Source organism: Carassius auratus, unplaced genomic scaffold (assembly GCF_003368295.1).
Source record: "Carassius auratus strain Wakin unplaced genomic scaffold, ASM336829v1 scaf_tig00009872, whole genome shotgun sequence".
Taxonomy (NCBI): domain Eukaryota; kingdom Metazoa; phylum Chordata; class Actinopteri; order Cypriniformes; family Cyprinidae; genus Carassius; species Carassius auratus.
Genome location: NW_020524084.1, coordinates 1 through 59,566, shown reverse-complemented (window position 1 = coordinate 59,566; position 59,566 = coordinate 1). Strand labels below are relative to the sequence as shown.

The 59,566-nt window shown below is 37.4% G+C and overlaps 1 protein-coding gene and 2 long non-coding RNA genes across 3 annotated transcripts; all 3 read left to right on the top strand.

The window, feature by feature from the left end:
• The first annotated feature begins 6,182 nt into the window (after positions 1 to 6,182).
• LOC113072683 (uncharacterized) lies at positions 6,183 to 17,903 on the top strand. The gene is made up of 3 exons (XR_003280331.1): positions 6,183 to 6,398; positions 16,981 to 17,053; positions 17,428 to 17,903. It is a non-coding gene; the product is annotated as an uncharacterized LOC113072683 (long non-coding RNA).
• Positions 17,904 to 18,908: 1,005 nt separating this feature from the next.
• On the top strand, positions 18,909 to 33,540 carry LOC113072682 (uncharacterized). Its single transcript, XR_003280330.1, has 5 exons — positions 18,909 to 20,241; positions 20,459 to 20,627; positions 29,860 to 29,946; positions 32,163 to 32,880; positions 33,402 to 33,540. It is a non-coding gene; the product is annotated as an uncharacterized LOC113072682 (long non-coding RNA).
• A 748-nt stretch (positions 33,541 to 34,288) lies between these two features.
• LOC113072684 (protein TALPID3-like) lies at positions 34,289 to 36,969 on the top strand. Its single transcript, XM_026245656.1, has 4 exons — positions 34,289 to 34,330; positions 35,041 to 35,178; positions 35,292 to 35,479; positions 36,220 to 36,969. The coding sequence occupies exons 1-4, from the start codon at positions 34,289 to 34,291 to the stop codon at positions 36,668 to 36,670; spliced, it is 819 nt and encodes a 272-aa protein (XP_026101441.1). The 3' UTR covers positions 36,671 to 36,969.
• The last annotated feature ends 22,597 nt before the right edge of the window (positions 36,970 to 59,566 follow it).

Below are 59,566 nucleotides of genomic sequence, written 5' to 3'. Positions count from 1 at the left end.
ATTCTGCTTCTGTTCTTTGTGCACAGATAGAATGAATGGCTCTCTGTGTGTGAAGCGGAGAACATTTCTGTGCACGTCGGAGTGTTTGATGAGAGCAAGCACATAGTTGTTTGTTAACCGTTTCAATGCCGCAGAGCCTCAGAAATCTCAGATGGAACGGCTGGCACTCTTTGCACACCATGTGCCCAGCTCTTGAGACTGGAAGCTGTCTATCTTTCAGTTCTGACCTTTGTTTTGAACACAGCTCTGGAGCAGTTTCTGTCCCTCCCTCTCTATCTCTCTGTCTCTCTGTATCTCATTTCTTTTTCTTCCTTCTTCCAGTTTCCTTCTCGTTCGTTCTCATTTTTAACATGCTTTGTGTTTCCTTGCCATCTCTTCCTTGTTTAAATTTCCTTCTTCTCTTTGTTGTGCCAACAGCTTCTCTGTCTAAAGTGGGTGATGAAGCTCAGCATTTTATTTGCCTCGGTATGCATTCTCACAGACAGGTTTCCTTTCTCTCTGTGGCTTTAAAAAAAGCCTGTATGTGTGTGTATATTGTATATTGTAGTCATTATTGTTGTAAATGATCGGTATGGGTATTATTTCTACAGCCCATCTTCTTATTGGCTGTGATTTTCAGGTCACACAACATTTTTTTGCCTTCAGTGTATGGAACATTTGAGGGAACGTGCTAACTGGCTTATAGTCCAAAGAAATCTCATTGGTCATAAATGCAGACATGTTTTATTTATGCAAATTTTTTTATGTATTTTTCCTTTTTATTCTGAGGTGAAATATGACTTGAGCATGTTTTGGTGATTCACCTCATAAGATTTGCAAACGTGCAGCAGCTCATTTAGTGAACAGATTTTAACGTCCTGTTTAAATAACCTCTTTTGCTCCCAGCATGTCAAGGAAAAGTAGGTGTGATTTGCCTAAAAAGTGTCTTTTGTATCATTTTAAATTGGTTAAGCATGATCTTGGCAAACTGAACCCGTCTCAGGGTGAATTAATTGCTGCAACATTAGACAAGCAACCGCAGTGTCGGAGAAATGGCCTTCACAGTAATGTTAGATGAGCTGGCAACCCAAGACTGTGAAAACAGTCCAGACTAAAAGCCCTTGGCTGGAACCCGATAAACCCCTTCAGCTGAGACCCTCAGGCCCCTTCATTACAGTGGCACTGACGTGCCAGTATAAATAGATATTTCAACTTCCAGTTTGAACTGATTGGGGTTTTACGCCCGATACTTCTCATGGAAATGTGGTGTAAACACTGAGCGGTTCAGACAGACAGCGGGAAGTGTGCACAGAGGCAGATTAACAGGCTCCTCAGAAGAATAATGTGAACATCACTTGTAGACGACCTCAGCGTCCTTTAGATGAACTCCATATTGTAATGCACAGTGCAGTTTTAGTATGCTGAATGCTTAAGCAATAAGTTGAAAATGTAGAATTTGGAGATAAACGCCTGATATCCAGTTGTTTTTTTGTGGCAGCTCCCATATAATTCAAATGGTCAATAGATATATACCACATTTGGAATTTTGGAATTTACATTGAGTAAACTGAGTAAAAATTGTGTAAACAACAAAAGAATATACCTTGCCCACCAAAAAAAAAAGGTGTAGAATTTTTGTTATATACATTTTTAATGTTTTTTTACAGGCTATGGTTTGGTGTGAATTATATTTTTCCCTCTTTATAAGAATACATATTGTGTGAAATAAAAATTAAATTTGAAATCGGCAAATTTATAATTGTTAATTGTTTTGTTATTTAATTGTATTATTAGCTTTAACATTATCCACTTTTGAAACAAGCAAAATGAAACTTGGTTTGAAAAAAATCTTAAATTGTTGCATAAGTGACAGGTTTTGTACGAATGTTTTTATAAATTATTTACGCAGAGCAATGTTAAAAAATGTGGTTATCATTAAATAAGAATAATTCATAAAATTATTTACACACACATTTGATTTGGATGTTTCCTCCCAGTTTGATCAAGCATGCTGAAAAATTATACTGAACGTGACTTTGTGCATGAATCTACTTGATGTAAGAATCTTTTGCTGTCTTTATTATTTCAGGAAAAGTCAGGCGCCACCTAAAGCATCTGTTGGTCTTACTGGTAGTGTACAACCTGAAGAACCAGCTTTTATATTTAGCCACAGAATGAATGGGAGAACCAGGCAGAACATATTATGTGGCGTGTTCCAGCTTGGCTTTGCAAAGAGCCAGTGAGTTGATGCAGGATCTGGGGCAGCTTAAAAATGAGATGAAGAGTCCACTGCAGGTGAGAGCTTTAGAAATCAATGCTGACTTTCACACTTCGAACTCTGATAGTCCTGCTTTGGGTTTAGTTACTAGAATGGATCTCTGCAGTGGCATTGGCCAAACCAATTAAAACATTAATTGCATCTACTAATCTGTCGATATTCTCAAACAGGTCGATTGCTAAAAAGTGGCTTTGCACATTTACATTTTATAATCAACTTTTGTTAATATTATCTATCTATCTATCTATCTATCTATCTATCTATCTATCTATCTATCTATCTATCTATCCTATCTATCTATCTATCTAGAATTCAGTCAGCGAGAGCGCACTGAACAACAGAACTCTGGTGTTTCAGCGGTGACTCATCTGGACGCTTCTGATTGGTCGTTGCATTTTTAAATTCAACTGAATCATGTGTGTTTGGTTATAATGCGCAACACTGTAAACACACAGAAAAAATATATAACAGAACAAATAAGCCCTATTATTAATTAGATAATAATACTAGCCTGATAATAACAATTATAATAACAAATATTATAATTACAATCATTCTTGATATTATCAAAGGCATCAGCAACAGGTGATATCTCTAACTATTGTCAATACTCGTCTGTCAGCACAACCCTAGTCGATGCAAACCACACAGTAAGATTATTTATAACACATGAATGACAAAACGGTCAAAAACAGCTTCACAATAATAAGTAAAAATCAAGACTGTGACATAGACTGTCTACTGGTATAAATGGTATAATAAAATGTCCCCTGGTGGGCTACTGTCACACTATATGTGTACATATACACGATCATACCTCCCTGTCCAACTCTTGGCATTGATCAGAAGGTTTCCGGTAATTTAAAGCGACCCAATGTCAGTCAACGTGTTGAGCTCTGCATTGAGTTAATCTAATTGAAGAGGAACAACTGATGAAATCAAGCTGAGAGACGGAACCGAGACATTCATGTCTCATTGACCCGACACCAATTTTTCCAATTGTTTCTTCCCTTTGCTTCCCACACTAATAAATTACAGCGCCTCTTCGTTCTTACCAAATGTGCCCCTGCCTGTTTCCATCCATTACTGTCACCCTCGCTCTGCCAATAAGCCATTGAGTTTCCAGACACGTCTTTTGCGACTGAAAAATTCCATCAGCCCAGAATAATGTAACATACAGCAAATGACACATTAGCATATAATTGAGGATGCAGGATTTGAATGCTCTTTGGCCGCTGTCTCTCTCTCTTGCGAACTGAGACAGCCAAGTCACTAGTCTTGCCGTCTGACCTGTTTTAATGCAATGTCACTCACATTGCACACTATTAAATGCCTGCTCGCAATATCCCATACTTTTTGGGCCATTTTATGAATACAAAAGCATTATACAAGTACATTTATTTTTCTCTGATTCATGTAATTACTCACTAACCAGCATGCTTTGCATATATGTGAAGTCTATACTTCATTTTGTAGTTGGCAGCTAAGACTCTGCATTACGGTCCTTGTCCTTCCAGACTGCTGATGCGTTTCCTGTGCAGAATGCCAAGTCGACCCAGAACAGCAGGAGCAGCATCTCGCCCCCTCCGCCACGGCCCCGCCTCCTTCCACAACCCCCATCTCCATGGTAGGTTCCCATGGCAACCCCATCCTCTGCAGTTCCAGGTTTACGAGCCCTCTCTTCTGTTCAGTTTCTATCCACAGCAACAAAATGACACAATTGTACCTTTTGTATCCTGCAATTTCAGCCCTGCTGTTATTCAGAGACTGCTCCGATAAATCAGTGTTATCACTCGTTTACACCTGGGCTTCAGAATAAAATGTGCGGCACCCCACCCAAATGCAGCCACGGCAAAAACATTTTTAGGATTGTTTCTGTTTTTTTTTTTTGTCAAGAATCAGTAATTGCATCCACCAATTTTGGTTCCAGTTTCTATGCGTTGAACTAAAATGTTGAACTATAAAAATTATCACACTATGTACTTCAACCTATCTATCCGTCCGTCCGTGTTATGTAGACAGCGTGTTGAAGCCACTCAGGCTGCTGTTTTCTCCTCCTCTGAATCCGATGATATAGTCATGTAGTGGGTTTTCCAGAAAATGTGTATACTGTCTTGCCCGTACTTCTCATTAATATGCCATGTATTATAAAAAACTGCCATGTATTGTGCATGTTATTTTTTGACAGACATCAATTACGTGATATTCAAATAATGTGGATTTGATCATAAGGTAAAGGTTATTTATTTCTAGCAAACCAATATTTAGTGTGTTAATTGATGCTCATGAGTGTGTTATGGCGATGTTTATATTCCAACCGACAGCCAGCTAGTTTGACAGACGTTATAATGTGCGTAAGAGGGAATTATGTTTGATTTTTGTAGTTATACGTGCTGGAGACATTCTAAATGCTTTTTTTTTGGTGATCATTATACTATTATTTTGTGGCTTAAATAAAGTACATGTCTCTCAGAAGCTGACATGTTTGGCTTGTCAAGTTGTCACAAATTTTGTTGACTTTTCAAAATCAAGTACATTTTTTAAAAGGAAAGTGGTTTCAATGAAAAAAATTGTTTTTATTGTCTCTTGTTACAAAAATATTTAAGTTAAAATGCAGTCCCTGTTGTAAAAAACAAAACAAAACAAAAAACAGTTGTTCCATACCCCTTTGCAGATAGATAGATATATAGATAGAATTTAATTCACTCTGTACTAGATTTTGCAGATGATCTTGTAAACATCTTGTGGATGTGCCCCCATGCCCTCCTTTGCTTAATAACGCTCAGTTTATCATAAGAACATAAAGTATTACTGTAAGAAAATCAATCGAAGCGCCTGATTAATAGTATTCTAGCGGCTGAATGTTTGACAGGAGCAGAGGTTTGAGTTTAGAGAGTCCCTCGTCAAGGCGAGCCTGCCAGAGCAGCATCTGCCGGCCCATGGAATGGATTTATGGAGCTCTCTGACAGATTTATATTCAGGAGTGGATGAGAGGGAGAGACAGCCAAGGACCCTCGGTTGCCCACTTCGTGCTTCCCGAGAAGGAACGTGACACGTATACTACAGGGAAATATGCAGCAGTTCAGGCGAGATTTACACTGGGCTAGTGGAACAGTCACCTGTATTTGATCTTGAACTCATTTTAAAAAAATTATTCATAGTTTTATTCAAAAGGCATCCATTAATTTAATCAATAGTGACAGTAAATACATTACAAAATATTTATATTTCAAATAATTGCTGTTCTGTTGACTTCTATTCTTAAACAATACATATCACTGTTTCCACAAAACATATTTAGCAGTATATGGGAAATGTTGCTTGTGCAACATTATAATATCAGCATATTAGAATGATTTCTGAAGGATCATGTGACTCTCAAGACTGTAGCAATGATGCAGAAAATTCAGTTTTGCATCACAGAAAATAACTTGCATTTTAAAATATATTTAAATAGAACACAGTTATTTTGAATTGTAACAACATTTCACAGTATTTCAGTTTTGACTATTTTTCATCAAATTAATGCTGTATTTCAAAAACCTGACAACATTTAATACAAATTATCCCTTATATACAGATAATATATATGTCACCAGTCTGCTTTTTAAGAAGAATAAAATCAGTTTTGTAGTGAGACAGATGAAAATATTGCCAAAGCAAATAAATATCTCAACTACTGGCCAGTCAGCAAAAAAAACTCCTGATTGCTGAGGCCTGAAAGTGCTTCTGAATACCTTTCAGAAAAAAACAACAGTGCTCACCCTAATGGCTCATAGCAGCATTCCATAAAACATATTTATCATATTTTTTCTCTGGAGCATCTCCCTTACAAAGACAGTTTGTTTTCCCCCTCATAATATACAGTCATTTAAATGCATCAAATATCTTTCAGTATCTTTCCTCCTCTCTCACAGCCCCCAGAGCGGGTTGATGCGATTACCATCAGGACTGCTCCTTTAAACAGACCCAGCATTCTGAAGAGCCTCCAGCCACCCACATCCATGTTTGAGGATGCAGGACTGGTCCTGAGGCAGGTCAGGCAGAGCAAGAACGTTCTGGAAGAAAACCTGGAAAGCATTCTGACAGCCACAGATGGAGAGGTGCTTCACACGCAGTTAGAGGCACTGTCGAAAAACTGGTATGATGTGTCGATGCACAAAAAAGTGCAATAGTATAACACAGCATGTACACAACCCCCCCCCCCCCCATTTTTCTTTACCACTTCATTTAAAAACTGTAGTATAAGAATACAGTGATCAGATAGCATCACTGAAACTTGGTACAGCCACAGTGCTTTCTCTGTAAAGGGTTGTCTTTTTTTATTTCATTTTTGTTTTCTCATGAGTATCGGTGTTGACATCAGGGAAAAATCCAGCACAACAAATTGCTAGTTGTAAAGTGTAGCGCTGTAGCAAATTTCCCTGTGCCTCTGAGAGCGCTGCTGGTGAACTTCTGCATGTTTTCATGCTTCTGAAAGTTTGGCTATGCTGAGGCGGTGAACCGGAATGCGATTTTGATTGACAGCTGGCCTCAGAGCACACTCCAGGCAGGAAAGGGCTAAGCCAAACGGAACCATCACCGTGATTGGCATCTGTCAGTGGAGGCCTCTACTCAGATGCTGCCAAAGTGGCACCCCATCTCAATATATTCCCCCTGTAACATCACATCTGAGAGCAGGGCATGCTACCGACTGAGGTTAATAGCTCTGGCATCGCATTAAACTCCACACAGAATATTATATTAACGTGTGGGGTTTTAATCAAATTTGACTGCTTGCCATTCTGCAAAGATTATCACAATTATAGCTGTTCACGATTCAAAATCACCTTTCCATCAACCATTTTTCTTCTTTGTTGTTAATGTGAGTCGTCCATCAGTTCTAGTCATAATACAATTAATGGAAAAGTTTAATTAAAAGTGTAATTTTTGGAAGAATTTTTATGCAACAGTTTCACAGAGCAACCGATAAATGTGAAAAAAGGACCAAAAAATGATGTGCATTGTATTTTTTTCTTATTCCAACTCTTTTAAAATTATCTATATTATAGATAATTATTATTATTATTCGTAGTAGTTGTAGTGTTGATCATAAGAATGTTTCATAATTAATCATTTAATAATTAACAAAAATAATTATAATTATTATAGTAGTTGTTCTTGATAAAAATAACAATCATGATTACTGAAATTATTAGCAAATAAGACAAAATGAATAAGTGAAATTAACCTATAATTATAATAGCTAATAAAAAAAAGAAACTATAAAAATGTGTCACTCATTTCACACAAATTCTGATATTTTGTACTCATTTGTTAATTGGAATTAGTTTAGGTATGCCACTTTCATATTCAGGTCAGTCAAGTCAGATGTGAATCCCGGTCACAGTATGGTGTCGTCGGTACAGACTCCAGATTATGTCACAGTGAATCATAGTACTTTTTTGTTTGCAGCTTTTAAATCGTATAACGCTTAGAGCCAGGCGAAGCTGTTAGAGGGATGTTTTTTTGGATGTAGAGAGGAGTAACGCTTTATAGCAGGAGGTCAGACTCAATCTTCCCATTCTGCCTGCTCTCAATTTGACATTACCCCAGATCCCTCAGGCACAGAGCAGCTAATGGCTTGTGATACACCCATGAGCCATAGTCGCTGCCCACATCATGCACATTTCCAGAGATACAGAGATATAGAGACGTGACAACAGCAGAGTGCTAAAGCAGCAGTTTAAAAACTGAAATGGAGAAGGCCGCCCCAGGACTGCTGTCTGTTATATGAAGCGGAGGCTGTGAGAACTGAATGGACAGCAGTCTTCCTACTCTTACCTCAGGCTCATTGCAATTTCAGTGCTGGAAAGATCCCAGGAAACCGTTTTTGATGCACAAATATTGCAATTAGCAGCCGACTGATTCACACTGGGCTACAAAAGTCTGAGGTCACTATAGTGAGCCTCTTTTATAATTTAGTACAACTTTGATCATTCCAAATTAAATTAACAACGTAACAAATTTAGTAGAAAGTTTAATTTGTGACTCCTGTTGTTTTAACAACATCAACATTCAAGCCGACATGATCAAAACCTGGTTTCCAAATTTAAATTAGTTTTTGAAACCCAGGTTTTCTGTTTTAATAGATTATAATAATGTTTATTATTATTATTTTATCAGCAGCAATGAGTGTTGTTACTGATGACAATAATAATACAGATAAATAATAATAATAATAATAATAATGATAATAATAATTGATGCTAGTTTAATGTCAGCAATTTTGGATATCTAATTTGCTAATAATTATAACAAATTTGATTTGTTAAAAAAAAAAAACTGAAATACAGTAATAATAATTAAACATTAACAATAATAATAACTTTTTTGGTTGTTTCATGTGGCAATTATAATAACAACATTGGTTGTCGTTGTTGCTATTGGTATTGTATAATCCGTAGCATTTGCTCATAATTTTGCTTTTGTCTCATTTGCTAATAATAATAATGGAAATGTTTGTTGTTGATAATGATGATGATTATATTTTAGAACTGAGAGGGGTGTAATGTAATAATCACTTGAATCTAGCTTGTGCTCACAGTTGTAAATGAAGCAGTTCTTGGGAAATGACGTATGAGGTCAGCTTTGCCCATGCGCCGCCCAGAAGTGAGAAACGCGAAAGTATGAAACGAGGATTTGATATAAATATAAACTGCTAAAGTAAGGAAACTTTGCTTCTTTGTTCCTGTAAACAAACATTGGTTTTCACGAGACTCACCGGTGCATGCGCAATGCTGTCCCAGCCGGCATTTCAACGTTGATTCAACGTTGAAACAACGTCAGGTACCATGGTTGAATCAACGTTGAAAAACCTTTCGATTTTGCAAATTGGATCAACGTTGAAATCACGACGTTGATTCACCGTTGAAATCGTGACGTTGATGTACGGTTGAAATCACAACGCTGATTCACTGTTGAACTCCCGACGTTGAATCCACGTTGAAAAACCTTTCGATTTTGCAAATTGGATCAACGTTGAAATCACGACGTGGATTCACCGTTGAAATCGCGACGCTGTTTCACCGTCTTACCTGCATTATGGGTGAATTAGGGTCGTGCTGCAGCCCTGGGATGAAAGCTGAATGAGGTGTTGATTTTGAAAAGTTAATCAGCGTTGATAACACGACGTTGTGTCCCCGTCGTACCTTGCACCGTGTGTAAATACACCTAGATCCTAGTTGGCATTTAGATCAACAATGTACATACAAGGCTAAAAATCTAATGACTGGCAGCAATGGCTTTACAAACAACTTCAATAAACTACCACATGCTCAAAATTGTCAAACAGCAGTTACATTTTGGAAACAGATGAAAATAATGCCACACTTTATTATGCAGAGTATGCATGGAGGTAATGCTAAAAACAGGTAGTAGAACAATCCAAGTACAATAATATTTAAAGGTTTTTGTGAAATAATTTGGCACATAAATGCATATTTTTTGCAGCACTTACAAGAAAAACCCTTGTACCTTTATGACTGAAACCAGTGGATCTTTTATTTTGGTGGAAAACTACAGTTTCTGTCAAAAACATGTTTTAGTAATGTGTCTCATTACAAGAGTTGTGTACATTTGTGCAGTGAAAATGTGTTAAACAGTTCGAGAAGGGAACCTTCCACCAGTTGATTTCTAATGGGAACCCCCTGGACTTTGTCTTCTTTACCGTGGGGAATGCAGAATGAGATTTCTACCGCAGGGCACTCTAAAATGTTAGAACCAGCAGCCTTAGTGTATACAGTGTGGTTGTGCTTCGGGTGATCCTTGAAAGTGTCCCAGCGCTAGGTCCTTTCTGACGCCGTCCCCTCCACTCTCTCCCACTTCTGCACTTTCTGTACCGTCCTGTATAAACATTTACATGTAATCATTTAACAGACGATTTTATCCAAAGCGACTTACAAATAAGAACAACAGAAGCAGTCAGGTGTACAAGCGAACAACAACAGTATACAAGTGCCATGACAAGTCTCAGTTAGTCTAGTACAGAACGCATAGCCAGGTTTTTTATATATATATATATATATATATATATATATATATATATATATATATAAAAAAGACAAGAAAAGAAGGAAAAGTGCTAGCATTAGTTGGTTAAGTTCTGGTGAAAAAGATGAGTCTTAAGATGTTTCTTGAAGATGAGTAAACACTCAGTTCGGATTGAGATTGGGAGGTGATTCCAGCAGCTGGACACAGTCCAGGAAAAGGTCCGTGAGAGTGATTTTGAACCTCTTTGGGATGGCACCACAAGGCGTCGTTCACTTGCAGAGTGCAAACTTCTGGAGGGCACATAAGATTTAACCAGTGAGTTTAGGTATGTTCACAATGTTTGACAATAACTTTGATATTGTGAAATATATTTAAATGAAAACTGAATGCAAAATAAATCACACAATATTTTCACTTTACAGTTCAGTAACAGTGAGGTTGGAAACAAAGTGGACAACACTATTCATTAAACACTTATTTAATGTATTCAGATGAAAATGTACAATATTAACACATTATTCACAAGCAGTGTTTTCAGAGCCCCCAGTTACACTGTTTTAATCAGAACACTAACATTACAGTGTAGTAAAACAAGTCAAATCAAATTCAGTACATTTTTATTAAACTAAGCACAACCAAAACCTATCACAAAAGGTCAAAGCATCTCTAGCAGAAGTGACAGTGCAATGTAGCAGAAGAACAATTTCTTACCAATGTTTAAAGAACAAGCTGGATCCTCGATGACTCTACAAGGGGAAAGAAGAAATGGTTTACTGAAAAGTTCTTAAAAAGCAGGATTTCATATTATACCATTTCTTTAAACCACTGGTTCTCAAACTTTTTATACCAAGTACCACTTCAGAAAATATTTGTTATTAAATATTAAGTTGCACCATAATGACCAACATTACATTTCAGCAGCGTAGTAGGCCAAACTATTCAGCTAAGTTACAGGTCTACAGTTAAAAAATTGAGGCAGTTTTATTCTAATAAGAATATTAATTGTTGTCAGACACTTTACCATGGTAAATACAGTTTGAACATTAACACTACAACTGTGCTTACATACACAGGTAAATGAAAAAAAAAGTTTAAATTAAAATGTAATTATGTAACAAAAGTTACAAAACTGTACTGTACTTTAACTGTAACATACTTAAATGTGCAAAAAAAAAAAAACTTACTCAAAGATTAAGTTAAAATATATTAACATTAATTAGTTTAATTTAGTGATTCACCTGCATAACAACTAGAGGGGGCCTGACACTTTGAGAACCATGGCTTTAAACAATCCTTTTTTTTTTTTTTTTTTTTTCATTAATTCATTAAAATTATATTATTTAAATACCGACATTTGCACTTATATGTTGCAGAAAACACTTTGAAACTAATATAAGAATACAAACATATATAACACACCTAATGCATGGGATTCATATCAGGAAAATATGGGAAAATCTCTAAAAGACAGACATTAACACACAACTCACCAGCAACACATTAGGTGAGCATCTAACTTGATCATCTGTGATAAAGCAATGCAAAAATAGACACACAGGTATTTATTTATCTGCAGGTTACATGTCCTTTAAACTACCCATTTGTAAACTCTGGTAATACTTTACTATTTTCAAAAGATAATAAAGATAAAGTTAGCGATTTTCTTACCTCATTTTGACAGGATGTTTTCAGGACCTCGCAGAACACCTGACCCTTCTTGTGTTCACAGTTTTTGTTCTCCATTGACATGTCACGACTCAAATTCGCTCGAAATAAATAAAAAATATACAGGCAAATATGACATAATTCGGGACCGACCGAGCAGTCAGTTATAACGAGCAGCAGCTCACAGTTAGCCGCCTCACTCACAGAAAGACGACAATAACGGTCATATTTTTAAATGTAGAAAAGCGCGAACCGATTCATTGTCCAGTTTCTTGAATGACAGCCAGATTAACCAATCACGATAGAAGTAATAAAATAAAACTACCAATGGGAGTTGTTTCAGTGTGATAAAGCAGCGAAATGTATAGTTTTATTGTTGTTAATGATGATAATATTTAACATTTTAGAATAGGTATCATGACTAAAATATTTTTAAATGCTATTAAAATAATAATTAATTTAAATAATTTAATATAAATAATTTAAAAGCTTGTTAACCTTTTTCTACCATTTAGCATTAAACATTTTTAACGTTGTTTTATTAAAACAACTGACCTTATTTCAACCATATTTCAACGTTGAAAGTTGGTCATGTGCTGGATGTTTTTCAACCATTCAGCTTTAAACGTTGAATCAACGTTGTTTCAACGTTGAAACCACAACTGACCTTATTTCAACCATATTTCAACATTGAAAGTTGGTCATGTGCTGGATGTTTTTCAACCATTCAGCTTTAAACGTTGAATCAACGTTGTTTCAACGTTGAAACCACAACTGACCTTATTTCAACCATATTTCAACGTTGAAGGTCGGTCATGTGCCGGCTGGGGTCCTCCATACGCCATTCACCCGGAACTGCTTGCGTTTTACAACCGTGAGCGCAAGCTAGATAAAAGTGATTATTACGTTTTGAATATGATTATTTTTCTTACAAAAATGCGACGATTCACAACAGGAGGCCTTTGTTCACCCTCACTTTTTTTTATGGATGGGCGCTTTTAATTTAACTTCTTTTGGTTTAACTTCTTTTGGATTGATGCAATGCAACACCATTAAACTGCTTGAAAGATCAAATAAATTTTTTTATTTAACTTTCATTTTTGGAACTTTAATATTTTAATATCATTTTAAATATAGAATACATAACACTGATGTGGAATGTGTTCTGTATTTAATATTTACATGAAATTATTTTGTGACTGTTTGTTTTGTTGACATCGTGCCTTTGTTTTACGCTGAAAGCTTCACTACAGCCCACCTCTCAAACCCGTCTCAGTATCCAAACATCTCAACCAAAATGTCAGCCTCAATGTTAATTGTCTCCAAAATGGCAGGCGCAATCAGCCCGGCGTGTGCATGAAAACACAAACTCGCTGATAGATGCGGATGTCTCTCCCTGCTCTAATGGCTTTGATCTTTTCCTCTGCTGAAAGGTCGCAGGGATTGAGGTGCCAGATGCTGTTCTGCTCTCTGTTCACCGGTTTCGCCCGTGCCGTGCTTTATATGCAGGGCTTGATGGATCCATTCATTTGAGGAAGTGACACTGCAAAACGAGTCTGAAGTTCGATTTTATTCCCGCCATCCATCGTGATGAAATATTAATGAGGGAATTTGCAAATGTGGAACTTTCAGATGTTTTTTTATTCTTCTTCATTATACACCACGGCCCCCCTCCGAAAAAGTTACACCTCACACTTGGGTAAAGGCAATATTTTCTCAGTTTGAGTTTCAATGGCTTTGTAATTGTAATTATCCCATGTGCTGAAAATCTCATGAAGGGTGTTGCATAATTCAACAGATGGCGGAGACTTTGGGTTTTGGAGTCAGTAGTGAGATTTATCACTCCTCTCGCTGCTTCGAAACTGGCTTTCTTGATGTTTCCTGCCGTCTCTCGGCTCATAATAGTTATGACTCCTTTCCGTTAGTAGCTGAGGCTCTGAGTTCGACCTGTATTACATTCAAGTTTCCCGTCGACTTGCATCATAACTTTCTGATGAAAAGACCGGCTTATTATCGAGTTATGTAATTGGTAGTTGTGTCAACTGCTCCTCAAAGAGCACTTGATGATTCTGGTAATTACCCTGAGAATTACATCCGTTATTAACCTCAGAGATTATGTGCTATTATTGTTCATCAGGGATTAAGTGTTTGGGTCTGACGTCTGCTGAAGTCACTGATTTCTAGACTGTCACGCTCCTGATATTGTGTCGAGTATTTCTCATTTCTCTTCTGTTTTACTTGCTTTTGATCTTGCTGTACTTTAGCAATACAGTACCCGTCATATAAAAACAAAAAATTTTCACCCAGGAATGTAAATTCAGTCATCATCATTTGAATTGCCATTGGTTATGAATTTGTGTTGCAAAAGCATGCTCAAACCTGATTTTTAAATATTCTATTCTTGTTCTTATATTTGCCGATCAGCAGTAATTGAGGCTTCTTTTATCAATTTCTGGAGCCTCCAAGAGTTTTTACTTGCACTCATTTCATTCTCTCCAGATCTCTCATGAATTTATCACTTTTTTGTGGAGAGAATGTGAATAAAGCAAGGTGCTAAATAGTCTTTACGGCTCATTTTCCACTTTTTCTCCTACCGAGAAGCCTAAATTTACTGGATAATAAGGAGTTTACAGGGGCTCAGTTGAAAAAACAGTGAAGAAAATGGCAGGTAGTCTAAAGAGGTTAATTGAAGGTCATTCTCGCCTCTTGAATCAATTGTGCTCCAATTGGAATCACAAGTGTCTTCGAGCATCATCTGATTAGTTGAATCCATCACATGGTAGACACTCAGGAGGCATCGGCGCTGTGACAGGGCTTTTATGGGCAGCCAGGGCCTTCATCTGAGAGCCGGTTTGTGTCGAGAGCGGCTTGTGAGATTCTGCGGGCAGCTGTGTGTGTCCGTGGATCAGTGAGTCCTTGTGTCCTTTGTTTTTTTATGGCTAACTGTTTGTGTGTATGTTTGTGGACAGGGTCCATTGGATGTTGGGTAAAGATCAGTAGAGCTTCATTCTCTTGTGCTTTTTTTGTTGCCATGGCCAGCTGTTGTAGGTCTCAGCCCAGGCAGAATCTGCACTGCTGTGCCACTTTCTACCATATATATATATATATATATATATATATATATATATATATATATATATATATATATATATATATATATATATATATATATATATATATACAAACACACACGTTTATTTCTAGTTAAGTTATTAAACATTTTTTTGTTTTATTATCATTTCATATAAATAATAATAATAATAATTATTATTATTTAATAAATCTTATCTTTGTTTAATCATCTTTTTTTTATTTCTAATAATTTTCTGTATATTTTTATCTGTTTTAATAAAAATGTTAATAAGAATAAGAATTATCTTTTTTCAAATCATTATATTAGAATATATTTTACACTACTTTTATTTTTATTTATTTTAATTTTTAAGTTATTTAAAACATTTTTCTTTTAATATTATGTATATTTTTATTTAAAAGGAAGTTTGTTAGTAATAATACTTATTATTATGTCTTGATACTTTTTTAAACAGTTGAATTATTTTTTTTTAAATATCTTTTTCTAGTCTTCAATTTTTTTATGTTCTATATCTATTTTAATATAAATATTAATAATAACCACAACAATTCTTATGTTATTCTTATTGTTGTGCATTCAGTTATTTAATTATTGTGTGTTTTATTTGTATTTTACACACACACACACACACAACCACACACACACACACACACACACACACACGCACACACACACACACACACACACACACACGCACACACACACACACACACACACACACACACATATATATATATATATATATATATATATACCTTTTTTTTTTTTACCAGTAGGTGTGTTCCCTGGGAATTGAACCCACACCCACAGGAACACTGTTTATTAATTTTATTTTATTTTTGACGTAGCATGAACTCTAGTGTGCCCTTAAACACAAACCCACTTAAGCACAGGCTTCGTTTTTCAGCTCTAATAAACTCTCTGCACAGAAATTCAAAGATGAAAAGAGGAAAAAGGAAGCAAGCATTAGATACATGAGCTGTTTGTCGGTTCAAAGCAGCAGTTGGACGGCATGCTGGGATTGTCACTCGTCTCCTCATCTCTATGATTTATACAGTGAAATAAGTGATGCAGAGTTGGGCTAACAGGCCAATAGACAGCAGGGCATTAGCATAATGTGTGCAGCGGAGAAACGCTGGAAGACTGTTGCGTCTTTAAACACAATATGCCACATTTAGATAAGCTCTGCCTGCAGATGGCTTCCTTCATTGGGATTGGGAATCTCAGACATTTGGGATATGAAAATAAGAAAAAGCATGCTAACAGAAGTCTGGCTAACTGTGTTTGTTTTTGTCCCTGTTTATGGCATTATATGCAAATAAGGCAAATCTGGTTTCCATTCAGTTAATTTAGAAGATGTAGAAATTAATCTTATGGTTGATCGTTGGATGCACACTTTTTGTTCACGTTTTGAGAGAAAAAAATTTTTGTAGAATTTTTTTATTAATAGAAAGTTAAAAGGACAGCACTTATTTGAAATAGAAATGTTTTGTAAAATAAATATTTTTGTTATCACTTTTGAGCATATTAGTGCATTCTTGTTAAATAAAAGTATTAATTAATTTTTTTATAACTAAATAAACAAATTATTAAAATAAACCCAGCCTTTTTGAATGAACTGCACACCATCAATCCAGTTAAATTCTCTTCATTTAGCTTGACTTTATTTAGCAATTCATGATTGAAGATTCATGTTGATTCATTCCCTTCCAAATACTAAATGAAATTCACAGCTTGAGGTACTGTAAATTCATCTCTAAAAGTAGCTGAAAATTGACCCTGAAAGCACTAGAATGAGTAAACGTGCCTGCAGCAGCACACCAAGGTTTCCCATCAGAAAAAGTAGCTCTGTTGCTCGATTTTATAGATGAATAGTGTTTTTCTGTCATGTCTTTGAAGACGCTGACGGCCTGTCATGTGTCTCGTCCTGTAGAGACGTCCGTGAAGAGCAGAGGATAAAGAAGACAGTTGATGCCTGGATCAATACACTCAGCAAGGAGATTCAGGTGAGTTGAACTGAAAGATTTAGTTTCTTTTTCAGCCTTCAAATACAATCTGGTGTTTCTGCACAGTCTGTTCATATTCTTTGTTCTCCAAAATACTGTTTTAAAAGAGAAAATATTTGAATAGTCATTAGTGCTTTCTGCCTTTGATAATGCTTGGCATTGAACAGAGGTCTGCTATTACTTTTCCAATTATCGTTTGTGATCATTTCCCTGGCAGACAATAAAACGGACCAAAAACTCACCACATAACACTTCGAACGTTTTTGCTTTTTTTTTTTTAGCTTATATTACAATGCACAATCCACTGAGCACACATTCAAGTGTTTCTGACCACAAGGTCATCTGTCTCTTTCTCCTTCTCTTTGTCTTGGCAGGATGAGGATTGTGGAGAGGAGCGATGCTGCAGTCTCTAAAGTGGTGCAGCAGGGCCAGGGGAGCAGGAGCGGACGTGTGGCTGGTCCGAGAGGAAGAGGGGGAAGTGAAACCTCTGCAGCAGATAAGAAAACCTCTCTGAGAGGCTCAGTTAGAGCGCAAGCAGAAAACACACTGGCACACTGCAAACAACCCGCTCTGTCTGTCAGAAGCAGACCTGAAGGGAAGCGAGAGTCGTGAGCTGGATTATATCAGTGTTATCTAATGCAGTGCCAAATGTGTTCAAACGATGAACAGTAAACTCCTCTGATGATCTGTTTCAATACCTAATGAGCTGCCTACATAGACATCATACTCCTGACTACTCCAGATAGTAGGCTGTGAAATAAGATACCTCATTTTGATCAAATTCGAAATTTATCCACAGCGCTGATGGATGGAAGAAAAAAGAAAAAGTCGTGACATTTGCCAAGTATGGTTACCCATACTCAGAACTGGTGCTCTGCATTTAACCCATCCAGGCGCACACATACAGCAGTGAGAAGTAACCACACCGTGAACACACACCTGGAGCAGTGGTCAGTTATAGATCCAGCACCCGGGGAGTAACTGGGGGTTCGGTGCCTTGCTCAAGGGACTTCAGTCATGGGTGCTGAGGGTGGAAGAGAGAGCTTTTCATTCACTCACTCCCAGCCACAACTCCTGCTCGCACCGCGACTCAACCTTCTGGTAACTAGTCTGGCTCTCTAACCATTAGACCACATCTGCCCCTCTAAAAGATGGCAGTGTCTTCAGACATGTTTTACTTGACAAAGCATGTTTAAAAATGTTGCTTGCAGGGATTTAGGATGTCTGTGGAAAATTTGAAGGAAAAACAAATACACAAAATGTATGGTTTAGGAACACTATTGGGAAAAAATTAAATGCAATGAACCATGATTTTTATTTGGTTAAAACATATCGCTCTAATAGTGGATAGAAAAAAAATACACTTAAGACATAAGATAAATATAGTTCCAATAAATGTATGTATGTATTATTTAATACATAAAACATTTATTTATTTATTAGATTTTTTTGCTTTTAATTTACTATGCATGCATCTAAAAATGTATAAATATTGTATGCGCTACTGTATATTTAATTTTCAATTTATTATTAACAATTAATTATTGCGATTAACTAGAATAGAAGTATTAAATGATAGGTAAGTAATTTATGTGGAGAGATAGATAGATAGACAGACAGACAGACAGATTATATATATGTGTGTGTGTGTGTGTGTGTGTGGGTGTGTGTGTGTGTGTTTGTGTGTGTGTGTGTATATTGAAGGGTTGTGAGTTCGAGTCTCGGGCCGGCAGGAATTGTAGGTGGTGGAGTGCATGTACAGTTTTCTCCACCCTCAATACCACGACTTGGGTGCCTTTGAGCAAGGCATTGAACCCCCAACTGCTCCTTGGGCGCCGCTGCACACTGCTCCGTGTGTGTGTGTGTGTGTACGCACGCACGCACTTCGGATGGGGTAAATGCAGAGCACGATTTCTGAGTATGGGTCACCATACTTGGCTGAATGTCATGTCACTTTCACTATTGTTAGCTAAAACATGAACATTAGAAATAAACCAGATTGTCATAATCACTTAAATTTAAGCATATTTATTATTAAATATAATAATAAATTGTTGAATTCCTTTCAGTTTTACAACAGACAGCTATTATTTGCTGATACCATATAAAAATAAGAATATAAGAACAATAAAAATATAAGATCATGGCATTAAAAAGTAAAAAAAAAACAAAAAAAAAACAGACTTGCTGTATGAGGCCTCATTTTGGTTTGGATGCTGCCTATGTAGGCAGTAGATTATGATTATAATACACTAGAGCTTTATAATTGGCTATTTGGCTGTGGTCCGAATCATCTGTCTGTTCTATTGAAACTGATGTGAACTGTAGGATCTGCTAACCTGTTTGTTTGCAGTGTTTATTCCTGTATGTGTTGTTGACTTAGCACCGTGACCTGACAAGCTCACAACACTCCCAATATGGCCCATCTGGATGTAAACACTGTAGCTCAATACATCTCTGTGTCTCAGTGGCATTTCCTCTAAATGAGCCGCTTTGAGTACCCATATGTTGCCCGGACACTAATTTGCTAAATATAAAGAGCGAGAAGACGGGAGGCAGGCCTCTGTTATCTGTGTTTGGCACAAGCCTGGTCCTGTTAATGGCCGTCCATGTTGCCTGGTGTTTGTGTGGATGTTTCTAACCTAGCAACACTTCCAGTGGTTATCTGAAGGTTACTGTGTGTGGAGGCCGTTCAAGCATTTAATTGCTTACAAAAGGTTGAGTGTTATTTTGCTGGAGACACTCTCAGGTTTGTCATGAGCTTTAGATGAAACTTGATGAAATCCATATGGCAATACCTCACTTTACATAAGCGAAGTTATCATTTTCTACTTTTCAAACATACTGTAGATATGAGTGTTTGTGGTTGTGAAACCCGTTATTTTAAACTGTAATAAAATGTCATGCTATAGAGTGTTTTGTACCATAGTATATTGTGTCATGTTTACCATGCATACAGTATAATGTTTCACAGTATAAAATGCCATGTTTGCTAAAACTTGATGTGGTGTACATTTTTCTTTCAGGCTCAGACGGTTGGGATAAAATCTCTGGATGATCAGGAGTATCATATGGAAAAGCCCTTTATGATGGCCATCGACGAACACTTAAAAAAACCCTTACCTTCGATTCAACTCCCCCACACCAAAATCTAATCCGCAACGACCTACATTAGTAGACTGTCAAAGGTGAGGGAAAGGTCCTCAGTTAGAAATGATTAAGTCATTCTTTTCTTTTATGTTTTGTTACATTATAGTACTATATTTTTAATAGGGGAATTTGTTTGGATGTACTGCCTAGCAACTCGTAAAAAAATGTAAAAAACAACAGATCTCCCCTATTTTTGCATTTTCAGTACAGGTTCTTGAATGTTACTTGTCCCTCCCTTTTCATTCTCTCAAACAGGGGTGAAGATGAAGTCATCTAAAACCCAAACTAGTCAGTGGATGATGGTCCTGCCCTCAGTCTTCAGTCTCTGAGCTCCATTTCCTGTTCAGCTCCACTGATCCTGCCCAACCGCAGCAGCCTGGCTCTCCAGTGTGAGGTTACCTCATTCCCATGGCCATCCCTTTAGGTAAGCCACCATTAGTAAGAGTAGCAATCACTCAGAATCACTGATAGGTCTGCATGATTAGAAAAAAATCTAATTGTGATTTTTCTCATAAAAAACAAAACAAAACAAAAAACATTTAAAATGCATATTTGCTGTGTTTGTAAATTTTGTGATTAAATGTCAATATGGCTAAATAATAATAATAACCATCATCATCATCATGATCATCATTATTATTATTAAATAAAAATGTAATTATTGCTAAATAAAAACAATATATCTATATATATATATAATAAGAAGAAAAATAACATCATAATACTTAATTTCACTTATAAAATATTTAGTCTTAACTTCATTTTCAGAGGTTTAACCTTTGAACCTTTATTTTGATGAAAAACCGCAGAAAGCCCTTTATGCTTCTCTTTTGGTGATAAACGATTTTCATCACAAGTATGGGAAGATGGTTGGGGCATGCTGTGTTCTCAAATGCATGACCCAGACTCAGAGCAGATGCAGAGAGTATCATATTTATTTGATAAAATCGCAGCCTTTGTGATTTGATAATTACACTATGCCAAATTGCAATTTTGGTTGCATTTTAAATAATCATGCAGCCCTATTCATTGCTATGCCTTTTCTTATATACTGCAGGGGAGCAGCTAAATTGGATGTAATGGGAGTTGTATATGACCTTATGATTTTGCATCAGGATTTTGTCTGTGATGCCAAAAAATCCTTAAAATACACACACAATTGATGACACCATGTAAACCTCTGACTTCTGAAACAAAGACGTCTGACACTGCATGAATGGTTGCGACAGCCTCCACATGCTGCAGTCATAAAGCGCCTCTCCTCCGGCTGGCTCTGAGCACACGCCAGCATTAAAGAATGGACTTAATTAGGCAGACATTTCAGCGGTGTGAGTTTAGCTCTTAATTACGGCTGCCTCTCCACTCGTTAAAAGCCTTCCTATGCCGCTCTCGTTTAATCACTACACTGTCTGTCAGGGACTTTTAATGCCTTTCTATTACACTCTCATTTTCCCACTTCCAATCACTGCGAGCTTCGTCTCAGGTCCGACCTTGTGCGGTTGGAGGTAATTCTGTTTATTAGCCTGAACAGCCGTATGAATGAAAACACCGTCATGCTTTACAAGGGCACTTTTTAGAGCAGTAATTGCAAATAGCCAATTGAAATATTCTTGAAAGCGTTCATATCATGAGTTGATTAGTTACTTATATCCTGTCCCCTCTTCCTTTTGAGGATTATGACCTCCTGGCACCAAAACGATTAGCATTAGCTTGCTAACAGCTGAATTGCTGTCGTTATTTTATTAAAACTGTTTACAGTATTCAGATGTTTCCCAAATTGTGACTCAGGGTATTACGAATGAAATGAACTAGCAGAAAATGGCCTAGTAATGTTTGAAAAGGCAGGTGGGCATTTTGTGGGCTATTGCCTGTATGCTGGACTGACCTCTGGTCCGAGCTACGCTAGAGTGTACAAAGACTCACTAATCGCATCTGCAATGCAGTGGCCCTGATCGCTGTCGTAGACACTGAACTCCCTTCATGGTCATACTGAAGTTTCTTTTCACTACTAGATGCATTATTGGAATTCTTCTAAGGAATAACTGCAGCTACTGTGCTGTTGTAATGTTTTTAAAATATTAGAATTAAACATTGGCCTTTTTTCACATTTATGTAACACTGATGTTAGTGCATGTGTCTGAAACAGACAGCTACTGCAGAATTGTTCCTGAAGTGACAAGAAGTGCGGACCCTTAGACTTAGAGTATATGACAACCTACTAACTAGACCAGTGTCATCCGTGTGGCTGTTCTATTTCCCGTCACACTGAATGTGTGAATGAAACCCAAGCGGGAAAGTTCCAGACTCTCATTAGAAACCTCCCAGCCACTTCTATATTAGTATCTGTGAAGGAGAGAGTCCAGATCGGGCCAGGATGGATTGGATTGACTCGCCAAGGCTCAGACTGGGTCTCTGGGGGGCTGTAGATTAGAGCTGGCTTAATTTCCCTCTCTTCCGTGACTCCGGGAACAGCAGTGGGAATTGCGGAGCGCCCCATGGGAATGGTGAGAGAGCCTTTCATCTGCTGCAGATGTTCAGCGCGGCTCATCCACAGACGGCCCCCGAGTTTCCGTTACACGCAAACGACAGCAGGAGCTCTCCGCAAATCTGCTTAACAAGTTCTGCACTCCGAGAGTAGAAAGTGACAGTCAAATCATTACAGCAGCGATCAAGAGAAGTCAGAGTTTATACAGTTTACAGCAGCATTCCCATTTTCAGTCTAACTCAGGAACTTTTATGGCAAGGCAAGTTTATTTATATAGCACTTTTCATACACAATGGTAATTCAAAGTGCTTAACACAAAAGAAAGCAAAATAGTCATGAAGAACAATAATACAAAAATAAAAACAAGCAATCTTAAAACTTTGGAAATTATTTAAAAATGTACTCAATTCATCGGAATTTAAAACAGTTAAAAATAAAAAATTATTTTACCTAAAATACAGTGAATACGTAAAATACAGTGCAATCGGTTTGGACATCGCACAGAGTTCTCATTCTATAAATGCACAGCTAAACCGATGAGTTTTGAGTCTAGATTTAAATGTGACTAGTGTTTTAGCACATCTGATCTCTTCTGGAAGCTGATTCCAGCTGTGGGTGGCATAGTCCCTAAAGGAGGACTCCCCTTGTTTTGTGTGAACCCTTGGTATTTCTAACTGACTCCATCCTAATGATCTGAGTGCTGTTAGATTTATATTCAGAGAACATATCTATAATATATTTCAGTCCTAGGTCATTTAGTGACTTATATACGAGTAAAAGTACTTTAAAATCAATCCTAAATGTATTTATGATACTTTTTCTTTTTTAACAGGGTTGTTCTGTCTATATCTATCCATCTGTTTATTGTTGTCTGTCTTTCTGTTCATCCATCCATCATCATCATTCTGTCTATCCATTCATCAGTCCATCCATCCATTGTTCTAGCTTTGATTTAACTGTTGTTCTATCTATCATTATCTCTTTCCATCCGTCATTCCGTCCGTCTGTCTATCCATCCATCCATCCCTTGTTCTATCTATCTATCCATCTATCTATCTATCATTCTATCCGTCCGTCCGTCCGTCCATCCATCAGTTTAATTCCTTCCTTTCATTCAAATTTGAATTGCAATTAATTCTCTATTCATTTCTGAATTATGCACAACCCTGTATAATGAACCATCTTTTTCTTTTCTTCTCCAAATGTATTTTTGATTAAAAAAAATAAAAAAAGTAATGGAGATGCTTTGGCTCTGAGGTGAATTCCTATACTTTATTGATTGTCGACGGAATTGCTCTGGTATTAGCCCCAGTGGTGAAGATGTGACTTCATTTGTTGCTTTAAATTGATGTGGTTGCAGAAGCGGGAGGGTGTGCGCACATATTTAAGTTCATTTATTTAGTTTGAATCATCTCATCATCGCTCTCTCCATCTTCTTTCCCCGGTCTTCTGCTGCAGTGTCCTCAGATCCGGGAAAGTCAGTGATTTACATGTTCTTGGATGTTTTCCCAAGCAGTTTATAGGCTGTGAATTCTGTCCCTTCATTCGGGTCTTTGTTTCCTTGCACGCCTTGTGGCTTCTCTGGTTTGTGAATAGCCCATAATAGCATCCCTTACTGTCCATCACTGTGCTAATCAGTCCGATCTGGTTTCACATTTCAGAGCACACACTCTCTTGAGGTTCTGGAATACAAATGCCTCTTTTCAAGCTTTCCTTCAGCAGAACCCACATGTTTGCTATCAGAAGTATTTGTGCATTCCAGATGAGTCAGTGCTTCTTGCTCCCGAGCCACTGTTTGGATGCCCTTCAGCAACATTATGGAAATCGTAAAGCTAACGTTTCCCCTGCTTTGCATGGAAGGCTGGGAAAAACAGTTTTTGGAGCTCGCAGCAGATTTATGCTAATGTCATCCTCCTCGTTCACCTTTAATGTGCCGAGGCCAGACTCACGTCTATGTAATGGGGCATGTGTGTCTATAACATGCCTTCCTGCAAACGGGGATGATGCAAACCCTCTCTACAGCACTCTGGCTGAACCTGATCGTCTCACGGCCACCCTGCAGAACAGATGCCAAACATGTTGGCATCCTGTTCAGCCAGATGTGTGCAAATGTGTGTTTTGGGCTGACACAGCACTTTAAAGTACCGTGGATGTCCTTTGCAATCGCTCTGCGGTGTGTTGAGAGATGAAGTAATGAATAGGTGTGTGTGTGTGTGGGCTCCATCTGCAGGAGTGCGTCTGTCTTTAATATCCCTCTTGCGTGAGTATTAGGGTCACGTTGTGCCCTTGCCTGTAAACAGCGTGTCGATGTTATCTACGCTGCATCAGGACGATGGATGTGCAGACTTTAGAGGTTTGGCAGAGGCGCGTTTAAGCTGCCAGAGTTTATTCCCTGTGTACTCACACATCCAGTGGAAAATGGCTGATGGAGATTTTGTGTTTAATGTCACTTCTGGTTGTTCTAATAATACTTCACCCTGCAGACATGTTCACGTACCCTCAATGCCTGAATAAAAAGGTGACTTTTTTCATTTTTGAGTCTGTAGGTAAGTAAATAAGCAATCATTGAATAGATAATTTTATTTAAAGCAAATTGTACATCAGGCATAGGTGTCCAAATTCTGTCTCGGATGTCTGTTTTCCTGCAGAGTTTAGCTCCGACCTTAATTAAACACACCTGAACCAGCTAATCATGGTCTTATTAGGCATACTAGAACCATCCAGGCAGATGTGTTGAGACAAGCTGGTGCTAAACTCTGAAAGACACTGGCCTTCCAAGACAGAGTTTGGAGACCCCTGACTTCAGGCAATGCAACGTATTTTTTACATGCCAGTACTTTCTGAAATGCATTTCATGATGCAATGTAAATGCGTGTTTTAAGAAAAACTATAACTGTTTTGTCACTTTTCCAGATCATCAACCACTTCTCCATGTATCTCTGTAGGGAAGCCCAGAGTGAATGATGAGGCCCCGATATATACTAAGAATTAATTTAATTTTAAAATGAAAATAAATGCAGTATAATTTAATTTAATTTAAATGCATTTTAAAAATAAACTAATAAATAATACATTTTTAAAGCTTGGTGAGCATAAGAGACTTCTTTCAAACAATAAAAAATCTCACCAACCACAGACTATTGGATGATAGTGTACTGTATGTTTGTTGCATGATGCTGAACCACTCTGCCCACAATGAAATGTCATATGTGCAAAAATCACACTGCTATGAGGTAGTATGTTTATCTTCATATGTATTTTGTTAGTAAGATTTCCACTTTCCTATTGCAAGCTCAATGTGTATTGTTCAACATGCTGTTTTTAATAAAATGGATTTGTGTTTTTTTTTGCAGGTCCAGGCTGGTGTGAACATTGAGAGTGATTCCAGCCGAAACCATCCTTCCTTCACCTTCAACCCATTTTAAACCCAAATGACCAACTACACTAAGTCAAACCTTATTATTTGAAAATGAAAAAGTTCTGTTGGCCTTAGTAGCACTTCTCCATATTTCAGTCTCAGTTTTGTACTAAAGCAATGGCTAATACTTCTGCTGATCTTTAGATTTATCATACATCCAGAAAATACGTCATGTAACATGCACATTTGCTTGTGTGTGTTCATACACCAGCTGGCCTTGGATGGATATTATGCCATTAGATGTTGGCTGTGCTCCAGCGTGTTGTACTGCTATAAGGGTCGGTTTTGTTCCAGTTTTGCATTTCTCATCGAACTGCCATTGATTTTTGCCAAGCCATGCATGCTTTTGCGTTTGGCTCTCAGAACCTGCTCGAGCGGATGAAGATGGATGAGGTGTATGCGTTTGCGTGTGTGTATGGAGCTGAATGTATAATGTTTCAGGGGGGGCTTTTGCCGGCAACGTTTTCCGCTCGTACTCGTACTCCTCCAATCCCAACCTCAGCCATTCACATCTGGTTGCTAGGCAACAGATGCAGCTCCGTTGCTTTTCTGTGGGTTCGTGAGCAAGCGTCTGGGAGGACAAAGCTTCTCTGTGGTCTGCCTGCTGATGTTAGCATCAGAGCAGTCGTTACAGCTCTCTGGAAGTAAGCATAGATACGCATCTATATTCAGGCTAGAATCTGTGAAATTAATTTGTGGTTTCCTTTTGACTGTGCATTGAGGTTGAGTTCACAATTAATCACATCAAAAATACAATTTTAAAATAAAAATGAACACATTTTAAAACTTAATGCATTTCTATATACATAAATATATATTTTTATTTAAAAAAATGTTAATAAAGCTTTAGACTGTTTTTAGAATATTGTAAGGAAATAAACTATCATGTTTAATATAGCTTGTGTGTGTGTGCACACACACACACCTCTATATGAGATGGTTCATTATACAGGGTTGTGCATAATTCAGAAATGAATTGAGAATTAATTGCAATTCAAATTTGAATGATAGATAGATAGATAGATAGATAGATAGATAGATAGATAGATAGATAGATAGATAGATAGATGGATAGATGGATAGATGGATGGATGGATGGATGGATGTGTTCTGGTCTGCCAGCTCAACATGGCTGCGTTCAGCACTCTGTCTGTACCCAGTTAATGCCCATGACTCATCAGACTGGCAGACCCCAGATTCTACACACACACACAAAGACACGGGCAAGGACAGACACACAAACCCACAGATCCTACCGACACACTTTGAATCATACACATTACTCACACCAGGCCTGAGGCCTGTCAAACAGAGGGAATTAAACATGACTAAGTCTCACAGTGTTCGTGTTCTTTGTAAACTTTTCGAGTGCATTGCAAAACATTTGCAATGCACATTTGCAATAATCAAATATAATAAAAGTGGATTCATGAACAGTATTTGAAGCCCTCTAAAGTCATATTATATTATATTATATTATATTATATTATATTATATTATATTATATTATATTATATTATATTATATTATATTATATTATATTATATTATATTATATTATATTATATTATATTATATTATATTATATTTTTTCTATGAGAGACATTAAACCGTTAAACTAGCACAGCTACATTACAAATTTTAGGATCATAATTTTTTTGTTGTTGAAAAATTAGAAGCTTCTTATGTTCACTAAGGCTGCATTTATGTGACTAAAATACAGATTTATATATATATATATATATATATATACTGTGAAATATTGTTACAATAAAATTTCTATTTTAATGTTAAAGATAGGGGTGTAACGATATTCAGACCAAACCAAAAAAAAAAAACAATGTTTTGATTGTCCGTTCAGAAACAAGTATCTCAGAGAGTTGTGTAATAATTGGATGCAACAAAAATTTCTTCATTGACTCTCCAGGATAAAACCATATAATTCAACTCTATAAATTATATTGGTTACGAAAGTTTATTCAATTCAAGTTTATTTGTATTATATTTTTATGGTACAAATCATTGCAAAGCAACTTTACAGAAAATTAAGTTTCTATAATATGTTGCAGTAGCTTATCAGAGGTGATTGTCAGTTTATGTGCATATGTCTGAAATTTTCGGAAAAAAATTAATTAAAGACTTATCCAAACAGACGATGAATTCTATTAACAGCAATTATTATATGATGCACTCACACTTGTAGCTAAATTTGGTAGTTCTATATGTTGTTTCAGGGTATGTTGTTTCACTTTTTTATCGTTAGCAGGACATTTCAATAGAAACATGGTTTATAACGCTATCTGTATCTTGTACTCAGCACTCTTGTACTCTCATTCACATGATCAGACCAACTCTCACTGTTACCATGGAGACAAGGCTGAGCTGCATGAGACAAAGACCTGGAAAACTGATGCGTGATTTTCTCTCTCGCACATGCACGCACACACACACACTTGTTTTTGTGAAAAGTGGGTTCATCCCATAGGCGTAATGGTTTTTATACTGTACAAACTGTATATTCTATGGCCCTACACCAACCCTACCCCTAAACCTAACCCTCACAGGAAACTTTGTGCATTTTGTGCATACTTTCTCAAAAAAAAAAACTCATTCTGTATGATTTATAAGCGTTTTGAAAAGTGGGGACATGGGTTATGTCCTCATAAGTCACCCTCTCCTTGTAATACCTGTGTCATACCCATGTCATTATACAGAGTTGTGTCCTGATACGTCACAAAATCAAGAGCACACACACACACACACACACACACACACACACACACACACACACACACACACACACACACACACACACACACACACACACACATCTCTTAAACAGTTGCAGTTTTTGTCCTTGCACTGAATGATTCATTGAATATTTGTAAGGATACCCTGTAAGGACACCCTTGAATGTCTCTTGTAAGATCAGAGAAAATCACATCAGTTAATGAGACAGGGTTTTATTGTGTGTGTGTGTGTGTGTGTGTGTGTGTGTGTGTGTGTGTGTGTGTGTGTGTGTGTGTGTGTGTGTGTGTGTGTGTGATCAGTGTCATGTCTGCGACCACTGCCGTTTGAGGATTCATTCAAGCTATTTTAGGACATGAAGGAATTATTGTTATTATAATTTTTTATTGTAAGGACAATTTCTGTTAACATTTTCATACCCTCATCTCAATCCAAACTTGTATGACTCTCTTTCTTCAGTGGAGCACAAAAGGAGATGTTTTGAAGAATGTTTATGCTCCTCTTTTCCATACAAATGGAAGCCTAAAATGATTGTGGGCTGTCAAGGTCCAAAAAAACACCATACTGGCACCATGAAAGTAATCCCCATGACTTGTGTGTGGTCATTCGATAGCTTTATCTGGACTGTAATTCTTCTGTCATTTCTCAAAGGTCTCATAGAAAAGCCTGCGGTTGATGATAGAATTTTTATTTTTGAGGGAACTGTACTTTCATTTTATGACAACTTTAAAGAAAACAACATATTTTCTTTAGTACTGACGTACATCCGAGTAAATTTGATCAATAACATTATGATCTATAACAGATGAATTTCCATTTCGTGGTGACTTTAAATCCACTCTAACCTACTTTGTGGTCAAGTATCATATATGTCTCAGCCTGTCATTATTATCCTTATTAACTCATACACATACAACTTTCTAATCTCCCCAGCCATTGACGAATTTTGTCATTTCCAGACACTGCATTGCTTCCTGACCTCTGTCTCCGTATCATTGCCTCCCAGGCCGCCGAAGAACTGCATCCTGGTGAAGATCAGGAGGAAAATATCTTTCCCAGAACCAGTTTCTCAGCTGAAGCCGACATCAGCCAGGTACGTTCAATTAAAAGCACATTTCAACCCACACACTCACTCGTAATGTAAAGGTCATTTCACAACCTGGTGTCCACCCTGAGGGTATCATCCCCGGTTTCCTACTTCATTTCCATTTGACCCAGCTACAAATGCCCATTCTCCACGTCTTCTCCTACACAGAAATATTGGCCATCAATGGCTGAGTGCTCCAATAATGAGATTTTCTGAGCCAGAGGGTGAAGGAGAATAACGTTTTCTTTAATTAACGAAGATCAGAGAATGAATGAGAGTTTAAAATATCATTCATGGGTTGGGAAAAAATCTAATTACAATACACACGGCTAAATTGGCCTTTCAGTGAATTGATATCGTGGGGGTTTGGTGCTGTATTGCCGATATCAGTCTTTGTTCCGTTCAGGAATTCTGCTCACATCACGGCTCGCTCAAGCATACACACAGAGACATAAGCCCCTTATATTTATCGCTAACAAGAAGCACAGGACGCCAGGCGTATTGGGCATTAGGCCGATTCTGTCGCTCGGTCGTACAAGGGCAAGGCGTCAGTTAACACCAAAATAGCAAAGCAGTCATTAGGCGGGAGGTGGAGGCAGGCAAATCTGTGCTGTTCTCACAGGCTTTTATGGAAGGCACTGGGAAAAATAGTTTTTATAATGAGAATAAGGAATTATGGAGGGGGCTTGCGCTCCAAATCACATGAGCTGTTCCACAGTGCCCCCTTCTGGTCTGTAAGGGAACATCATCCACAGATGAAGCCTCTGGTTAACAGGGGTTTTGTGATGGCAGAAAAAAATTATATTTGCAGCAATGAGCCAGAAGTGTTCATTTTTCTTAGATATTTGGCATTAGAATCTGAGTGGTTGGATTTTGTGAGGTTTTTCTCAGAGATACTTTGATAAAAAAAAAAAAGTTTGGGAAAAAGCTTATGTGCATTTTTGCTTAATACTTAGGCTCTATGTCAGTGTTTTTGACTAATGAATATTGTCCAAGACCATATTCAGTTCAAGTGATATTCATTTCTGTGGTAACTTTTTTTATTTACCCAAACTAGTTATGGTAATATATTAAAATGATAAAATATAATAATAGCTAGTATTGGCAATATATTAAAATAATCAAATATAAAAATTGCTAGTGTTGGCAATATATTAAAATAATAAAAAGAAAACATTGAATATAAATAATGAAAATTGCAATAATTATAGAATGTATTATTGTGAACGAATACTGAATGTTTTCCAGTGTTCATTGGCTTTATAAGTAATGACTTTACATGATTTTTTCAGTCGTTTGTGATTGAGATTTTAATAAATAAATCGTTTTTAATCACAGTTAGCAATTTCTCAGGAGTTTCTACCTGATGAAATATTTTAGAGCTTGACATAAAAATTCCCATAAAATTTCTAGATCTAGATTTTCCAAGACCATAGGAACTAACAACTACAATTGCTGACAGAGCAAATTAAAATAAATATTGTCATTTTACGTCTTGATTTGTCATCTTGAATATCTATTTTAGCTTATTTTAAAGCTGGTTTTGTCTTATTTGAAATAATTTGAAGTCATCTTGCAGCCCCCTGGTGGATAACCCCTGCTCTATGTGATTGTATAAAGGCAAGCGTCACTGATTATTAGTGCTCATACTTAAAGTTCGAGATTTGAACAAACCCGTGCACTAGCACTAAGTATTGAACATAATCTTGCACCATTTGTGCCACAGATGTGTCTTGTTAAATAAGTGTTTTTTACCTGGAAGATGACACAAAGGTTGAAAAAACCTTTCACTGAAGGAGGGACCTGAGCTACGGTATATGTAGAGACCAGAAATATCGAAAAGACTTGCAACCTGCCAGAATACCCCAGCAAGAGAGCTTTTCATGAGCAAACATTACTCCTATTTACTTCAGATTATGTCAAAATCTAGTGTCTTGTGTCTCCTGGCAGTAGTGTGACTATAAAAAGTCCTTCTGACTCTTTTTATTTTGACTCTGTAATTGTTCAAATGGCAATTAAGATTAAAGTTATGAGTCCAGAAACACAAACATTTTCCAAATACTGCAAGCAATAAAAATTCAAGCGCGCTGCATATAGTTAAGCAGTTTTTCGAGGACTGGCATGTGTTCGGCACACTTGTAGTGTTCCCAGTGATCAAATAAAGGCCACAGCTACTTAAGTCTAGACCCTGATGAACAAGCTCTCTCTCTCTTGGACTGCAGGCACGGATCATCGCCAGCTCCTAAAATGTCATTCCTCTAAGTCTCCAGTGCCTCAGCTTTGGCTCGGTCAGTTCTGATGGAACCATAAACTTCAAACGGGCTCAGCGCCCGACTGGCAGAATGCATTTCTCTCTCTTTTTCCTCTGGCGGCCGGCCACTGGAAGTGAGCTAATCGCTCCTTACACAGACCTCCCTGAGTCCTGGCCAAAGGAATCTGAACATTATCCAAACCAATGACCGAAATGTTGAAAGCTGGCTCGCGGATCCAGAGATGGAATTATACAAGACAAACATCCCCCTTTCTCTCCAGCCACCCTTTCTGTTAAGACTGTAATGACCGCTGTGAAACTGCACACAGACTAACATATGTTTGTCATTACCGCACAGTACACGGTGTGCGTTTTATTTGCTGTCATTTGTGTTGAAAATGCAATGTCTGATCCAGTAAGCTGTCAGGGATATTTTTGCTGTAATGGATTGTCAGTAAGTCTCTCAGAAAGCCATATGTTTTAGTATAAATATCATAAAACCGTTGAGACTCTGAATTCAGGAAACAAACAGTGTACTTCCAGACTCTCCTATGGAGCTCAACGGGCAGCCGTCTCCTCCAGCTGCTCGGTATCACGGCCTGGCGTTTCCTCCACAGCCTTCCCAGTGCACCCCTCTGACCGAGCACCATCCGGCAGAGAGAAACCCTGGAGAACAGGCTGGTAGATTGGTGAGGCTCCACTATTTGTGCAAAGTCATCTGCCGCACAGATACAACAACAAATATGTCATGGTTTACACCAAAATATTAGGCAGCACAACTCTTTTCAACATTAATAATAATAGGAAATGTTTCAAATCATCATGTTAGAATGATTTCTAAAGGAAAATGTGTGACACTGAAGACTGGAGTAATGATGCAAAAAAAATTCTGTTTTGTATCATAGGAATAAATTAGATTTGAATGAGATTTTTTTTTTTTTTTTTTACAATATTACTGTATTTTATCAAATAAATGTAGCCTTATTGAGCTCTTATCTCCCATTTGAAATATATGTTTTGTAAGTCACTTTAGATAAAGCATTGGATCTACTAATTTACTTTTTGCTTACTAATTGAATGTTCAGACCTAAATTTGGTTATATTTTTTGTTGCATCAGTTGAAGTATTGATTGGTTGGATTGCTAATATCATGTTTTCATCATCATAACATAACATAGCATAGCATAATGTGTTTTCATCCCTCTCTTAGGTTGGAGCAACAGCTCATGGCCAGAATGATCACTGGAATATTCCCTCAGCCCGTCCAGACTGATCCAGCAGCCAGCCAATCAGAGACAGAGAATAGTGTGACATCAGGCATTGCTGAGAATGGTTTATTTCTATGTTTATAATTGTGACTTTAGACCTCACAATGAGACTTTGTCTTATTTTAAACTCTATGAATTTGGCGTTAAACATATTTGAAAGCTCCCAGTTTAGTAGCTATGAAGTTTGTCTGTCTGCGGTTTAACCATCATACATCATCACCAATTTACAAGTGTGTCTGGTCAATGTTCAAAATCAAATAATGCATGACATAAACCAGCAAGAATGGTCAAGCTGCACCAGGTTCCAATCTATAAGCTCATCATTTTGATTCATAGTGTTTATGAATGAGAGCAGTGCATTTGTCAAGAGTGTCAGCACGCATCAAGATTGTATTTCCTCATTAAAACACGATTGCTTGTGCTCATCCTCTCTACTCCTCCTCCGCTCGATCCTTCCATCTCCTTCGCGTCACTTCTGCTCAGTCGGCGAGGAGGTCCTGCCTCATTAATTCTCGCTTTCATTTAATAGGAAGATCAATGATGTATCAAATTTGCAGAGGAGGCTCGCAGCAAACTGTTGTCAGCATATTCCCAGACTGACTGGACTCTTCCTCCTGTAGAGGAACTGTATATGTGTTTAAACGCAAACAAAAGGAAACGTGGCCCCTGCCAAGAATGTCAGTTCTGTATATTAGTTTTTTAATACCACCGGTCCAAAATGCTTACGGGTGCGAGAATTCAAGAGTAAGTTGGATGAGAGGTAAAGTGGATATCAAATTGGTTATTTAAAATTACTTTGCTGGCAAACTCAACTTGCCAGAAGGGCATCATGGGAGAACTTCTGAATGTTGTGGGAATGCCAGATGTGCAGGTATTAAGTGCATGTGTTGTTATTTTTTGGATGCACATTAAAGGTTGAGCTCTTTAAATGGATGTGAATTTTGATATTAAACAATAGCAATGACCTTGTTGAAAGTGGTGATAGGTCAGACCTGTGGCCTAGCGGTTTTAGATCCAGGTTTGAATCCAGGGATGTGTCCTTTTGCTCAAATTGCTCAAAACACATTGCATTTCTTTGTCAGTAAAACTGTGGTAAAAAATAAACATTTAGTAAGCATTTATCAGGGCCATAAAGTTATGTGATAAAAAAAAATCATGCTAGCTCCATAATCATTCATCAGCCCTGTCAGAGGACAAGAAGTGAAAAAAAAAAACCCTTTAGCTCTACGCTTTTATGTACTTTTTACTGTAATCTTGTTAACAAAAGATGGCAAACCATGTCCCTCATACACCAGTTGATTCTCTCTCTGTGTGTTTGTGTGGGAGTGGAGGCCGCAGGGTTTAGTGGGCTTCAGGTGTGTGTGGACACAGGGGTACCAGTGGACTCTGAGCTCATAAGACAGTGTGTAAATGAAGTGCTGGCTGAAACCGCTGCAGTAATGCTGGGACAGAGAGAGATGCAGATAGCGCCCGATGCCCCTGTCTAAACACAGGTGCTAGCATCTAAACACTCTCATTCATCCATGATGATGATAATACTTTTACTACTCTAAATGTGGTAATATTGTGCTAATATTGCAGCTGGTGTCTACAGTACCAACACCAGCATCCACTCCTGAACCAGACTCGACAGAGCTGCTGTCAGAACCCCTGATCTTTTCAAGCGTCTTTCTTCAGCTTTTTCTTCCAATGAAAACCATCAGGGATCTGCTTTATCAAGTCTGACAGTAATTTTAATGAACATACCGAATCACTCATCATCTATCTGTAAAAGTGTTTACAGACATCACTCAGCGCTTCAACCATCCTGCATTTGTTTCAGGTCCAGATAGGTTTCCTGTGGGCACACCGGCTACCAGACCAATCCCACCCACACCACGGTGGCCACACCCTCACCTCCTCCAGCCAATCAGAGCCCAGATTCAGCCAGCCTGCAGAACCACCCGTGGGGAGGACCAGAGCTCCCCCTGGAGGAGGAAGAACCGCACAGCGAGAGGCAGAAACAGCCTTCAGCATCAGTGTACGTCTAAATATTGTTGTTTCATTCTGCTTTATTCTTGCATTAAAAATATTAAGGCAAGGTAAATAACAGATGCACTATTCATTTTATTTGTGTAGAGAAGCAAGGGGCGGTATTAAAAGCTATCATTCAAGCATTGGTAGAATTATGTTTGAGCTGTCAGTAGAGAAAGTGTTTATTTTTTTTACTTTCTGTTAGTAGTAGAAAATAGGTAGTATTTGTGTCTCTAAATATAGAGTAGTTCTAGTAATGACGTTTGTGAGGATGTGATATATAGGCCCACAGTGCCACCTGCTGTTAACAACAGTAAATACATGATGTCAACTTTTTATATAATTCAAATATGTAAACAGGACCTTCTCATTACCTTATTTTATTAAAAAAAAAATCTTACATAGCTCATGTCTGATATGTCAAATTTTATTAGGACCATTTTCTGTAGTAGGTGGACATTAACATTAAAATTATTTTTGAGCCTTACATTACTGACATATTTTGATTAGTAGGAAGCAGTTGTAATTTAGTATTTCATGACTGTTTTCTATCCTCTCTCTGAATCTAAGAAGTAAAAGCTGTTGCTGCTACTTCACCTTTAAGACTTTTACATGTAAATGACTGTTTTCTTTTTACATGGTCAATGGTTAGTAATGTTTTGCTTCTGTGTCAGTGTAGACATGGAGGAACATGTGCCTTTGCTAAGCGTTTCACTCACTAACGCTCTCCTTTTCTCACACACGCAGTGTGACGTCAGTAGCCCAAGAGAGTGATGAGGAAGAATCAGTCATCCATTCATTTCCACCTCTCCCCTCCAAACCCAAGACTTCCTCACCTCCTCTTCCTCCTGTGAGCCAGGAACCTCCTCCTTCTGCCCCCCTCGAATCCTTCTCTTCCTCGCACTACACAGAAGAGAGTTACTCTAGTTCTATAGTGAGACAGTCACGGAGACACAGATGCCAGCCAGACACACATCTCAGGGAGAGCTGCGGCTCACTCAAAGCCAGATGGAGGCAGTCAGAAGTACACGATCGGTCCAACACACACTCACACAGCCAGACTGATCCAATACCACACTGGCTGCAGAAGCAGCTGCCCTCTAAGGACAAAATGGATGAGGAAGGAGTCCTTCTGTCTAATGTGATGACCAGCCTGAACAGTTCCCTGCATGGAGTCCAAGATATGGTAATTTATTAAGCGAAAAGTGGAATGAAATAATAAGACTGTCGTGGTTAAACATGAACTGACAATTTCAGCTTGGGGTTTGAGATTTCAGCCAGAGTTTAGAGGTCCAATCCCAATGAGAACTGGGGAGACAGCTGATATAACAATCATCTGTGATGATTAGGATCGCGAAAACTGCTAAATCTGATCAGTATTTCCATTTCATTTTGGATTGTGGAAGTGTAGAAAAAACCTCATACAGTGATTGTAATTGTTAAACAACACATTGTACATCACAAATATTTTCTTTTTAAACATGAAGAAAAAACTAAGTAATTGCTGTCAATGTTTTATAAAAGTATTGTAATTATTGTTCTTTTTAATTATTATAGCAACAATTGTATATAAATTTTCTCTCAGCTTCCTGCAAACACTAGTTTACGTCTTATGGACAGATTGCTATTTCTGCTCTTATCCAGTAGGTGGTGCTAGATGCTGTTTAAAAAAAGGACAGATGATCACGTGATAATTGATCTCTCTTTCTCAGAGATGATGGGAGGAGGAGAGCAGTGGAGAGGTCAGTGAGGGTCAGAGATTGTGCTGACTGGAAACTCACTCATGGATCAGTAGAGATACACACAGCTCAGGACCGCTGAGATCTCACCACACACTCATCAAAACATCACTCAGGCAATCAACATGCATGGACTGCACTTTTACAATAGTCAACTTGACTCAGAATTTATAGCCTTTTTTACGTCACTTGCCTTAAGCAATAACAGTTAAGCCAGTGTGATATGTTAAAGGTTTCTACGTATTACAAACACATACACGTCATTTCACTTTTTTATATTGTTTTTCCTGTCGCCATCAATCTCTCTTTTTGCCCATCAACTCCTGCAGCCATTTGGGTGGCCACGTCCTCTTCCTGTATGGCTTTGGCAGTGTAACTGGCCCTCTGTGGGTCATATCTAATGGGGCATGTCTCACATTACCGGTGATATTTGGACACAGGGAATGAAGTTGTTTTTGCTTCAGATTCTGTGTGTGAAAGAGCGAGCTGAGGCTGACACAGGGGAAGGCAGGCGCTCTGGATACTTCATCAGGGAACCACTCTGAGCGTCCTCTTACACAGCCTGTGAACAGCGTCCAAACACAACCGCAAAGACGCTGCGCTCGCCCCACTAATTCCCTTCGCAATGTGCATCCTTCTGCTGAAGTTACAAATGAATCTAAAGTAGAGATCGACTAATAATGGTTTTTATTTAATGCTGGAAACATTATTATTGATGGAATTTTATGGTTATTTATTAGTTATTTACTTGGTATTGCATTGAAAAGCAAAATAAATAAATAAAATGATTACCACGTATCAGTTCGGCATTAATAATAATAGTTATAATAATAATAATTGTTATTATTCTTAATATTATTAGGGAATATCAAATCATTCACAGTTATTATTATATTTAGTTAAGCAGAAGATAGCACATCAAGAAGGGGGTTATAATCTTATAATTATCATCATCATCATCATCATCACATTATAAATTAAATATGTATAATCTCTAATATTTATTGCATATATTTTATGGTTACGATTTGCAACCTAAAGACTCATAATGTATTTTTATATTTATTTTGGGCTGTGTCTAACTATCTCTTGCTCTAAATGCAGTACATCTCACAAAGGTTTATGGGGGGATTCTAGCGAAGAGTAAATCTTTGTTGAGCTTATTTTGGAGTAAATATTAGTTTCATATCATGTTCAGACTTGAAACGCTGATTTTAGTTTATGAATAAACCTGTGTTGGGCTTTTTGGAGTCAATATTAGTTTTGTATCGTGTTTCAAAAGTGAAATGTCACAGTTTGGTCTGTCCAAAACCACACTGAATTTTTTTTTTTTTGTAAGTCAGTAAATGTTATTAAGCAGAGATGTTTTGGAAAACACCAATCTGCATTTGAAATGTTTGCAGTTAGATGTTAAGTGTACTCAAAGCTTCTGCTGTCCAAAAGTGTGTGGACGGTACATGTAAATTATGAGTCCCAGGCAACAGAACGCCTGTGTTGATTCCAAACCTCTTCCTGTGTTGGCCTAAACCCCAAGATTACTCTGCTCACAGTAAAAAGAGCGCAAGTATTGCTTAGAGACTAGTGTTGCCAAAGAAAAAATACACACCCCAGCAGCACGGACAAGAGTTCATCCTTGACGAAGCAAGAAGTGAATGCTATTTTGCTTCCTTCTCAACTGCAATAGAGTCCATATAACCGGGAAAAAATCTAAGCTGCTCGAAGCATCACGTTCAACCTGCCGAGACCATTGTTGAATGTGTTAACATGTTACTGCTATCAAACTGCATCTATACTTCACAGAGAAAGTCATTGCTTGTCAATGAAAGATTACTATTGAAACCACAGACATTTATTATAAAGTGTAGTATATTATATATATATATATATATATATATATATATATTAATCAAAAGTCTTTATGCACATCAATGTTGCATTTATTTAATCAAAATACAGTAAAAGAAAGTAATATTGTGAAATATTATTGCAACGCAAAACAACTTTCTCTTTAAATGTATTTTAAAATGTAATTTATTTAAAAACTGGGATACTAGTTTTCCTGCATTCTGTAATGAATAGAAAGTATTTGTTGAGATGGAAACCTTTTTAAAAATGTAAAACTGTTTACTGTCACTTGATTCCTTCCTGTGTAAAAGTATTTTATTTTTTTTATTTTTTTTTACATCTAACTGACCCCAGAATATATACTTTGTATACATATTATATTGATGAATTGACAGTGACAAAATTCTATAACTATTTATTAAAAATATGTTTCAATAACATACACAAAACCAGTCAACAAAAAAACAAAAAAAAAATTGTATGGGTCAAATTTATTGATTTTCCTTTTATTCCAAAAAACGTTAGGATATTAAGTAAAGACCATGTTCCATGAAGATATTTAGTAAATTTCCTACCATAAATATATTAAAACTTAATTTTTAATTAGTAATATGTATTACTAAGAATTAAGAATTTTAATTTGTACAAAATTCAAAGGCAATTTTGTCAGTATTTAGATTTTTTGCACCCTCAGATTCAAAAGCTGCTAAATATTGTCTGTATTTTTATAGGTTTGTATGTTTTAGATTTTATTCTATTCATATATGTATGAGATGACTGCTTTTATACAGTCGCTGGTTCTGCCCCTCAAATCTGATTGGCTGAGCAACATTCCAGAATGTTTATATTAATCTAACAGTACAGGGACTTTTAACTTTCAGACATACTGAGACCCAGTATTGCTCTTCTGCGATTGCTTAAAGGTATAGTTCACCCAAAATTAAACTTTTGTCATCATTAAATTATCCATCAGTCAATGGGAACCAGCAGCTGTTTGGTTACCAACATTTGAAAAAATATCTTCTTTTGTGTTCAACAGGTTTGGAACAACTTGAGGGTGAGTAAATGATGATAGAATTTCCATTTCTGGGTGAACTTATGAACTTATTTAAAAGTTATAACTTATTAAAGTGGTATGTGAGTGCTGGTTTTCTATGCAGTATTTAGTGATATCTGCTCAGGCATGACCTTTGTCCCTACTCTTCTCTTAATCGCAAAAACAAAGTGGTCTCTTTAGTAGTGTGTGGAAACTCCTAAGATCCTCATTAACCCAGAATTCTCTGTAGGTCACCCATGTGTGGGGATTTTCCCCCCCGAATGAGGGAGACTGAAATAATCCCTCTGCATACAGTGTCCCTGTCCTCCGCTATTGTTCTTGTCTCATCTCCTCTCTTTTTTTTTTGTTTAGAGTTCCCAGATGGCACAGGCGGTTCACAGACCTGCACCAATCCTGGCAAGGCAGTACCAAGAAAAAGAAGAACCAGGCACAAGTACATGTACACACACAGTACTTAATGTGTAGAGTCAAGGGAGGTCTGAAAAAAGTTTGTGTGCTCCTAAAAGTCGCTAAAAAAACTGAAACTAGTCAAACTGTTTCCCGGGGTCTTTAAACGGGCTGCTAATCCAGGTGCCTGTTAAATGAGTAAAAGTTAAGGGTTAAATGGTGGCTAGGATGTTCTAGGTGGTCACTAGGTGTTTGCTGACTGACCCAAAACTCAATTCAATTTAATTTTAGTCTGTGATCATTTTTTTTTTTTTACTTTATTGATTTTTTTTTTTTTTTTTTACCTTTTCTAGTTTTTTGTCAAAATGCTTTCTGTAAGACTATACTGTAGCTCAACCACTCTTCATAAAAAATTGTGCAGTTTGATTTGCAGCCTTTAGATGGCAGTGTACCTATAGGGCAACACTGTCTGCATTGTTCTTTTGTCCTTGTCAGAGCCTGATTGTCCACTTGTGTCTGATTGTGTATCCTCATGTCTGGACATCAGGGGTCCAGAGATGCTGGAGTCAGCTTTTTAAACTTCAGTCCGGTGTGAAGAGGCACAACAGAAGACAAATATCTTTATGACAGCAGCCGCTGAGATGGCATGTTCATCATTTAGTTTGAAGGCTGGGCTAAACAAGTAGGACAAGCTTGGATAAATGCCTGCATCCCATATGGACTGGTTGAGTGTCTGCATACATACATTTATGCAAAACAAACTGTCATAGTTATGATGCCACAACCATAAACACATAAACATGTAACTCTAAATGGTTCTAGATGCGAGAAACTTTGACCAACACTATAAGTGAACAGGACCATGACAGAGAGATGAGTGTCTGTGTGTGTGCAGAGGCAGGACAGAGCTGCAGATTAGACGGAATGAAATCCATGCTGAGAAAGCGCTCTCTCTCCCCAGTGTTTTTTATTAAGTCTTATATAAGAGAACATTGTGAACTCCAGTGCACGTCCTAAACGATTTACCCCAGTATGCTCACAAAAAAACACACCTCTGTCTCCACAGCTGCCAGTGTTCCCTCTTTCCTAAATTGATGCTCTTATTTCCCAGTGGTGAATCTATCTATCTATCTATCTATCTATCTATCTATCTATCTATCTATCTATCTATCTATCTATCTATCTATCTATCGTTCTGTCGTTCTGTCATTCTTTCTATCTATCTATCTATCTATCTATCTATCTATCTATCTATCTATCTATCTATCTATCTATCGTTCTATCGTTTCTATCGTTCTGTCATTCTATCTATCTATCTATCTATCTATCTATCTATCTATCTATCTATCTATCTATCTATCTATCGTTCTATCGTTCTGACGTTCTATCTATCTATCTATCTATCTATCTATCTATCTATCTATCTATCTATCTATCTATCTATCTATCTATCTATCTACAGTCTTGTTCAAAATAATAGCAGTACAATGTGACTAACCAGAATAATCAAGGTTTTTAGTATATTTTTTATTGCTACGTGGCAAACAAGTTACCAGTAGGTTCAGTAGATTGTCAGAAAACAAACAAGACCCAGCATTCATGATATGCACGCTCTTAAGGCTGTGCAATTGGGCAATTAGTTGAAAGGGGTGTGTTCAAAAAAATAGCATTGTCTACCTTTGACTGTACAAACTCAAAACTATTTTGTACAAACATTTTTTTTTCTGGGATTTAGCAATCCTGTGAATCACTAAACTAATATTTAGTTGTATGACCACAGTTTTTTTAAAACTGCTTGACATCTGTGTGGCATGGAGTCAACCAACTTGTGGCACCTCTCAGCTGTTATTCCACTCCATGATTCTTTAACAACATTCCACAATTCATTCACATTTCTTGGTTTTGCTTCAGAAACAGCATTTTTGATATCACCCCACAAGTTCTCAATTGGATTAAGGTCTGGAGATTGGGCTGGCCACTCCATAACATTAATTTTGTTGGTTTGGAACCAAGACTTTGCCCGTTTACTAGTGTGTTTTGGGTCATTGTCTTGTTGAAACAACCATTTCAAGGGCATGTCCTCTTCAGCATAGGGCAACATGACCTCTTCAAGTATTTTAACATATGCAAACTGATCCATGATCCCTGGTATGCGATAAATAGGCCCAACACCATAGTAGGAGAAACATGCCCATATCATGATGCTTGCACCTCCATGCTTCACTGTCTTCACTGTGTACTGTGGCTTGAATTCAGAGTTTGGGGGTCGTCTCACAAACTGCCTGTGGCCCTTGGACCCAAAAAGAACAATTTTACTCTCATCAGTCCACAAAATGTTCCTCCATTTCTCTTTAGGCCAGTTGATGTGTTCTTGGCAAATTGTAACCTCTTCTGCACATGCCTTTTTTTTAACAGAGGGACTTTGCGGGGGATTCTTGAAAATAGATTAGCTTCACACAGACGTCTTCTAACTGTCACAGTACTTACAGGTAACTCCAGACTGTCTTTGATCATCCTGGAGGTGATCATTGGCTGAGCCTTTGCCATTCTGGTTATTCTTCTATCCATTTTGATGGTTGTCTTCCGTTTTCTTCCACGTCTCTCTGGTTTTGCTCTCCATTTTAAGGCATTGGAGATCATTTTAGCTGAACAGCCTATCATTTTTTGCACCTCTTTATAGGTTTTCCCCTCTCTAATCAACTTTTTAATCAAAGTACGCTGTTCTTCTGAACAATGTCTTGAACGACCCATTTTCCTCAGCTTTCAAATGCATGTTCAACAAGTGTTGGCTTCATCCTTAAATAGGGGCCACCTGATTCACACCTGTTTCTTCACAAAATTGATGACCTCAGTGATTGAATGCCACACTGCTATTTTTTTGATCACACCCCTTTCAACTAATTCAACTAATTGCCCAATTGCACAGCCTTAAGAGCGTGCATATCATGAATGCTGGGTCTTGTTTGTTTTCTGACAATCTACTGAACCTACTGGTAACTTGTTTGCCACGTAGCAATAAAAAAATATACTAAAAACCTTGATTATTCTGGTTAGTCACATTGTACTGCTATTATTTTGAACAAGACTGTATCTATCTATCTATCGTTCTGTCATTCTGTCTATCTATCTATCTATCTATCTATCTATCTATCTATCTATCTATCTATCATCATTTTTTATTTTTTATGTAAAATCATTTCTGTTTTAAATTCATTTTAAATAAGTAAATATTTTAATAATTTTTAAAGTTTTTAAATTGCTTGTTTTATTCTTGTTATCATTTTTCTTCATTATTGTTTTACTTTCGTTTATGTAAAGCACTTTGAATTACCATTGTGTACGAAATGTGCTATATAAATAAACTTGCCTTGCCTATTGTTCTGTCGTTCTATCTATATCAATTTTGAATGATAACTAAGGCTTGTGCAACCTACGAAGTTCCTGGCTTTTCAGTATAACTTTTCAAGTATTGGCCAATTTTCCTTTTAGTTCTAATTATAATTAACAAAAAAATTTTATATGTATGCATGTGTACAATAAGCCCCAATGCTGAGTGACATTCAAGTAAACCTTGAAAATTAGCCTTTTCCTATTTTTTTTTATTCTGTGTTCTGCATCCCTCCTTCTTCCCACTGCCATTTCACCCCTTCATTTATTCGTTTCTCATTTCTGTTCCCCTCTCATCTATTAGTTCCATTTTTCTGCTGTGTCCTATGTATCTGACATATAGTTTGTCCAAGCGCTCTGTTTCAGTGCCGCCTGTCGCATGTGATCAGTGTGTGATGAGAGCCAGTGTGTGCTGACGGGTGAATGGATGTGATTAGTGTTTGAACGTCAGCTCGTTCTGTGTCATTACATTCGCTCCGAGGGTTTTCCCTTTCTTTCTCAGTGTGTAATTTGATGCATCAGTGAAACAACAGAAAGACCGGAGGTGCACCTGTGTTTGAGTGACTGCAGTTAGTTTGCAAATTGCCTGGACATTGCGTATGTCCACATGTGCATGCATGCATCCATTTGAGAGCCCTTGTTTGGTGTGCATTTAAAGGGATAGTTCACTTTGAATTAAAAATTTGTTTATTCCCTCACCCTCAAGTCGTTTAAAACACAGAAGATATTTTGAAAAAGTTTTTTTGTCCATATTAGGAAGGCCAATGTGGTTCCATGTTGTTTTGGAAAGCACTGACTTCCATTAAAAGGGCAAAAACATCTTCAAAATATGTTCTTTTGTGTCCCACAGTTGAAAGGACGTCAGATTTGCAGCAACAGTCATTTTTAGGTTTCTTTAAAGCAGACGTCACGCTGATATTTTGTTCTGGTCATAAAGGTAATTACAATACACAACCCATATACCTTGACAAAAGCCTCTCTGTTAGATCTTTTCTATCACATTCTCATCAATGCTCACACAAGCAACCGCTTGTGAGTTTATAAAGGAGGTGACCGCAATGAAAGTCTTCACACTGCAATTCTATACTGTAAGTACATAACATTAAAGCCTTTTAGTCACAGCTTTAGCCAAGATCTACAGATGGGCCAATTGTGTTGTCTGATAAAAGGCATAGTGTGGTACTGTACAGCCAGATTGCTTCAGACATGACCTGAGTAGCATCCTCTGGTTATACAGCTGCTCTCTTTTGATGACTATCTCTCTATTTGACTATTAGAGAATGGCTGCTCTGTTCAAGCGTCCCAGTTCAGCTTGTACCCATGACATTGATGGGGAAAAGAGATTTAAAGATGCTTATATAATGGTGCTTGGTGAAACTCCTTGAGGATATGGCAGATGGAGTCTTCATAATTGGTGTTTATATAATTAGACTCCGCTGCCATTTCATTTGTTTGCCACATTTCATGTGTATTTTACACTATGCTAATATTTTTTTATCATTACATAATATACCAATGATTGATTTATATAGAACTAAAATTTTCTAAAAAACGAGAGTGAAAACTGGCTGGCACAATGTTCGTGTTTTCCCTTGTCTTATTTTCCCTTGCTTTTAGATTTTTGCCATCATTTAATGCTCGCTTAAATGTAATCTTTCAAAACAAGTAACACTCTTAAATGTAATTAGTCGGTCTTAAATTGAAAACCATGTTTCATACTTTGATGTGAAGTTTAAGTTCACTTATTGCATTTAAATATTATCTTTAATCATTCAGTAATTAATAAACCATTGATTATACATTACGTTATACATTAAGTTTTTTGGCGGTTGCATGGGCATCTGTATATAGTTGCTAAGGTGTTTTGAGTGGTTGCCAAGTGGTTTCTAAGATGCTCTGGTGGTTGCCTTGTGGTTACTTAGTTAAAACATCCTCAAGTTTCTGTGATTTTTCTAAAATCAGGCTCATGTTCCTCCTTTATGATGTATTTGCTCTAGTTTTCACATGTTTGTTTGCTTTTTTTAATTATTATTTTATAAATAGTTGTTTATTTTCACTATTCTTAGATTTAGATTCTAATCTTTGCAAATCTAATGCTCGCTTGAAGTTAGTCTTTTTTAATTAGTCTGTATGGTAAATATTAAAATGAAAATCCATCTTTTATCATTTTAAACTTTGACTATCATATTTAATTATAATGTATAAGTACACTTGTAGCATTCTAAAATATAAATTTTTGTATTGCATTTTATTTAACAAAAACAAATGTGAAAATACATTGTTTTTGTCCATTTTTGTGGTGTGTTTTCAAAGAGATGCACAGAAATGGAAAGTTGCACAACCCATAAAAGGTGGTGAAAGTGGACATCCGTTGAACACTAGGCTCTTGTGTGTGAAATATTGGCCCCTCTATGGAGCACAGGAAGTGGGTGAGGGCACACACACACACACAAACACAGCCTGCATCTCGAGGGCTATGCAGATAAACTGTTTCCAAGCTGCTCGGCTGTTCTGTTTTTACTGGGATCAAAATATCATTCAAGAAGCCGGTGCTTTCCAGGAGAGCTTTGTTAAGCCCCAGCTCTGTGTGAGCTCTCTTTCTTCATCCATCATGTCCAGTTCTTCACTATAACGATAACATAAATACAGCTACATGTGGGTAGGCAAAGTAAACATGCGCCAAATGATAATAGAATACTGTGTTTTAACTACTATGTGACTTGCATGAATGTAGTGCAGAATTTTGATGAGGATTTGAGCTTGATGTTAGGCAAAGCATGCAGGAATAATCACGCTTCGATGAAGTCACCATGAGCTAGTGTTTCTTTTCTCATTTTAATGGGCTTATTCTGATTGGTGTGAGAATGTTGATATTTTCTGCACTTATATAGTCACTTTTGCACTTAAAGCATGCTTAGTTTTTACTAGTAGAGGTTGCCAAGGACTAAGGTATATTCAGAAAATATTTGACCCCAAAACAAAATTAACAATCACAGAATACTGTGTAATAAGTGTTTGTATATAGGATGAATTAAATCTTTTTTGTTTCAGTTTGAGCTTGCTGTGTGGCGTGATCTCGTGTTTCCTCTTCATCCAGCAGTCTAACAGAAAGAGTACACACACTGAGACGCTGTCTCCGCTTTTCACATCTCATCGCACGGCTCCTCGCGGGGTGGCTGCTTTAAACAGAGATGAGAGGAGAGCATTTACCCGATGTCTGCTCTCAGGTTTGTGGCGAAAGAACGACAACTTGAGTGCGTTTGTTTAAACAACTCACCCGTTGGCTGATAGCCGATCATTTATAACGTATTTGTATGTGTGTGTACAGTTTTGCGTCATCATAGGTCTATTAAAAGTGGTGTTGTTTGGCCTTGACAATATAGAAAAGAAAAAGGCGCCACATGAAATGAGAACTTAATTGACTGAAAAGTTTAAATTATATATAAACATTTGCCATAAATGAGGTGTGTTCATCTGTGGCAGCTGTTAAGTGCTGTCGACAGCTTATTAGCTTTTAAAAACCCCAGCCACAAACAGGCCTTGAATTGATGCTAGGCTTTTGCAATGTTTTTCTATTAAAGCAGGAAGTTAAGGAATAACAATCAAACCCAGTGAAAGAATAACAAACCAGCGCGAAAGTTGGATTCTCTCTTTGTCCTTACGCAGACACGCACCGCCCCATCCCCCTGCAGTACTCTGCATAAACTCATGGTCCAAGAGCTCTGGAATAACATGCTACATAAACAAGCCTGAAGAGCTGAAGTGAAGACAGCCGGTCTCAGTTTTGCAGTCACCCAGAACCCCTCAATGCAGAGATGAATGAATAGAACAAGACCATAATGAGAGGAAAGCTTTTGAACGCGGCCCTCTGCTGCAAATAAGACCCCTCTGGTCCAGCAATGTCATTTCTGTGAACCTTAACGCTCGCGTGTTGATCTCTATGACTGTGAGAAGGGTTGACCACTGGCCTTTTACTTACAACAACACTGAAAATGGTAGGAGAAAACATCTTGCTCTAAACAAAACAAACGAGGGCTGCAGGCTTATCTGGATTTACTCTGTGTTTATTTGCTCTGTATTTGTAGTCACGTGACTAGTCGACTTCACATTTCCCACACAAATACTGACAAAAAGAACAGCATCTCAGAGTGATGTTTACTGGTTTTTGATATGCTCTTTCCTACACAGTTTTATGTGACAATTTTGTCCTGAACACTGAAAGTCAACTCCTCTGTTTAAGAATAAAAAGATGCTGTCATTTAAGAGCAGCTGTACTTTAGGAGGCATTGTTCAACCAAGCCAAACGCTGGATTTCATTTTTTTACACTTTGTAGTTTAATAGAGACGTCATGGAGGACGAGACAAAGCTGCCAAGAAAAAATGATCACATGATATGTCAGAAATCGTTATAATATGCTGATTTGGTGCTTAAGAAACATTACTTACTATTACTATTATTGTCTTGAAAACAGTTGTGCTGCATTTTATTAATTTTTTATTGCAACTTTCCTGTCACTTTTAAACAATTTAATGCATCCTTGCTGAATAAAAGTATTAACGTCTTTCAAAAAAGAAGGGGGAAAAAACGAATTAAGAAAATGTCACCATAAGTTGTAAATTGTAATGCATACTTCCAAAATCCATAACTTTTCCAGTTTAACTTTTCTCCTGTTAAATAAAATGTATGGTAACTTTCAATTAGCTAAGTCTTTACATAATTTTTTCTATTAAAATATCATTTTTTCCCCACACAAAGCCTTTGCATCATGACACTTACTTATCTGCAGTTAATTGACAGTGACTCGTCTAGCCAAGTTCATGTTTAACGCCATGCTTCATCAAGTTTTCCCATCCCCTGACCTGCAGATGCTGCAGATGCTATTTCACGTCACAGTTATGGCTCGCCAGCCTGCAGAGTCACAGCGGCCGTAACACAACCATCTCAGGGTTCAGCGGACAAAGCTGAGCACTTTTATGGCTTCATTACTGCTCAGTTACAGGGATTTTGCAATGGGGTATTAGATGTTGAAATGGTTCACAGTAAAATTACATTAGTCACAGAGCATCCATACGTTTGCAAAGAGGGAGTATAATAACACTTACTTGAAGTTTGAATTTATAATGCATTTTAAACATATTTACAATTCATTGACTTTGAATTTTGTGTGAATTTTTGTTTTTGTTTGTGTGTTTTTTTTTTACGTTTTAAAGTTTGAAAGCAAGAATTGTCAAAACAAACTTTGAATTTTGACTTGATAAAGTCTTGTTTGAAAGTTTCAAAAAGTGTTTTACAAATCTTGGATGGATGGATGGATGCTTGAGTCTGAACTTCAGAGAAAAGAGTGTGTTTTCTGTAGCAGACTGTGTTTTCTGTAGCAGTGTTGCCAAATTGGACAGAATGAATTCCGGACAAATCAGTGACTCATATGGCAATATCTTTCAACCGCACAACTGAATAACTCTTGGAAAAAAAGCTTCAGAACTTCAAGATTTCAAGATGTGGAAAACGAATCAAGATTTGTCTTTATTTCATTGCACGCTAAGAGTTTCTTCTTCTGTAGTATGTTTATCAGTGTTCCAAATGTCTGTCAGGGAAATTGTTTATGTCTAGTTAAGAATAAAACCCTGGTCCAGTTGTTCAGTGTAATCTGAGGAAGGCTTGGGAATCTGATGTCAGTCTGTCCAGCTGTACTGACATGTCTGTGTCTCTGAACAGCTGCAGAAGGATTCCGCACCAGCAGACATTCCACCCTGCTCACTCAGGCCACTCATATCATTTTATTGTGTCTGTTCAGGACCCTGCATATTTGAAGTTCCTTGTCATGCCCCAGTTACAACAGTCCTCTTCCACTGAAGCCAACTGGCCAAGTGCAGCCCAGAAATGCATGAACAGTTCCGGTAAATGGTGTTTATCACTAGCCATAAATGTGTCATATTGCAGACTCTTATGCTATCTAGAACAATAGTTTCTGGCAAAATACAGTAGTCTTATTTTTTATTGTTGTACCACATCTGAAATCCTGATTTATTGATATTTTTTAATTGAATATTAATTATTATTATTATTATTATTTGCTATATAATTTTTTATATATATATAAAATGTTTTTGAGTATTATACACTACTGTTTAAAAGTTTGGGATCTGTAAGATTTTGCAAAAGAAATATGTATATGAACAGCATTTATTTGAAAATGAAATATTTTGTAATACTTTTTAATGTTATGCTTATGCTTCTTTGCTAAATAAAAAATAAATACAATTAATTGCTTAAATATGTCTTATATCTTATTTCTTATAAAATTCTTATTGTTTATATTAATATTTGCAATTTATATACTCTTTGTAATTGAATGTAATTTTCCAATTTTTGCCCATCTTTCCCATCATTTCCCAAACCCTCTGGCAGATTATCTGTTTATCAGACCAATTGCAAATGAGACAGTGTTTAGGAAACCTGTTCGAACTCATTCATTGTTTTTCTTACTAATGGCAGCTTTTAGCCATTGCCATAAACTGTTGTATACATTTTGTAAAAAAAAAAAATCAATCAAAATAAAAAAACTTACATTTTCCTTGACAGGCTGGAAACGCTCACTCTTTCTTTGCTTTGGGTGATGTTGCAGCAGGCGTATCGTGCAGCCCGTTTCATCCTGTCAAGTGTGAGATCAGGTCTAGAGATAAGGTTCCCCTCACAGATGGATGAGTGGAGATGAGAGGGATAGACTTTTGAAAACGAACCGGGTTTGAGTGCGGCTGTGCGCTCCAATAGTCACCACCTCTTCACCCCTGACTCCTCATCTGCCAGACGGAGTGAAGAGGGGGGCTCATCACTGGAGCAGGGCCGCTTTGATCAGCCGAGCCAGACAGAGGCACTAAGCCACACGGCAGAAGTCTCTGCTTTCACAGGTGGAAGAGCAGGCTTTCATGGGAGCGCTCTTGTTACAGTGCGCTGAGGTTTTGTGGGGTTACAGCCTGGGATTGTGTTTGATGTTGGGCTGAGTGGAAGCTACAGTTGTCCTGTCTGAGCAGATGGACAAATTTGTGTCGTCCTGTATGAGGCACGCCACTTTACAGGAAACTACAGGCTTCTAAGTAATCCTGCTGTTGGAGGATGCAAAGATGAATAGTATTTTGGATGAGATTTAGGTGGAGAAAACAGTTTGTGGTGGACCCTTCTGACTCTGAAGTCTAATTTGAGTTTGCTCTGAAAAATACACAAACCTGTGACATCATCTGCATTCAGTTTACAACTAGTCTATTGTAATTTATTTTGTTTCTCTTTTTTTTTTTTTTTAAAGAGATTAATACTTTTACTCAGCAAGGATGCCTTAAATTGGGCAAAAGTGATTGTGAAGATGTGAATAACTTTCTATTCATCAAAAAAATGCAAAGGAAATGTCAAACTCAAACTTTGGTAACTATTTAAAAAAACATTATAAATAAAATGTAATTGTATATAAAGTAAATAAATAAATAAAAAAGAGTTAATAATGAATATTCAAATAATGAAGTAAATTTGGATTTTAGAAATAGTTCAACAATTATTGATAAAAGTGTCTTTTTCTAGATATGATCACATTGTCATGCTATATACAATATATGCATTTTTTTTACATATATGTAAAAGTGTTATTGTACATTATAGCTTGTGTAATATATAATGTATTTATATGTATATATCCATTCTAATATTTTATTTGTTTATAATTTTTATTCGATTTTAGTTAGTATTCGAAAAGAAAACAGTCATTGTATAGTTGAATATATATATAAGCAATAAGGCATTTTTCTTCGCACTGCTTTCTGCTTAATGCTGTAATTCATGAATTGTTTGCTTATTGTATTTTATGCTGGTTTATTCATTTGTTTCACCACTTTGACAAGGCTTTCATAGGTGAGTTTTTGCTGCTAGAGCCAGTCATGAGGCTCTCTCTCAGTCATCTGTTTCCTGTCAGATCTGCTCTCACTGCCAACCTGTCAACCTCTCTCTTCCTCTTCTTCTTCCATCTCTCCTCTCCTCCCTGCGGGTGTACTGGAATGGACCCCAGTGTCCTGTGAACAACCTGGCTCACACTTGATTCCCTACGACCAGTCCAGCATCTTGCATCTATCAGTGCTGTCACATGAGCATGCTGCTCCAACACAGATCTCAGGATCGCATCCAAGTGCTGCCAGCAAACAATATATCTGCTCATTCTTAACCTTTACCAGCCATAAGGTTTCTCTCCTACAAGGATGTCCCATCATGCATTGCAACAGAACCGTGTGTGCGTTTGTGCGTTTCTATCACACATAGATGACTTTCTGTCACTCCTCCTCATTCCAGATAATTTTGGCTCTATAGAGAGATGCTGTCCTGTTCACAGATGGCTGAGAGTCCAGGCTGCTCACCCACAGGCGCTCTTGACACCCCTCAGAGACTGCTGAGGACCCCACATACCTGCGACTCGGCTGCCTTCAACAGAGAAGCGTTCCAGACTGAAACGGCTTGATTGGAGATGACAGCTTACTTTTCAAAGGCATGCCTGTTAATGACCAGATCTGAAGGTGTGCAAAACCAATATAATGCTTTGCTGGTTGGACAGATGGTAAATCGTTTTCAGGTAAAAGGCCATGTGACCTCGAGAAGTCTGCTTGATTTCAGGTCGCCATTACTGAATTGAATCGGTCTGTGGAAATGCACTGTATGAGAACACAGATCTAACGAACAGCTGGCAGACACATCAAGAGAGTGTGTGGATCATCAAAAATCTTTAAAAGAAGCTTTATGGGATTTCTCATATTTTTGCTCTAAATTATGTTTATCTGACTCAGTGCAAGCCATGAGAGAGTTTCTAAATGGTCCTTTGGGATATTTAAAGAGATCATATCATGAAAGGTTTCATTTTACGTGATCTTATAAAAAAGTATGAGTTTGATGCACCATGAAAACAAAATGGCTAAAAAAATGTTATAAAAAATAATGCAAAAAAATCCCAATTGAAAATAACACACACACACACACACACACACACACACACAAAATGAAGTAGGATGTACTGAAAAAAATATCACTCAGAAAGAGTCAATGTATTGCAGCTAGTTGCATACAGTAAATTGATTTCATACATTCACTTTGACTTAAAGCTGCAGTCGGTAACTTTTGACGCTCTAGCGGTTAATAAACAGAGCTGCTTGCGTCTTGCGGAAGAACATTGTAGCCGGAACTACTTCTCTCTGTTTATGTCTATGAAGAATCACAAAGGTACTGGTTTATTCCGCCGCGGTACCCCCGAAGCAATCTAAAATAGTCAGAATATAAACACTTATTATAGGTGCACCCTAGTGATTCAGGACAAGCTAAAAACATGGTTTGGAAAATGGATTCATGGTGTACTCGCTTATTATATACATTTTTCTACATTTTGAACACAAACAAAGTTATGGACCGCAGCTCTGATTGGTTGTTTCTTACCGGGAGCGATGGAGTTTCTGCAAATGGCAATAGGACACTGGGAGGAGCCAGAGGAGCTTGATTTTTTCACAGATTATCTGTCTCATATTCTACTGTCAGGACATAATGACAGGTTTAACAAATATGTAAAAATATATTTTTACAAAAGTTACCTACTGCAGCTTTAAAGGCACAGAAGCAAAAATGCCTGCTCAATTTGGTTTAGGAAGAGGTTAGCCTGGTAATACCAAACTCTGCTACTTCACTTTGCTTCGTAGACAGAGTCTGGAATGGCATAATAGAGAAGTGTTTTCTCTCTCGCTAGGGGGCGCTTGTCTAAAGTTTAAAATCATTGGTTACCCGTAAGCCAATCAGATACGTTTAGTTATCACGTATGTTATGCGCCTGTACAGCCGCATCGAAGCACAGACATCATGCATCGACCTCAAATCTATGATTGAACTTCCACTGTAAACCTGTTGTTAAACACTCTTCTTGTTCTGGCTTCAGTTTGAAAAAGAGTTGAATGTTCTCCATAACAGAGCGAATTGCATCCCGTGTCTCGTTTCCCATTTCCGCGTTCGTTTCGGTTTTCGAATTCTCTAACCTACAATTTAAAACTCGGCGCTTAGCATCTACGTCACGGCTCTCAGCCCGCCCTCTGCTCGTTGATTGGCCCGGCTGTTTTCAGACCGGTGGCAAACAGAAAGCTCTGACGCTGTATCAGACTGAGTACAGAAATGAAATTGAGCGGAAGTAGGAAGTCTGACGTAGTCAGGCTAGGAAGAGGTGGGAATATGGTCACGAAAATTTTAATTTAACAGTAGAAAATTATTTTTTTCCAATAAATCCTACACCATTCAGTGTAATTTTCAAATGGACAATTTTTGCTCCTTGGTTTAAATTTTTATTTTTTGTTAATTCAAAAGTAACTTTGTTTTCATTGGTGCATCAGATTTATACTTTTTACAAGATCCTGTAAAATTTAATTTGAAACTAAATTGAACTTGAAGGTCCCATGAAGTGCCTTGCGATCACGTCTCTGGACCAGAGACAAAATCCAGATCAGATGCAGTTTGCATGACACAATGTGAAACCAGACCTCATTTGCTGCAATAGAAAGCATATTTACACTCTCTGAAGCATTCCCTGTCGCCTACATAGTATACCATTCACTGACTGTACAGGAAATACTACACTGTGAACAAGTGACTGATCTCAGCCGCAGCTTCAGTGTCTGTTTATAGTGCAGGGGGCGGGAGCTTAAGATTCTAGAGAGCATTTGATTGGTCAGAAATTTGTTAAAAAGCTGAAGTAGGACGTGATGTCAAAAAAGTAATTGATCCGTTTTGGTGGAAGTGACGAACTGCAAGCTTTGAATTATTATATCTTCTAATTCCAAATTTTGTCACTGTTTTAAAGCTCACTGGCGTATAGATAACCTTAAGATTAACATACCGATACTAACACTCAATAAAACTTTCATCTTGATTTCATGGGGACTTTAAGAATATAATGGTTTAAATAACAATATAATGATCGTTTTTAATTTAGGCAATATAGCACATACCACCATGAAATGTATGAAAACGTAAAAATGAATTATTATTGTTTTTGGTGCAGAAAAAGAGAAAAGAATTTGAATAGCACGCATGGACCTTAGTGCAGGAAAAAAAAATTATCTGACCCTTTTTAACCTGAGTGCTGAGTTATATCGCATGTGTGTTTGTGGAAATAGGACTATAGTTAGGAACATTTTAAGAATAGCTCATGATGAGAAATAAAGCTTACCACCAAACTTAATTTGTCATTATACATTCAAATTACTATCATTATACTATTTAAACATGCTATTATACCATTACAGCCACTTTGCTAAATTATGAAATAATTTTTAGTTCAATATATAAAGGCTGTTTGTTGCATATTTTCTTTAGCCAATTGTAGTATTGTCAGAGTTGTTTAAAAATTGATAGACTGAGTGAAAAAAAAGCATCTGTTGTTTTCTTTTGTGTTAAAGGAAACCTCATTAAATCAGAGTTTGGCGAGAGAAAGGCAAACCTGGCCAAGCTCTTTTGGGAGCAGAGATGATTTCTTAGTTATTTTACCTTGCTGTTTGACCTGCTTTGAAACTGGTCCATATGAGGTCTTGTTTTATTCTCAGTCATTTTTTAAGGCTTGGTCTCTGAAGGTCCCTGGGATTCTCTTGGGACAAATAACCTACTAATATAAAAATAACCATCAGTCCAAATGAGTGTCCACATCAGTTCACTGTCTATAGCTTTATTAAGGCATGCTTTTGAAAGATTGTGAAATGCATAATTTCTGGTAGAAAAAGTTGTGTTAATATATTATAATGCAGTGTTGCCAGAAAGCTGACTCAAATCTCTATCTAGCCAATTTTAGTTGTCCTTCTGTGGTGTAGAGTATTTGAGAAGATTTATGTTACAGTTCTTTATCCCCTACAGTTACGCTGGGCTAATATAATCGATCCAGCAGATGGTGGCAAGTATTATATTAAATCTTCTAAAGATCGTTAAGCAGAATGTAATATAGTCAGATTACAAGTTCAGGTAAATGCTGTTTGCCGCTTTTATTTTATTTATTTACCTTAGTTTTATATCTGTTACTTTTAGCTATTTTCATTACTGTGATTACTGTGAATTTATTTTCTCTAATTTATATTTCATGTTTTTTTTGTTTTATCACAGTAATGCAAATGTTTTTTTGTTTTGTTTTTTTGTTTGTTTTTGTTTTACAGGATCGTAATGCGATCTTAAGAGGAAATGATTTTAATCATCATGAAAATAATTTCACAACACAAAATCATTTATTTTTGCCATTGCACCCATTAGAAACTTCTATGATCACCTGACACATTTTCTGCAATCTTCATTGTATTTTTAGGATTTTTTTTTTTTTTTTTTTGGTAGAAATACGATCCATTTATGCTACTGACAAGGTTTCATGAAATTCACCCATAGGCCAACGTGACATTTAAAGGATTTTGATGACCTACAGTTGTTTTAAACACTGGCCTTGTCTTTGTGATGCTCTGATACAGTGTACAATGCTTTTAAAGAAGCCTTGGAGGGAAAACGGGGGAGGTTTCTCAGAATGAAGATGGATAAGATCTTTCTCTATTCTCTTTCTCTTTCACTCTCTCTCTCTCTCTCTCTCTCTATCTTCGACTCTGAGCAGTGGCCTCGCTGACCCTATCTCCTCTCGGCTCCTTGACCCCTGTGTGTGAGGTTACGGCCAGGCTTCTCCACATGGGAGTCCTGCCTGCTATCTAAGCCCAGCTCTGTGCTCCAACCTCTCCAGCAGATCCAGAAGAAAGGAGCATTGAATGGCCCTCCCATCACCCCAAGCCACCCTCAATGGATGAACCAATTTAGGGGGATGAAAGCTCCTCTGGCCGAATGCAGATTCCCCCCAAACTCAACCGAACCCTGCTGCTAGAACTCTTTATCAAGAGATCTGCCAAGAGGACCCCAGTTTCCAACTGTACCCGAAGCCCATCCCAATCCAGGCCATAGTACCCTCTCTGGGGTGTGGGGTGGGGTCACGTGGACACCTATTCAAAGGTCATAACCTCTTGACACTCAATTAGCACTCTCTGTATTCAACGCTGCTCTTGTTTCTGAGGTCGGGACTGATGGAAAAGTGGAGATGGGTGGTGGGCGGCACTTTGCAACACAATGCTTCAATCGGTGGCCCATGAGGCTTTCCTAAACGGTGCTGTAAACAAGCTCAAAGAAAAGGATTAGTTAAGAGCCATTGAAGGCTTTGATTTACTTAATCTGTCTTTAGGGGATAGGAAGTTTGATGGGATTTTAAATGCTCCGAGGACGACCCCAGCTCCACCTGGCCTCATGAACGGAGGCTTGCAGCTCAGCGGGGATATGTCAGGAGGTCTCCACCTGTGGAAAATATCCCTATAAATCAAATCCGACCTGACATTTATCCCAAGGATCAACCCTTTGGCTATATTCCACAGAAATGAGGCAGGGAAGATTAAGTATAATTAATTTATGGACCATTTGTCTGGCTTTGACACAGTGATTCATGTGTGTGCGTTTGATGAAAGAACACATAGCCGACTCTTTAAACACGCACCCTGTTTCTTAGCCTTGTATGATATTTATCTTGTTTTAAACCTGCATACCTTAAAATGATTGATCTTAAAGCATGGGAACGATACTGTGATGTCACTCTAAGAAACGCATAAAGCTAAAGGAATGCTAAGTGCTGTTAACACTGTAGCACTGTAGTCAGCACTTCCTTTACATTAAAGAACATCATCTGTCTCATGTGGTTCGACCCCAGTCGGGTCATGAACAGCCTTATCTTTGTATTTATTCTTTGTCATGTCCCGTCATTAATCTTGGATTTCCAGATTAAGTTCCAGTTCAGTTAGACGTCAATTCAGTTGGAAATATATAGTATATAGTAATTTGTTTGTACCTCTTTTAATGCTATTTCTGCTCTGTTTTGATTTAAAAAAGAAACCATTTAGAAGTTATTTGTTTGTGTTATGCTGTTCTGCCATTTTCATGGATGAACAAGGTTGTGATTTTAATTCACAAGATCATTGTGTTCCTTGCTTGAATATAAAAAACATTTCACACAGCATTTTCCTAAAATATCCCCATGCACTGTCTTCTTGTTTTATGCTTTCCAGTGCAGTCCTGTAAGTTTGGGTTTTAAAACATGTTTAGTTATTAAACTTGTTATGCCTTTAGGGGAACTGAGTGGAGGGTATGGGTGTAGTCTTGTGTGTGATTTTGTAGCACTAGCCCAACTGTGCTCATGTGATGTTCTCCCCTCATGCTGAAGGAGAGCCAGTGGGTTTGAGTTTTCTACCCAAAACACAAAAACCACATTCAATTTTATTATGCAAATGAAGACATTTGCCGAGGAGCCCCTCTTTGTGCAGTTTATTGCAATCAAAATTGACCATTTACTTTCAAACTACAGTTATCTGTATATATGTATTTCTTTAAAAGAAGACATGTCATAATCTTTCATTCAAATGTAATACATTCTATTATAACATAATTATAATACAAATGACTATTCATTATAATATTCAGAATTTATTAATCTAAAACCATACAAGAGCTTTGCCAGAGAAAACTCTGCCCCTGCAGCTTTTTGTGCCAGCTTTGCGATTTCATTTCTTCCCCAGAGTTACCACAGCTGAGGAGACTTCCATGTGACACATGAATCATTGCTGGTGTAGACAACAAGAAAGGTAGTGTAAATAGTTTGGTATGTCTTGACTGCTTTCATATGTATTATTGTAATTTGTTTCATTTTATCACATTGGCTCTTATTTAAATTATTTTCTTGTTGTAATTGTTGAGTTATGCACACAGTACAGCACAGAAACCTTTCCAGAGGCTTTATAAAACACTGCCAGACGGCTTCATTCTTGACACTCCCAAACGTCCGAGCAGTCAGAGGAGAGCAGTGAAGAGACAAAGTAAAGTAGAGTAGATGCAAGAGGTCAGGAGAGGGAGGAGTTTGACTTATCTGTCCATCCCGAGAGCTTCAAATGGGGGTGAGAATGCTGTTAAGTGTTTGCAGGTGTTTCTTAGAGGAGGTTTGAAACTTTAATACATTCAGACATTGAACATACTGTACACTTATGAGTCATTTTTTCCCAATACTCCATTCCTGCAGAATGACTGCTTCAGATTTTGCCCCTTTTATCACCTCTATCTGTCTGTTTTGCTCTTCTCTGGATCTCTGCTTGAAGGATTTGGCTTTCTGCAGCACCTGGCTACTTTCACTATCTCTGAAGCTCATGCAGTAGTTCTTTTCTTTCAGATGAGTTTTCATTGTCTATAGTGTGATATTTTAAAGCAGCACTGACGGAGAAGGTTTGATCTTACCACCTGGTCCTCTGCAAAAACAGATACCAATCTCTCCTCTGTGAGTTCTGGCACTGCCTTGAGATTTAAAGGGAGAGTTCACCCAAAAATGTATGTTCTGTTGTCATTTACTCACCCCATGTCGTTTCAAACCTGCATGACTGCATGTTTTTTGAATAAGATGCCCAGTTTGTAAAAGGTTTGTCATCTTTTTCCTGTCATTAACATGTGAGGAGTAATTCGATCCTTGAAGAGACATGGCATACTGAGATGTCTTGAGCAAGTATCAAAATTTGGTGAAATTATGGTGTTTGTATTTTGAAAGGAAACACCAGCCTTAATGGAGTTAAGTATCGGCTCTTTA

Bases quoted from the DNA above. Each gene is read 5' to 3' on its own strand.
- LOC113072684 (XM_026245656.1), top strand. From the start codon at position 34,289: ATGGGAGAACTTCTGAATGTTGTGGGAATGCCAGATGTGCAG. The intron at 35,179-35,291 runs GTCTGACAGTAA...AGGTCCAGATAG, and splicing joins TCAGGGATCTGCTTTATCAA to GTTTCCTGTGGGCACACCGG. The intron at 35,480-36,219 runs GTACGTCTAAAT...TCACACACGCAG, and splicing joins AAACAGCCTTCAGCATCAGT to TGTGACGTCAGTAGCCCAAG.